The 60948-nt window shown below is 37.6% G+C and overlaps 2 protein-coding genes across 3 annotated transcripts; one reads left to right on the forward strand and one right to left on the reverse strand.

Moving 5' to 3' along the window:
- Positions 1-15105: 15105 nt before the first annotated feature.
- Positions 15106-24517, reverse strand: SPCS3 (signal peptidase complex subunit 3). The gene is made up of 5 exons (XM_054383143.1): positions 24375-24517; positions 19735-19808; positions 17297-17373; positions 16008-16123; positions 15106-15520 (listed from the first exon to the last, which is right to left on the reverse strand). Exons 1-5 carry the CDS (start codon positions 24515-24517, stop codon positions 15388-15390), a joined length of 543 nt encoding a protein of 180 aa, XP_054239118.1. The 3' UTR covers positions 15106-15387.
- A 10138-nt stretch (positions 24518-34655) lies between these two features.
- Positions 34656-60727, forward strand: ASB5 (ankyrin repeat and SOCS box containing 5). Of its 2 annotated transcripts, none has more exons than XM_054383047.1 (7): positions 34656-34851; positions 54783-54862; positions 55766-55873; positions 57288-57438; positions 57572-57706; positions 59045-59236; positions 60600-60727. In XM_054383047.1, exons 1-7 carry the CDS (start codon positions 34656-34658, stop codon positions 60725-60727), a joined length of 990 nt encoding a protein of 329 aa, XP_054239022.1. The 2 variants fall into 2 exon arrangements, with proteins under 2 accessions (XP_054239022.1, XP_054239023.1); XM_054383048.1 differs by lacking the exon at positions 34656-34851 and adding an exon at positions 52185-52242.
- Positions 60728-60948: the final 221 nt, after the last annotated feature.

Genomic DNA, 60948 nt, shown 5'->3' on the forward strand with positions numbered 1-60948 from the left:
TCCTTTTTGGAAGTGGAGACAGCTGTTTGGGCAAGGATCAACATAACTGAGCTGCTAGGTCCTGGCCACTGGGAATTTGTGTGTGTGTATGCTGGTCTGTTTCAGCTGTCATGAAGCTCTTTGAAAAGAAACAAATGAACCACTAAAACTTCCAGTGAAGTAAATAATTACCTTCTTTCACAGATGAGTAAATAAAGATAGTAAATAAATTGAGGGTTTACAGCCACAGAGAGAATCAGTAGGTCCAGAAACAGAATACTCCTTCCCATATTTATATATTCCCTTTTAAGAGCTTCTTTCCTGATCTGCTCTTTGGTTCAGACTGATGATCAGTCTGTGTGCTTGCAGCTAGCACACAGCTCAAATTCACAGAAAAAGCCTCACAGGGGAACAGACATTGTACAGTATAATACAGCATAGAGATCCCTGAGCAGCAGGGCAAGCACATCAGCAAAAAGTAATTTATTAGCAGAGGGAAGACTCAAAAAAATTTGTTCCTGCAGAGGTCAGTTTTTATGCTGTGACAGCATCAACCATCTCATTTGTAACACAAGCTTCTTTTCACTACCCACTACAGGCAATAAGTAACTTCATTAGAAGTTTAACACCTATTTCTATTGTGAAATTCCAGCCCAAGTTATTTAAACTGTAGCAGTACATTGTCTGATAGATGAGCTTTCATGCTGCTTAATTACATCCACATGAACCAGAAGTTCAGTACAGGCTTCAGAATGACTACTGATTAATCTTTTTGGGGAAAAAAAAAAAAGAAAAACAACAACAATGTGAGAGGAGCAGGAAAGAGCAACTAAGTGAGATGCTGTAACAGGGGGCTAGGTTTACACTCACTACTATTTAGAAATGGAAACCTTAGTATTACTTATCTAGAGATGAAATAGCTTTGTATTCCAGGTTATTGAAGAAAAGGAGCACTGTAGAAGGTAGCATAAAAATGACATATGTGAGAGAGTATAACTGTCAGGAGCAAATCATAGAATCATAAAATAGTTTGAGTTGGGACATCCAAATGTCATGTAGTCCAACCCCCCTGCAGTAAGCAGGGATATCCTTCATTAGATCAGGTTGCTCATAGCCTTGTCAAGCCTGAACTTGAGTATCTCCAGGGATGGGGCTTCAACTACCTCCTCTTCCAGTATTTCAGCACCCTCATGGTTAAGGAACTTGTTCCTAACATCCAATCTAAATCTACTTTTCTCTAACTTCAAACCATTGCCCCTCATCCTATCACTACAGGCCTTTGTAAGCAGTCCTTCTTCAGGTACTGGCAGGCTGCTATTATGTTTCGCCAGAGCCTTCTCTTCTCCAGGCTGAACAACCCCATCTCCCTCAGCATGTCCTCATGGGAGAGGTGTTCCAGCCACTCCAGCTTAGAGATAAGGATGTTGTAGGGGACTGTGTCAGGCTTTACAAAAGTCCACATAGATGACATCTGTTGGTCTTCTCTTGTCAGCTGATGTAGTACACTATCATAGAAAGCCACTAGGTTGGTCAGGCAGGATCTGCCCTTGATGAAGCCATGCTGGCTGTCTCAAATCACCTCCCTTTCATCCATGTGTACCAGTATAGCTTCTGGGAGGATCTGTTCCATGATCTGCCCAGGCACAGAAGTGAGGCTGACAGGTCAGAAGTTTCCAGGGTCCTCTTTCTTACCCCTTTTATAGATGGGTGCAATGTTTCCCTTCTTCATGGCCAGACGGAAAGAAAAATAGTCTGATTAATTAAGCTCTTATCAGTAGACCATGACTAGTCAAAAAAGCTTGGTGCAATCACAGGAGACTGCTTGATAAGCATGGCTACATGATATAATATATGGCATATAGAAATGGAGGTATATCATCTTTAAAAATGAAAACTGGGTAAGATTTGAGGGCACTGAGAATAGGGAAAAGGCCAGTCTTTTATTTCACAGAGAGGCAGAAAATTAGCTTTTTTTCTTACTTCATTTGTGTAATGTGGAATCAAGAAAAATCAGTCGTCTTCTCCTCCAACATTCCATGTCTCTCATATAACAAAAATTCGAAATGAAATCTCATAACATATAAAGCAGGAAAGTACTGCTCCTGTATTCAATAGTGTCCTGTCCTAAAGCATTTGATTTGTTTTACAGTAAGACTTACTTTCCAGAAGATTTTCTTAAAATTGGCATCTTTCACAAACACAAGAAGTGTTTTGTGCTTGCTACTGCATTTTTCTACTGGAAGAATGTTTAGAGGTTCAAGAAAGGCATAGCACCTTGATTCATTTATAGGTATCCACTTGAAATTTTGTTTACAGCTCATTAATATGAAATAAACTTTTCAAGACTGAACAGACAATTCAAAGCAAGGAAGCTTCAATTTTTTTTAATTAAACTTTTTTCTGCAATGGACAAAATTTCCAGCAATACAGATGTAGGCCATAGACATACATGGGGACAATGGAAGACACTGATGTTCCTCTTTGAGGGTTATACCACCTTTGAAAAATTGCACTATTCCAGTGGGAGCTTGGCTCATAGGAATAGCTGTCAAGGGCAGGGTAAAGAATTTGTAAAGAAATGGACATATGAGGATGATTAAAGCAAAAGCTAAAAGTCCCCATAAGTGTACTTTAATGTGCAAAATGTTCCCTGAAGTCAACCATGTAGCCACTCTCTCAAATGTTCTCTCATCTTAGCGATCCACTGCAAACCTAATAAATGTTGTGGTATGTCAATATATTTTGGCAATATTGCTCTGTAACTTTGAATATCTTGCCTTTCGTATTTAACTATATCTGTGCATGGTCTGAATAAAATTAAAATTTTCATTTTATCAAATTGCTTACTCTGTAACATATTCCAGGATCTTGAAAAGATATTCAGTAGACAAACACTAAAATGTCTGGTAACTTGGTGACATTAATGTACCCATATAACAGAAACAAAACAAGCAAACAAAAAAATGCTCAGAGTGTTCTCTACTAGAAAAATAAACTCAGAACACACACACATTTAGGAGCAGCTCTTCTAGATAACAGTTTAAAGCGTTTGCCAAACATAGTTAAGGAGCACTGATAAATTAAGATGAAAATGACTGTATATGACACAGTATGTTTTCTGTTTAGTGGATTAACAGACAACTGTGGCCTATTAGTGTTCTCAGTGCTATATACATCAAATAACCACTAAAAATACAACTTCTGTGATTTTTAACTTCAACTCCCAGATAAACAACCCTTTTAACATGACAGCTACAAGTATTCACAAGAAAATAAGTCTCTTAAGCAATCATGTAACAGAAGCCATATGCAGAAACACATACCAGCAGCAGATAAAAATCTTACTACACTGCATTCAATTTCCTCAAGATACAGTTCTGCTCCCTCTTCCAACACAGAAGAACCACTATTCATAGGAACATGCTTCTCATGTGGTGGTAAAATCAGGTACGTGACCTAGTTTGATCCCAAGTGTAATTAAAAAGCAGCATTTGGGAAACTGAAGTAGGGCTGTACAAACTAGCTAGGAAGATAGTTACAGAAGCATTTGAGGGAGAACAAATTGTGTTTGAAAACATCACTCCCTCATTACAAATTTGATCAGTGCATAAAAATTTGAAACATGCATGTCCATCACAGTCTCTGATGGTCGCTCTGTTTCTGTTTAAGTGATAGTTTTCACAATATTGTTACACTGACTTTAACAATTTAAAGACATAAGCCTGTGAAGTATTACACACATTCTGCTAGACTTTGAAAGACAGCTCCAAAGAGCAGAGAAACTTAACACCAGAGAAAGGCAGCTTGTTGCAGATTTCTAACTCCTGTAAGTCTTCAAAGAGCCTTCAAAGAAAGGGCAGTCTCTGAACACAATGGATCAGGCAAGCAATTTTTAGCATGCCATTAACAAAGAAGTTCCAAACGGCAGTACAAGCGGATTGGGTTGTCTCTCTGAAAACAATACTTTCCATGTCATAGTACTTCTTCAATATAATTTTGATTTGGTGAGAACATTGCTTTGAGTTTTCTTTAGCAGACCTTCTTTGAAAGGTGGGAATTTCTAAAGCACAGACTTCAGCAGTGAGTCATTACTATTGTTTCCTTTAAATTTTCCCACCAGCTCATCCTGCATCACTTCCCTAGTTCTCATGAATGAACAACAGTAATGGAAACACATCCATTGGTAAGAAAACCCAAGAAAACTATTGTGATAGATTTTAAAATGCCCTGTCAACGAAAAGTTAACATTTAATTCTAGCTGATAACTTTTAGGATTATATGTAGGAATTAAGAAATGTTTCCTTGTTTAATACAAACTTATTTAAACTTTGCAGCCATGTGACTTCTTAACAGCAAATAAAATGCACCCATCTTGTGCAACATTGTTTTATGATCCATTACAGTGAAAAGGAAAGGGGATATGATTTTAATCTTAAAATAATATGCCATTTGTGTAAAGCCAATGCATCATCAAGACTTAATTTCCCCATAGCATCTCTGTACTTCAGCACAAGGGGAAAAAAAACATCCTTACATACCATGAAATCTTACCTCCCTTCAAGATTAATAGGCACCAGTCTGGATGTATGTTGAGAGGTCAGTCGACCCCATCTGTTGTGCAATAGCCAGGCACACTGGGATAAGCAAAGGACACCAAAAAGCTTAGTTTGCCCTCTATAATTCATTGCACGCAATCTTGTGTTGTGGGCCCTTCATGTGTTATGCCTGTGGAACTCCCTTTGATATCAGTGGAATTTCTGAACATGACAAGAGTGCAGTACCATCCCAGCTGGCTCTGTCAAGTGCTGTCTTCTTGCAAAAGTCCTCCAGTTATTTCTTCTCTTTTAATATTGGGGCCGGTAGCTTAAAAAAAACGAAACAAAACTCCACCAAACAGGAGAAAAACAACATGAAAATAGTCTAGCTTTACCATACATGTGCAGGCTTTAAGAGTGTTAATTAGCTGCTTCGCTACAAAGAAGGGCAGCATATGCTGAAGCCTTTCAAATTGTCCTTCCATGAAGCAGCACTATGACACAAACTCTGACCAGATAGATACCTAGGTGCAATTTCTATTTTGCTGTAATTACTGATGGTTCTCAAACACAACTGAACACAAACATTGCTAACATTTCTCTCCTTTCACAATTATAACAGCCTTGTGACAAGATTACCTCTCTTCTCATTTGCTGTGCTTTGATGCATGAAAAGTGTCTCTAAAAGCTGCCTTCTCCCGATAAAAAGTAGTTAAGATGAAAGCCCCTGATGCCATGTGTAATATTGCCATCTAGTGACACACTGCAAGGGTGCTTTCTCCTGATGAACTATTCTCAGTCACATTTTATCTAATGAAATTTAGCTCGGTGTATTAGTTTAACGTAATTAAAAGGTTATTCAAAGCATTGATGTGGTTTAATAAGAGAGGAAAATTTATTATTTGAGTTTAGAATATTTCATACTGTGTTTGCATTTCCATGATTAGCTCTTCAGAAGTCTGGGTGGTATCTTTTAATATTGCTAATGAAAAAGACCTTTATATAAGTAAGATATGGAAGGTAGTATTTTTTTCTTTTGGAAAGAGGAGGCAGGGCAAATCTGGTTGCAGAACTTGTCGTTAGTGCTCTGAACAGTCATATGCACTTTTACTTGTTTTACGTTTAATACTGAACCTTTTTCTGATGCATGTTTTATATGCCATTACCTTAATCCACAGCAGGTATTTTCAAAACTAGAAACACTATACTGAAAAGCTTAAGTGGAAAAAAAAAACAGGCTTTCAGCCAAAACCGAAGTTTTGCACTGAGGATCAGCATCATACAGCCACTGCTGACTTACAGCCTTCTCTTGGTTAGCAGTTAGCCCCAGTATCGCAGTGTATCAGAGGCTGGAAAGGACCTCAAGAGATCATCAGGTCCAACCCCCCTGCCAAAGCAGGATCACTTAGGGTGGTCTGCACAGGAGTGCATCCAGGTGGTTTTTGAAAGCCTCCAGCAAAGGAGACTCCACAACTGCCCTGGGCAGCCTGTTCCAGTGCTCCGTCACCCTCAGTGTAAAGAAGTTTCTCTTCTTGTTGAGGTGAAATCATCTGTGTTCAAGTTTGAGCCCACTGTTCCTTGTCTTATCACTGTGAAACACTGAAAAGAGCCTGGCCCCCTCCATTTGACACCCCTCAGATATTTATACACATTTATGAGATCCCTCTCAGTCTTCTCAAGACTAAACAGCCCCAGGGATCTCAGTCTCTCCTCATTAGGGGGCTTGAGCATCTGCCTTATCATCCTTGTGGCTCTCTGTTGGATTCTCTCCAGCAGTTCTCTGTCTTTCTTGAACTGGGGAGCCCAAAACTGGACACAGCATTCCAGGTGTGGTCTCACTAGGGCATAGTAGAGAGGTAGAAGAACTTCCCTAGACCTGCTGGACACACCTTTCTTGATGCATCCCAGGATCCCATTGGCTCTCTTGGCCACAAGAGCACATTGTTGTTCCATGGAGAACTTGCTGTCCACTAGCACTTAAGTCTTTCTCTGTTGAGCTGCTTTCCACTGCTTTGCAGCAGGGCAGCCCCTAGCCTGTACTGGTGCATGCTGTTATTCTTCCCCAGGTGTAGGACCCTGCACTTGTTCTTATTGAACTTCATGTGGTGTGCTTGCACCCAGTGCTCCAGCTTGTCCAGGTCATGTTGGATGGCAGCACAACCTGATGGGGCTGGTGCCAGCAGACCAGGTGAGCCACAGTGTCACATGTCTGCTCACTGAGACATTGCAAATTCCCTGCAATTGAACAGCAGGTGAAGCTGCTCCAGTGCAGTCCTGCTAAAGTAATATAAGCTCTAGAGAGCCACAGTCAAACCCTGGCATGTTCACTTCAGCTTTACAAGCCCTGTGGTGAGCATCCCAGCCTTCCCAGTCCTGGTGAGATGTCACTGCACTGCCTCTGGCCACTTTCATGACAGGTTTATAGCAAACAGTCCCACAAATAGAGCACAGTTCCAAAGGGCCTGTCATAGATCACATAAATTAATTGGCTGACAAATTTACCATTACCCTTCTCTTAATGTATTATTTCTTCCAAAGAACCTCTGAAATACTGCTACTTAGAAGTTATTTTGCTTGTTTTTCGGCAGGGTGGGATACCTTGTCTTAACTGGCTGTGGACCCAGCCACTGAAGGTGACCAACTGATTGAACTTTTTGAAGCTCGGAGATGAGTGAGTGATGAAGTTCCAAATTAAAGGAATGGAAACCTAATCATGCTGGCCTCGCAAGAAAGAAATACTGAGCACCACAAACTCCTAAGTGCAGTCTTAAGCAGATACTAATCAACTCTACAGTTTCTACAGAGGCATCAGCTCTTGATCCAGAGCATGAGGTGGAGTATGTGTAAGACTTTTTCTTTCAAGTCAGCTACTTTCATCCCCTGTCATTTATCTGGGCAGTTTCAACATGCCCTATGAACACTATTGATCCCTATTTGTAGGGGATCTAGTGTTTGTATTTCCATTTTTGGTTTTGATCAAAAATACTTGTGCATGAAGGAAAACCCCACAACATTCTAAAACAAATGAAAAAGCCCAGTAGGTGTAGTTCTCTCTCTTTATTCTGCATACAAGCAGAATATTTTTGTATGCCAACTATTTTGGTCCTTTTTCTTTGTAAAGGCTAAATTTGAGAAGGGAGGGTATAAAAATAGTGGTTTATTTCCAGTACAATGGGAACTGCCAAGGCAGCAATTCTTTCATGCTCAATCCTTTTTGTTGTTTTTAACCAAGAGTGCTTTAAGACTCATATTGCCTCAGCATTAGCAACTGACTTGTATCTTGGCTCCTTTGGAAACAGCTGTTCCCACTTAGCAGGGGGAGACACTCAGAACACAGACATTTACCTTAAAGCATGGGGTCAGTGCGGTTATCTGTATAGAAATATCACCCCACTTCAAAGGACAGCTATTTGTGCTCCACTACCCAAATGCTGAAGAATATTTTCTGTTTCCTACAGGAAACATTTAACAGGCAGCTAATAAATGCACTGAAAACAGACCTAAATACATTCACAACAACAGTGGAGCATCACAAAGATGTCCAGTCTTGTCAGTCTCTACAGCAACCCCTACCTATACAATTCAAAGCTGAAAAATATAGTTTATATTCACAATGAATTAGGTTTCAAAGCATTGAACCAACTATTGCTCCTATCTATATTTTAAAATTCTGTACCATAGTTTTGTCATCTGCAACTTCTTTGGTCCATAAAAGATCTGTAGAGAGACCAGGAATAGTATCTTAGAGTCCTGACTTTGTCATGGACATTCATTGTAAGGATTCTTTCATTTTTAATAGATGGCCAGTCAAATTCCAGGGAAACAAAACAGTACTATCTTAAATGTCACCAGACATTTAGTGTCTAGTGAAGACAAATATGAGGATGTCACTTATGTACACATGTACATAATTTTGGCTCTTTTTACATTATGTAAGGTATTCATAAATAGGTCAAATATCCCAAAAGACATCCAATGTAGGTTAAGCTCACACAAAACACCCTTAAAAGTCATTCATTACATCAATCAATTCATTAGTCTCTCAAATCTAATGTGTAAGCAGCTGGCCCAATACCATCCTACTGTGAAAAGGGGCACTTTTCAAGCTCAGTTGCTTTGTAAAGTGAATGCCTGACATCTGCTGGTAATTAGACAAACTGTCTTGAATTTAGGTTTTAAACTAAGGAAGATAAGATTTTTAAATAAAAGATTTAATTATTACAATCATGATGCAATGTGTTTTCACACCAAAACTGCATCAATGTGGCCTTTGTTTGTTAGATGCAAAATAGTGTCTTAGAACTTCTACAGAATTTCCCTGCAAAATTGACTAAATCCAATTTTTCCTCAATATGATTTTTGTGAACATTACTTTTAATCAATTAGCAGAAGTAATTCTAGTGTTATTGTACTTCCCCTTCCTGTTTTGTGTTTTTTTTTTTTTTTTTTTAGGATGAATGTTTTTTAGAAAGCTCTTTCTGCAGTGTTCTGGAATAGATCAGTCATGCTACCACAAAATTACGACTGCTAACAGAAACAACATGAGTGCAGAAATGTCCATTAAAATATTGACTTAAAGCCCTCCAGGTGTGGAAGGATAGAATATGCTTTTATTGAATGAGACTTCTCAAGAACCAGCAAAGACTTAGGAGAAAAAAAGACATTGCACTACTAAAACAAAATAAAAACATAGCAGGGGACTGCTCCAAAATTAACTGAGGTTTTTACTCTTTCATAAGTTGCTTAATTATTTCTCAAAAAATTAAAAGATTACAGACTTATCAGTATAAGTAAGACTTAGTTTTACAGTAGCTAAACATCTGTGATTTTATGAAGCAAATGTGTAACACAGTGACTTGGTAAAGCTACTTTGCTTTTAAATGCCTTTGAAAAGCTGAGTCTTAATGAGATACTTCATTTAGGAGCAAGACATGACAATGAGGCAAAGTTCATTGCTCTAGTGAAATAAGAAAGTCTTTACATTGAGCTCAGATATCTGATGAGATATATAATTTGAAATAATTTTATTACAACTAGAAACTGTACAAAACACTTTTTAACATTTGTGATTTAAAAAAAAACCCAATCCCTGAGAAAAATGCTAGTCTTGGATGTTGCCACATAGGCAGCTGGATTGCAGCTGCCAATCACAAAGTAGTTTTATCATAATTTTCAATTACTACATAACAGGAAAAGCAGCTCTTTTGTCTCCCTGTCTGGTCAAGTACTCATAACTACATCTAATACAAGTTATTCTTGAAGGCAAATAGTTTTTAACACTTAAACCATTTCTGAATTGGTCTTCCACAGCCACATACAGACCGTTTCTTTTTCCTCGTAACAGCTCCTATTACCACACTCAGAAACCTCCCCTGTATTCCAAATCCAATTTGTAAATCTCAGCATGAGCACCCAGGACCATAGCAGTCACTTGGGGGGAAAAACAAAACAAACAACTGAAAAATGACAAACAAAAAACCCCAACTCCTGCCTGAGAAAGTCTGAAGAAACAGCAAGCAAGAAAGCGGACTGGGGCTTGTTGCACCACTGAAGCAAAATCCCACATGTGAAATTCAAAGGTGGTTCTGATAAAGGGGATCTCCAATGACCCCTTTTGCCTGTAAATGACGAGCACACACAGGTGGTAGTAGAGTGCCTTGGAACCTCTAGCTACCACCAGATTTGACAGTTGCTTGCAAGAAGCTCTTCCGGTATAGTTTAAGAATGTCATTCTCTTTCTGGAAATAAATATGGATGTTTCTTGTAAAGCACTTGGATGTCATTGGATTACAACTGCAGAATAAATGACAATTGCTGTTAATAATATTACACATACAGTAAAAGTGTCTTCAAATTGCAAAAAGGCTTGCTTGCTGCCATAGCTCCCTAGCGCTGGAAAACTGTGTGTATTCTCTCCAATTAGTTTCTGCCAGTTTCATGATTTTTAGAGGAATGACAGCTATTTCTTCAGAATTGATGGTCTGGAGCACAAGGGGATACAGCTGAAAACCAGAGGATAGATAAAATCTTTGGTGGGCTTCATTAGCTGAGGGAGGGAAAGGGGTTAGGAGGTCAGAGAATCCTTTTTGACCATATCTGAGTTTTGAAATATTGTCTTAATGATATATGACTCTGTTATATTTATTTTCAGTCAAAAGCTTGTAAGTCTAAATAATGTAACTATATCAATTCATAGGGTGGGGTTTTTTTCCTGGTTTGTTTTCTCAATATCTTAGGAATAGAAGATATAGAATTTCATTATTAGATCATTAATGTTTTGAGAAAAATTGTAAGTGCACTTCTGTTGGAGTTCATAGTAAACAGATGAGAGAATAAAACAATTTTAAGTGCAATAAAACTGAATTAAGAATTCTTAATTCAGAACAATCATTAGTTCATAAACTAAACTTGTATAAAAGGATTCATTACTGTGACAATATTAAGGGGAAAGGAAACTTGAACAATGGAATACCTACTCTATCTTCATCTGTGCCATATTTCTTCAAGGAAGTGCATTCAGAAAAAGCAATCTCAGGATAGCAGTTGCAGGGTGCTGGAAAAAGGTCCAGCAGCAGCAGCTCAGCATATTCAAGCTAAACTTGGGATTTTTTTTTGCTTAATAAAAATATACCGGCCTCACTAGTGTAATAAGAGCACCCAGATGTGTGCTTAGCTCTTCATGCTAAATCTATATGCCTGTTTGCTTGTTTCCATAAATAAACACTTTTTTAAAAAAAAAAGTTTTAAGCTGTTTTTAATGGAGAAAAATTAACATTTTCTTCCAAAATAACAAAGCCAAATAACCCAGAACGTTCTTTAAATACCAGATATACAAATACGTATTTCCTCCATTTTTTCTGACACAAATTTGGAGAAAGATTGCTCCAATATCTGAATTTTCCATTTAAATAGTTTTCCTTTTACAGAACTCTTGCTGCAAAATCTGTCTTGAAATAATTTTCAGAAGCATAACCTTTCCACTATTTATAATCCAAAAACAGTGCAGGAACCATCTCTGGAGGTATTTAAGCGTCATGTGGACCTGGTGCTTAGGGACATGATATAGTGTTGATCCTCCAGGGCTGGGTTGAGGTTGGACTGGATGATCTTTGAGGTCTCTTCCAACCAGATGTATTCTGTGATGCTGTGTAACACTGCTTAAATCTCACTGTTAAGCAACATAATAGCTAGCTGTAATTTCATTGTTCAGAAGAAACTTATTAAAACAATAAATAACCAATAGTTATATGTACTTTATTTGCTCAATGTCCATTTTCAGGATCTATACTTTCAGTCCATAAATAACTGTACGGGCAGGGGAGCAGAGCTTTAAATACAGATTGAAGGAAGTTACTTTCCTTTCCTGTATAGGGCTTTCCATGTCATGCTGCATGCTCTCAATGGAGAGTAAACCCTAAGAATTTGTATTTTTCAGTCCTTACACAAGAACTCCAGAACATCAATACCTATCTGAAATGTATCAGATGTGTCTGCAGTTCAAAATTTCTGCAAGAGCTTCAAGCCCTTTCCCATTAAGTAAATCAGTTGCTAGTGATTACAATTTTTTGTACATATCACTATATAAATCATGGTTATTTAGTTAGCATCACATCCAGGAAAACAATCAGCTGCCAGCAATGCTTGTTTTTAGAAGATATATCAGAAAAGAGGACATAAATGTTGTTTCCATAGAAGAGCATTCTTCTCATCAGTACTTTGAGAACTGAAACGCTTTGAAGAGTCCCAAATAAGGAATTTGCCTTCTTGCTCCCTGAGCTAAGAAGAGAACAGAGAGCATACTGTCCTGCTCAATAGCTGAGGAGGCCTGTAGCTAGCAATGTTCTCCAGGGGTAACTAGTGGGTCCACTTTTGTTCAACAACTTCATTCATGACCCAGATGGTGGGACAGGGTGTACTCTCAGCGAGTTTGATGACACAAAACTGGAAAGAGTGGCTGACACACCAGAATGCTGTGCTGCAATTCACAGAAATCCGAAAGGACTGGAGAGCTGGGTGGAGTGGAACCTAATGAAGTTCAACATGGACAAGTGTAGGGTCGTGCACCTGGGGAGGACTAACACCACAGACCAGTACAGGTTAGGGGTTGGTCTGCTGGAAAGCAGCTCTGCAGAGAAAAAACCTGGGAGTCCTGGTAGATGTCACCAGGAGACATACCTGTGCCCAAGAAGGCTAATGCTATTGCAGTGGCTAGATCAAGGGACCTCTCTCCCTCTGCTCTGCCCTAGTGAGGCTACGTTTGGAATTCTAGGATCCCCAGTTCAAGAGACAGGGAACTGGAGAGTCCTGTGGAGAGCTACAAAGGTGATTAGGGGCTGAAGCATCTCTCTGATGAGGGCAGGCTGAGAGACCTAGAGCTTTTTAGCCTGGAGAAGACTGAGGTATGATCTTATCAATGCTTATACGTATCTAAAGGGTGAGCATCAAGAGGATGGGGACAGACTCTTTTCAGTGGTGCCCAATTATAGGACAAGTGGCAATGGGCACAAACTGGAACATAGAAGTTCCACCTAAATATATGGAAAAATTTCTATACATGGAAGGTGATAGAACACTGGAACAGGCTGCCCCGTTTCCTCCTCATCCCTCTAGAGGGCTCACCTCTAACATAATTTCTCTTCACTGTGAAAGCTAGAAAAGCTTCAAGCATCATGTTTGAAACTACAATTCCAGTGTCTTAAAACTCTGCTACTATCTATGGGAGGAATAAACCATTTTGGAGGAAAGAAGGTAGATTTTTCTCTGACGTTTTTTGACAGTAGATCCTTGTCTTTGCAGTTAACTTTTTTGCAGCCAGTCTTTACATTCATTGGAAGAGTACTGCCAAAGGAATACAGGGAAATGGTTGAATGCCAAACCACAAAAATAGGTTTTGTTAAACATTTTCAGGAATTTATGAATAAACCAACTGCTTATTGTGCAGTCAACAAAATAATTCCATAACTTTGCCCTATTATAAAAAAAATTACAATTTCCCCCTCTATATAACAGTATTAAGGTCTGTATAATGCTTAAGTTTTTAGAGCAATAGATATTTCTGATACCAAGCATATTAAAAATAGGTTGTATGTCAGTTTGCTGATCTGGAAAGCAGCACAAGTTCAGAGAACTGAAATTCATGTGCATATGCTGGCTACAAATGGAAAATTATCCTAATATTCCTGTGAAAATAGATGTTTATTTTCCACACAGACAGAATTTTGTTTGTAAAAAGACAAAGCACTTTTTGGAAATTTTTTCAACACTTTTTGACTGATACACCAGCATGGAGAACACACTAACTAGGTACTTAGGGGATAATTCACAAATACTAAAGATCCCTTTTAAAAAGCGAGTTAGTTTCATCAAAATCCACCAGCTCTTAGGTGAACTTGCAAAAAAGAGTGAGACTGTCCTCCAGTCTTTTGCATCTCTTCTTGTGAAGTGCTTGCCACACTGGAATTCTCATAATTTTTCCTGTTATTTTTTATGATTTGCAGTATTAAAAAGCTCAGTTTTAATTTTAATCTATGTCTGTTCTTTTTGAAAGAACATGTAGGACATGAGAAGTCTGAAAATAAACTAACTTCTACCATACTTTGAACAGATACATGTACATTAAGAACTATGTAAGGAAGGTGGCAAGTGCCTCCCCTTCTGGATACATGACAAGCAAGAAACTAAATTAGTCAATTAGTATAAACCATCATTAGCATCAAGAGGCAATCTTGATACCATTCCTTCTTTCTGTTCTTCCAACTATGACAAGAGTTTGAGACTGTAGCTGAGTGAAATAGGACATAAAGAGGATACGCAGCCAGAGAGGCCACTTCAGCAGAACTGCTAACTGGAACTGCCACCCTTTGCTTGCTACCTTTCCTGGTTGATGCAAGTCAGGAAGACTTACAGGTAGACTCACACCCATTTTCAAGCTAGTAAATTTGTCTAAATGCCCTTATGTTCCCATGGGAAATCCTCTATTTCCTAAATACTTTCTCAGATTGTTTTGGAGAACATCTGTCCCATTCTTTGCTATGGAAGGAACTCTCTAATATTATTTGTCTCAGCCCCCTCTGGAACAAGGGGCTGCTCCTGCTGAGCAGATCCCAATAAAAAAATCAAGTGGTTGCTTTGTAGACAGCATTTCTTTACCTAAAGCTTTTACTTTCCTTACTGACCTAATACACTGAAAAGGTTTTTTTATTCTTACAGTTAGCTGCATTATAAACAGTTATTAAAATGTTATCATACAAAATTGTATGTAGGCTACATCAATGGCACTCAAAACAAGATCTACAGGCTTTATAACAGAAACCTATCAGTAGCTGTTGGCAGTTGTAGAAAGGACCAAGCTTACCTTACTGCAATATTCTAAGCATGCATTTAGCAAAATGCCCGATAACAAACTAACCACTTCCTTCAGGCACAAAGGAAACTTCACAGAAAATGACTCCAGATGCTGTATTTGAGCTTTACACAGATTAAACAACTATGATAGCACCTCAAAAAAATCCCCCAACAAAATCCAAAACAAAACAGTAAAGACTATCTTCTGGTTTAAAAATGTTTATTTAAAAGAAAAGGAATACCTAGATGACCAGGAGGGGAAAAAATATGAAGTTCATCAGTCTTCCCTCCAAAACCGTTATTCTGCAATTTACCTTTCACTTAAGTTTCAGCTTAAAAGTTTTATTAAAAAAAAACCAAAAAACCCTCAACCTCCTGAACTTCCACTTCCTTTTCCTATGCTGTCAGACCTGAGAAAATGAAGTACCTTTCACTGAAGGGTTGCATGGGATGTGAGAAGAAACCGCAATAAAACTTATTCACAATATACAAGTATAAAAATATCTTGCTTAGGATTCAGTATTATAATTTAATAACTTTTTGTTGTTTCATAGGTATCTGGGAAAGGTACAGACACATGTCCTGATCCTGTTACAAGAGGTAGAATGCCAGCATTTGGCACAACATTCCAGGAGAGAGTCAAAGTGATGTTCCTGTTCCCCCTACAAAAGCAACAAAGAGTATTAGTACAAATTCTCAAGTTAACCAATTTAATTCATTATTGCTAATAGTAATAAATTAGACACAAATTGTTTTCCCCATCCAGAAGCAATGTTTTAATTTTACATAGTTACTTCATGAATTATTTTACCCATTTGCCAGATGTAAGTCCTTTTAAGTTACTAAACTTCGGAGTTGAATGCATCACAGAACAAATTCTACATAGACAAGAATACTGGAAGCAGAAACCCACCAGTCTATTGCTCATATTACCAGAATATTTATTCTGCAGAAGAAACGGGATTATCTTGTATCCCAAAGTATCTTCCAGCAATCAAACTGCAAAGATGCAGTAGACTGACAAGAGTATCACACAAAATATGAGCGTCACGCAGAATGTAAGACCACAGCAATAAAAACATGTATCAAATGCAAAGTATGCAAGTAAATCAAGACATCATGAATAATACAACAAAAGGATTCACTTACTTGAGACCATTTCCATCATCAAAGAAAAAGTACTTTGACTTCATGTCTTTTAAGAATAGTCTTGGGTTATCTCCTCTCAACATAATCTTGTCCCAAAGAACCACCTGGTTCAGAGCCTAAAAATATAATTGTAATTAAGTCAGCATGCTACCTTACAAGATCATATTCAGTCACAACAATTTCATAGCACTATTTATTTAAAAACCCTGAAATTGAAGTACATGCTTGCAATTTGTAATTAATTTAACCAAATAATGCTTCACAGGGAAGGAAGACTACTACTATACACTGAAGCACAGAATAAATGGAAACAAAGAACAGTTCAATAAGACATGAGAAAGCCATTTAGAAAAGCCATAAACTTTCAAAGACTTATAAAGTATGATGGATTTTCCTCTTTAACTGCAAAGGTAAGTCACTTTCAAAACAGTATTTAGACTTCATTTCAGATAAAGGACATAAACTGAGCCATAATGTCACTGTCTAGGTATGTAAAATTTTTCCAGTTCCAATGGAAGAAAAAACTCTACTTGAACTGCAAACTTAACTGGTCACATTGCAAGGATATAGTGAACGCTGGGGTTTTTTTCTTAACTTGCTACAGAAGGCTATCACCCTACTCTTTTTTTTAACCCCTAAAGCATCCTGATTGTTTTATACATGCTGCTGGATAATGTGTTTGTACTAAAATTTTCTCTCTTTACCCTCTAGGTTTGTTGTTTTTTTTTTTTTTTCTCTCCACATAACCCACTCTTCTCACAAATATAGAGAATTTTTTTTCCTAAAGCGCTCTATAAGGTACTAAATAAGATTGCTTAGGACCTAACTACTTAGAAGAACAGTATAAAGACTGAAACATTTAAGAATTTGGGATGCATCTTTTGAATTGCTCATACAGTCTGTTCACCTGTGATCTATAAAGATACATCACATCTGGTGAGACCACAGGCCACTATATCCTACTTCTAATACCACAGAACATTAGGGAAAAGTAAAACAGAACAAGTAAGTAGAAAAACCTCATTTACAGTCCACTATTGCAAGTGAATAACAAGGCATGTGGTACTTTTCTTCCATTCTGTTGGGAACATATGTAGTTAGGCTTCATGAGGGTGAACTTCATACCCTGCAGTTAAAACTGTCAAGAAAATAACCATCATGAAGGCCAGTATAAACAGTCCAAACTAGGAAATGCTGCTGCCTTAACTCTTCCCAGAAGAACTTCACAATGCTAAAAATAACTACAGTACAAAATGGGTAATTGCTTCAACTTTCTTTATGATACTTACATTGTTTTTTGTTGAATATTCTGCAGACAAATATAGAAACAATTGTTTAACATTCCAGTCAAATATACTCTGCAGATGTAGGTGAGTTAAGAAAAATACCATATTGTACTTACATAACCTTGCTTTATTTTTACTAGTTCTAAGTAGGCTAAGCTGACTACAGTGAGGTTGTTTTACCTTTCAAAATAACTCATTTATAAATCAGAGTAATTCCAGGAGTTCTAACATATATTTCATCATAAAGCAACAAGTTGTTGGTTGTTTTTTTATTTGGTTTTGATTTGTTGTTTGTTTTGTATTTTTGTCTTTTTAACTTTACTATTTAAACAATCTAACAGCTATTTCTTCTCTTTTTGACACTGCAAGCTAGTAACTATAATCCACTGCTACACAATGTATTATAAAACCCTAAACAAAAGGAAAGACAGAACTCTTCAGCAAATATCTTCAAAGTGGTTATTTATACTGTCAAAGAACCCTGTTATACAATTGTGGATTACAGTTTCAATAGCATCAAATAATGCATAAACACAAAATTGGCATAGTGTAGAGAGTTCAAAGTGTCTGTAATACAGTACAGAAGTTAGTGGATGGGCAGTATTTCATATTGGAAGGGACACCAGCGATTAGCAAATTTAATTACCTACTTACTACAAAGAAAGTCAACTTGTTGACTTTCCGATAGAAACAAAACTCTTCTCAGATTTTGGTCAACAGTAAGGAACTGATGACTGCCATTTGAGACTGTTAGTGTAATAAAGCAGATATGCTAATTACTTGTCCACTTATTTAGCAATAAAATGCAGCATGTGTGACTGATAAGGAAAAGACCTCCCAACTCACAATAAATTGTAACCTTTTAATTCCCAGTCCTCTTTTTTTTGTTCTATTTGCCACTATCTCAAAGAAATAATTAAACCGATTCCCCAACCAGCCTCAAAGTCTTCTTTGTCATGGTCCACTCATCTCAAGACTAAATCATGTTTTTAAGCCATTAATTGAAAAGGCAAGTATTGCAAGAATTAAATAACTAATTGCTGCTGCAAGAATAGCTGGAGCTATTTTACTTGACCATTTTTCATTATCTAACTAGATTCTGAGTATCTCCTTTTCAGCCACAAATTAAGTAAGCTAAAACGTTTGTGAAAACTGTCTCCTCCCCTTTTCTTTCCCTATTTTTTTTTCTAAATGTCATTTTATTTAATTCTTCCTAGGACTAATAACTTGTTTCTCTTAGTTTAGACAGCCCATGTACCAGTAACTCTTTACAAATTTACTCAAAAAACCCCCAAACCCATACAAGTTGTATTTTACAACCCTACACACTGCAAGGTTTATTCACGCCAGGCATGAAAGGTTGAGTCAGTTTCTATACTAAAAAAAGAAATTAACAAAATTAAAACTACCGCTCTCCTGCTTCCATCTGACAAAAATCCCTCTTATTCCTGTGAAATACACACCTGCAAAAATCAGATTAACCTGTTTATCCAGTGACCACATGAATTCAAGAATTGTATTTTGTTTGGTTTGTATTATTCTCCAAATACTGACAAAAGAGAGCATACAGGGAAAAATCCCAGGAATCTGGCTGCTAAGCAAGGCTTACTGTAATCACCTGAGGTAACTCTTGCTGCTTCATATTTGGTACCAACTTCTGCAGTAAAAAACACTAGTAATTTATTAATCAAAATCCTAGATCCTATTGCTTTCTACTGTCAAAAAGCCTACCCAAACCAAAACCAGACAAAATACACCCACCCACAACCTTCTTTCCCTAGTAAAAAACAGACTAAGGAGGAAGTAAAAAAATACGGAAGTTGCCAAAAGGTAACAGCAATGTAAAACAGACTAAAAAATAATGTGATAAATTCTGTAATACTTCATATGCTTCCCAAGGAAGTTCTTAGCGTTCAATGTTAAAGATTTGTTAGGTTTAAACAAGTAAAGGGTTATAATGTGTTTTTATTTTTAAAGACAGGCATTTGTATACAATTACATGGCCAAAACTTTGAAAGTCTAAAAGGTCTATCAGTTTCTAGATTCAGTACAACAGTCAACATAGTATGTTATAAAACCCATGTAATTAATTCATACCTCAAAACATCAATTAATAGCAGCAGCATCTAGATGTTGAACTGCACTTCCCATTACCAGATACAGTGCATTTCATTAAAACCTGATTTTTAAAAAAGGCATTACAAAGAGAGAGAAAACAATTTGTCCTGTGTCATCTACTAGATAGAAGAGCTACTTCAAGCTCTGTTTTACTGCCCTAGATGTGTGAAATGCTACTTTTTATAGCTTTAAATTTGTATTTTAACACAAATAGCTAGCTCTCCTTCAAATCCTGAATATCTGAAGATTATAAGGTAACAAAGCATATGTCAAGATGTTCTTATTCCAAAATGTTTTCAAATAACTTTTTTCATTAAGGATATCTGCAGTAATGTCAAATGTGATGAATCCCAGATCACTTCTTTCTCTGGGTCCAGTGAAATCTTCCACATTTTTTCTAAGACAAAACAAAACAGAAGATTATCCTTTCTTATTATTTCTTTTTCATGCATGATGTACATTATTAGTCTTACTACATATTTCCCTCATCCATTTTCTTTGAATTACTTTTGGCTAAAGTATAATCAGTACTACAAAATAAAACCTGCCTTCCAGAGATTGTAGAGTGTCAGTTTTAAATGACAGGCCTTGTCACCACAATAGGCTAACACAAACAGCCTATAAATTTTGTTCCTGTTAACAAAAATCTGCATCTGCCTTTACTTAAATTGCATTACAGTTCATTTTAGTAAAATATGTGTTAACCATCCGCAAATATATAAATCTGATTAGAACATCTGTAGCACACTTGGCAAACGTTTTCAGTTCCCACTAAAAAAGCCTCTAGTGTTCAGTCTCATAGAAGACACTCCAGACATTCTGATAAAACAGTTTATGTTTGTAGTTACTTACAGAATTTCTCACTAGAACATATTTAATTAGCAGTATAACGAAATGCTTCTTTTCTCCTCCATTATAGAAAACTGTATCATTTTGGAAGAATTTAATATGAATCTATATCTGGACAAATATCTGACATTGCCACATTAGAAACTGAAAAATAACAGCATGAAAAAGGAAAAAAAAAAAGGCACTTTTGGAGACAGTGATTTAGAAAAACATCAAACTTTCTAATTTAAGCCTTGCTATGAATTTCCATCCCTCTGAAAAAAAAAACAATGCCTTTTTCAATAGCAACCCTTATCAAGCACCTGACAATTTCTGAACCACTGTCAGTCTGGTGGAGTAATAGGCCTTAAGCCTGGGGTGTGCAGAATTACTCAGAAGCCAAGCAAAAGCAACTAATGTATCTGGCCTCTCATTGACATCAATCTGTGCATGGCAGAAGGGAGTGGCATGACATTCTAAATGTCACCCAAAATAAGCATGAGTGTTATGCTCATATATGTCGTGCTCACGGGACCTAGTATTAACTAATAAAGAAGGACTGGTTGGGGACGTTAAGGTCGGGAACAGCCTTGGCGACAGTGGTCATGACATGGTGGGAGTTTAGTATTATACAAGGTAGAAGTAGGGCAGTAAGTATGATTACAACCCTGGACTTCCACAGGGCTAACTTTGTACTCTTCAATGACTTACTTGCAGAAATACCATGGGCTAAGACTCTGGAGGGTAAAGGAGCCCAAGCTCAATTTTTAAATGCCACTTCTTCCAAGACCAAGATAGGTGTGTTCCCTTAAGTAAGAAAATCAGATAGACGTGCTAGGAGACCTGCATGGATGAGCAAGGAGCATCTGCAGGAAATCTCATGGAAGAAAGAAATTTACAGTTCATGGAAGAACTGGGAGAACTATAGAGAAGTTGTCAAGGCATGTAGGAAGACAACAAGGAAGGCCAAAGCCCTCTTAGAACTAAAACTGGCAAAGGTAGAAAAGAACAAGAAGGACTTCTTCGTATCTATCAGTAGCAAAAGGAAGAATAGGGAAAGTGTGGGCCCACTGCTGAATGAGATGGCAGCCCTGATAACTGAGGATGCAGAGAAGGCAAAGTTGCTCAACACCTTCTTTGCTTCAGTCTTTACTCCTAAGACCAGCCCCTGTGAACTCCAGCCCTTGGATGAAGGAGAGAAAACCTGGAGGAGGGAAGACTCTCTACTGGTCAATGAAGACTAGATCAGTTACACAAATGGAATATTTACAGGTCCATGAGGCCTGATGAGGTGTACCCAAGAGTGCTGAAAGAACTCGCTGATGTTGTTGCTCTACCATTCTCCCTCATTTTTGCAAAATCGTGGCAAACAGGAGAAGTGTCTGAGGGCTGGAGGAAAGCCAATGTCACTCCAATCTTCAAAAAGGGCAAGAAAGAGGTTCCAGGAAACTGCAGACCAGTCAGCCTCACTGCCATCCCTGGAAAAACGATAGAGAGGCTCATTCTGGAGGTCATCTCTAGGCACTTGGAAGAGAAGAAGGTTATCAGGAGTAGTCAGCATGGATTTACCGAGAGGAAACCATGCTTGACTAATCTGATAGCCTTCTATGATGTCGTAATGGAATGGGTAGATGCAGGGAGACTAGTGGATGTAGTCTACTTTGACTTTAGCAAGGCTTTTGACACTGTCTCCCATAACATCCTTGTGAGTAAGCTCAGGAGGTACGGGACAGAAGGACAGTGAGATGGATTAGGAACTGGTTACACAATAGAGTGCAAAGAATGGCGATCAATGGTGCCAAGTCCAGCTGGAGAGCTGTAACTAGTGGAGTCCCCCAGGGATCAGTGCTGGGCCCAGTCCTGTTCAACATCTTTATCAATGACATTGATGACAGGACAGAGTGTCTGCTCAGCAACTTTGCTCACAATATGAAACTGGGAGGCTTGGCTGATCCACCTGAAGGCTGTGCAGCCATTCAGCAAGACTTGAACAGACTGGAGAGCCAGGCAAAGAGAAACCTAATGAGGTTCAACAAGGATAAGTGCAGAGTCCTGCATCTGGGAAGGAATAATAAACTGTGCCAGTATAGGTTAGGAGGGGATCTGCTAGAGAGCAGCCCCTTGGAGAAGGACCTGGGAGTCCTGGTGGACAACAAGTTATCCCTGGGACAGCAATGTGCCCTTGTGGCCAAGAAGGCCAATGGGATCCTGGGGTGCATTAAGAAGAGTGTGTCCAGCAGATTGAGAGATGTTCTCTTCCCCCTCTACTCTGCCCTAGTGAGGCCCCACCTGGAATATTGCATCCAGTTCTGGGCTCCCCAGATCAAGAGGGACAGGGACCTACAAGAGAGAGTCCAATGGAGGACTACAAGGATGATTAAGGGACTGGAGGTCATGCCTTATGAAGTCTGAGAGAAGTGGGCCTTTTTAGACTGGAGAGGAGAAGACTGAGAGGGGATTTAATAAATGTATACAAATATGATGGTGGGGTGTCAAGCAGGAAGGGACAGCTTCTTCTCACTTGTGCCCTGTGATAGGAAAAGGGGTAATGGATGTAAGCTACAGCACAGGAAGTTCCACCTCAACATGAGGAAAAACTTCTTTACTGTAAGGGTCACAGACCACTGGAACAGGATCCCCAGAGAGGTTGTGGAGTCTCCTTCTCTGGAGACTTTCAAGGCCCATTTGGATGCATTCCTGTGTGACCTGTGCTAGATTATATGGTCCTGCTCTGGCAGGGAGGTTGGACTCAAAGATCTCCAGAGGTCCCTTCCAACCTCTAACATCCTATAACCCTGTGATATGCCCTTATGCTGTTTTTACGCTGTTTGCAACCCTCAATCTAGCAAAAGTGTGGGGTTTATTCTCCTAAGACACTAAACCAATCCAAAATGCTACTGCAGTTCCTGCTGTTTATTTCACAGAATCGCAGAATTGTCAGGGTTGGAAGGGACCTCAAGAATCATCTATTTCCAGCCCCTCTGCCATTTGCGTTATCTCCCCTTTCAAACCTTCTGCTAGCCATCCGCTTACCTCAGGGTGGCTCCAAAGCTCCATGAGCTGCTTTAGCTCACTGGCACAGCCAAAATGAAACTAAACAAACTCATCAGTTGATTTAAAACAGCTTACAGTATCCTGTGAGCCAGTCACCTATGCAGCTCTGGTGAAGGACCATGTGAACATAAGCAGCAGCAAAAATCTCCACTTTTTGGTGGCAGCAGCAGCTGCTCAAATGCTCAGGAAAGTACAGCCCTCCACATTATACATAATCTACTTGACAGAATTTTTATGTGACACTTTTCTTTTTAGAGGGTGACTGGGGGGAAGAACTGAAAAAAAAAAGGCTCCCCCCGCACAAGTTTGCATCAGCACATTGTGATTTATGAGCAACCAGCTTTTGATGTGGTATTACTTAATCTGCACCTGGTGTGTTTCACTGGAAGATAACACATCCTGGTCAGCTCACAGTCATAGGGCTTGCAAAAAAAAGACTGAAAAATATGCTACCAGCAAAAAAAAATAAAATTAAGGGAACTACTAACTGAAACAACAACAACAAATAAAAAGACACTAGGGCAATAAACCATATGTTAATCTAGATAACTTGATCCCCTAAATTGTTAAAAGCAATTCATACTTGTTTCCTTGCAATTCACCACCCCCTTACACTGAACGCGATCGGTGCTTGCACACAAGCCTGCCTTAACGGCACGGCCCCCATCGACACCTTCAGCACCAGGTCAGCCCCTGACCGCGCTGACCATCAGCGAAACGCCCAAGGCGGGAGGCACCGCCCCAGCTCCCGCCCGGCCGGGGCGTGTGGCTGCGGAGCGCCGTCGTGGGCCTCCCTCATTGGCCCAGGCGGCGAGCGAGGGAGCGGGCAGGAAACGGAGATCTCCGCGGCCTCGGCCGATGCAAGCCGGCGACGGGCCTCTGCTCGCGTCAGCGCTGCTCCGCAGCCGGGCGTTAGCGTTCCCTCAGGCGCCCCGGCCATCACCCACCCCGCGGCGACTCCTCGGCAGACAGCCGGGAAAGAGCCGCAGCTCCCAGACAAACCCTTCCCCTCCCTAGAGGGCAGCCACTGCCCGGCCTGGCCCTCCTCCGCCACTCCCTTCCTTCTCCCGGCCGCACTCACAGCGTGACCCGGGACACGGCGATGCTGACGGGCACGCTCCGCTCTTTGAAGGCGGTAGTGATGAAACAACCGAAGGTGAGCGCCGCCATCACGCTCAAAGAAAAGGCGAAAAGCGAGTTGGCCCGGGACAGCACGGTGTTCATCTCCCCGCTCGGCCCGGCCGCCGCGCCGCACAGACTCCCAGGCTCCAGCCGCCGCTCAGAGGCGCGGCGGTTCCAGCGGGCCCGGCGGCGCTAGGGCACGGCAGGAAGCGGCGGAAGGGGCGCGCGCGCGGCCGGAGGGGGGGGGCGGGGCATGGCCGCGAGCCCGCCCAGCCGGGGCGGGGCCACGAGCCACCCGCACCGCGCCTGCGCCCGCGGCGCGCCCGGGCTCCTTTAGCTTCCGCCAGGCGGTGGCTGTGGCTTGCCGCTGTGGTCCTAGCGCATTGCTGCTCGTTGCTCTGCCGTTCCTCTGCCGCCCCACGTGCCTGCTGTTACTGGCTAGCCCGTTACCTTTGAGCCATGATGCTTACTGACACCCGCACCCGTTCGGGTGTGTCGGAAACTTGGGAGTTTGGAGTTTGTGTGTTTGTGCTGTTTGGCTGTCGTGTGGCAAAGGTGATTTGCACTCAAAAAAGAGGCTGTACTGCGTTTCTGCGTCCACTTGGTTGTGCTCTGTTTAGCTGTGGGTGGTTTGTTTTCCTTCTGTGTGTAGCGGCTTGTCAGTTTCCTGCGTGGCTGTGAGAAGGTCCGCTGTGCTCGCTCACACCTGTGGACCTTCGGAGCAGTGCGTGGTGGAGTCGCTTCTGTAACCCCTGTGAGTGGTGCCCGAGTAGGGTTTCCTGGGGGTGCTGCTTGGTGCTCTCACCGTTAATACTAGCAGTATATGTTCTTGTCGTAGTGCCTTCGTAAGTTTCTTCGTAAGTGCCTTCATAAGTAAGGGGAATGGGTTAGTCTGTGTTGGAGCATTTTTGCATTAATTCGTTGTTTGCCCCGTGCTATGTTTTTTAAGGCATTTCTTTTTACAAGAAGGTTAGCATTTGTAGTGCTAATGGATTTTTGCCTATAATGAAATGCAAATACCATTTGAGAGAAGGCTTGTTTTTTCTCTTCATGTATGTATTTTGCTTTCACTGATACGGTACCTTGTGTCCTATAAGATGTTCCTATTAATTTTCATTTTGTTCCATATACAGTATGTAAATAACCTTTCCTAGGAACATTTAGTAGCTGGGCATGTCATCAGAATACTTTGCTGGATGGCTCTGTGATCCCACACCACAGAATGACATAGTCCTTCATCTTCTCCAAATTGGTTGAAATTTCACTTCAAATCTGTGCTAGCAAACCTTAGCTTATGTAGTGAAGTGGTTTGTTAACTCCTCTTCCTAGGCCCCTGTGTGGTTCCTGTTCTGCTCCCTGGACCTGCAACATTACGAGTCTGAGAACAGGATGAGAGACAGCCTCTATACAGTGGTGTTTTTTTCCATATTTCACTGTATCAAGTACACTAGGCCGATTAACACACATTTCTCAGAGTGGGCAACAGGTGTCAGCAGTGGTTCAGTTATATTTAAGTTTCCAGTCCTGTAAGTGTGGGGAGTAGGAACAGGAGCTCAGATAGAGGGGTGTAGAAATGGCGAAGGCTTCATGGTAGCTGAAAGAATAGGGTCAAGAAAGTGTGGACTGTCAGGCCATTCTGAAATGAAGATGTTCTGTAATGATGGTGCTATTTTTCTCCCGTGTAACTGAAAATCAGGCCTGTAATTCAGGGAAGAAAAACCTTTACAGGTAAAGGTAGGGGGAATGGAAGAGCAAAAAGATCGTACTAATGGACTTTATTTCCACCCAGCTTGCGTATCTGTGTCACATTTCTGTTTAGCCTTATAAATATAAGATGTGAAGTTGTGTATGGGAACATGCCTTGCATCTGGGAGCCTCTGTTCCACTTGCCCATACTCTCCCACACACCCTGCCACTCATAGTTATCTAGCTCCAGGACAGCTCTCCAGGTGTGGTATTCTGTATTGCTCTGGACAAAACCTGGCCCATCAATTGAGATTACACCTAAACTAAGTGGCCAGGGGCATAACAGTATAATAGCATGCTAGTAACCAGTACAGCAACAGCACACCTCTAAAGCAATTTCCCTTGAGGTGAGAGCACACAGAGGACCCCAGCACATCAGCCACAGCTGTCCTCAGAAAACATGCATCAACATTGCAAACACCGTAAGTGGGGAAAAAACAACCCCCATGCTTACATAAAACTCTTTTCACAAGCCTCAAGCCTTAATTGGATCCTTTCATTATCTTGCTTCATGTTATCTCAACCCTTTTGTCTCCTGCCAAAATAGACTGTCTTAGCTAAAACAGCTGCTTTTCAAGCCCCATGTTTGGTGCCAAATAAGACTGTCCTGCATTAATACAGCCTATTCTCACAAGCCCCCACCTCTTTCCCTATACAGACAAGAGGGAAAGGAACACCAAAAAACATTGGAGTTGAGATAAAAAGAGTTTGATGAGATGATAAGAGGCAAGAGCCTGTTTGCAGAAAACCCGCAGCCTGCGCACCGGAAAATACCAACACCCCACACGTGGAAACCGAAAGCAGCATCAGAGCAAGAGGCCTCTCGTGTTACAATCTGAACTTCAAGCCCCCCCTCCCCCCCGTAGTACTTTGCTTCAGCCAGCACTTTCATTTTGAAGCTGGCATGACAGCAGCATAGTATTGAATATCAGCAGCAGATTCAACTCAACCCATGACATGGACTCTACAGTTGTTCCCTGTCGCTCTTGAACTGAGGAACCCAGAATTGGACATAATACTCCAGATGCAGCCTCACCAGAGCAGAATAGAAGGGTGGGAGAACCTCCATTGACCTGCTGGTCACACCCTTCTTAATGCAATTCTTTTTTTTTATGCCTACAAACAAAAGGCTCAGTTGCCTTTGCTCTTGCTTTTAGCTCTTAAAGTTGCTATTTACTATTTCATTAGATATTAAACAACTCTCCTGTTGGGGAAAACTTAACTAAGGCAGAACTTATATGAATAAAGTAGTGAAATTTCCAAAGCAGCAGTCAAGTACCTAAAGAAGATCAAAGTTAAAAGATTTAGTCAAATTCATATTAACACGTTTTTAAGACAAATAAACAAATGTGACTCCTGCTCACATAATTCTGAATTTATTTTGTAGAACCCCTAATTAAACATCAGTATTCCTAAGCAATGTTTTCAGGCCGGGAACAGCAGAGCACCTAAGGCTTGGTGCTGCTCAGGCTGGTTCTTACTTCAAGAAATTTTGTATTTTTTCATTATGAACTCATTAAACAAAATGCAGAGATGGGTTTAAGAACATGTCTGAAAGGTAGAATTCTCCCTTCTTCTGTCCTTCCCTGATTTATCTGACTTTGGAATTGTGGTCTTACACACTCTTTGATCCTATTAATCATGTGTTCTTTTTTATAGTGTCAGTGCTTCAACAGAATTGATACCAATCAGCAGCTGATGATTAGTCTTCTGAGAGGGAGTAGCTTGCTTGCTTTGGTTGAGATGTTTCTACTCTATTATTCCAGTTACTGAGTGATTCCTTTATTCATCTGTGAACAAAATGGCAAGTGTTGACACTGACCATCAACAGAGATGATGACAGTTTGAGGTATGGTTTGTGAATTCCAGGCAAAGGGGCAGTGTTAAATTCAGCCCAGGAGGTAGCACCTTTGGCCTTCTTGGGGCTTAAGTTTCTAACTAATTTTACAGGTGAAAATTTAGCTGCCTGGGGCATCTATGGTGCCTGCCTAATTATATGAGGACTATATAGATAACTTTTTTTGCGTCTAAGGCCATTTATATACTTGTAAATTTTACCATAAATATCTAAATCCGTCACCGAATTTCTCTGTAATTACTGAAATATTCACTCTTAAAGAGACAGTGGCAACATACAGCCTCTTAAACAGCTCTGGGTATGCAGATGAAGAATAAAATAAATAGGGCCATGGCATCTTGGGGAATTTTTTTTCTCTATTGCAACAGCCCCCTTCCATTTTTAGCAGCTCTTCTGGGTGGGCCATTTTTCCTACTTGTGTGTGGAAGGGCTGTGGCTAAGAGAAGTAATCTTTCTAGACTGCATTGAGGGTTTTTTTTTTTCCTAACCCTCTTCTCATCTCCATTTTTTCAATTTGGATCTACAAAATATGGAGAATCAGATGACAAGCAAACAGAAGACCTGGCAAAAGTCTGAAGAAAGAAATATACAGTAGAAGGCAACAGATAATATTTAACTGTTTTTAGAAACAGTTTGTAATAAAAAAAAACTATTAAAGAAAAATTAAAAAGCAGAGTGTAATGTAGAATAAAATTAACAATTTTGGAAGGAATTCAAGTTGGTGACTGAAAATATTCAGAACTCAGATACCACTTTGAGCACTTTTCACTTCAGAATAATTGACATGTCTCAACTTGCAGTTCATTAAAGAAAAGGTTAATTCAAAAAAATACAAAAATACCAAGTTTGTTTACAAGAATTTTGATTTAAAAGATGGCTGCACTCTACTAGAGGAATGAGAAATAGCAAAGTCAGTTCTGTCAAGCTAGCTCAAATATCAAAAGCATAGTAGCTGTAATACCACATAACTAAGGAAGAGAGTGAATTAGTTGATGGAAAAGGAATCTCTTAAGTTCTATAAACATGTGGTTTGTGATGAATATATTTGTTTGGACCCAAGAAAGGAACTATCTGAAGAGATGCAAAATGGGGAGACTCCAAAGTTTCACAGATACACTTGTATACCAGTACATTGAACCACCAAAAATTACAGATAAATACCCTTATTAAGAGGCAGTTTGACCTCTCCCTTCATAATTTATTATTTTTTAACAGCAGGTTACTATCTGTGTAACAGAATGAGTAGTAGGGGATGTGAGTGGTTTCTTTTCAGTGTAAAGTCCAGCAGTTTAAACTCATCAAAAGTTTACATTGCCAGATTGTGAACTGAAGTGGCTGAGTATCAGTGCACATTCCTTTCTGTTGATTGCCAGGAAGGCAGAAGCAGGGTCAGGAGCCTTTAGCTGAGGAATGGAATGGGCAACTGGAGGTGGTAACTTTTAAAGCTAACAAGGGGGCAAGTTTTGCTAGAGTTTGTCTGTCAGCAGGCTCTGTGTGTCTGCTGTTTGACATGTTTCTTGTTTTAGCTGTGTGTCCAAGTATGCACATGACTTGTTTTGGAATCTCCTTCTATAATACTCTTAATAATTGAGTTGTGCTAGGTATCTAAAGAGAACTGTAACAAATACTACGTGACAGACTTGCTGTGTTTCTTGGCAGAACTCAGATTGAATTTACTTGTAAGCAGGTCAGTTTTACCTGCTTTCCTTCTGTACAGAACTTTACTGTCAGTGATTAAATGGATTGGCTAAGCAGATCAAGCATACTACTAGTGTTGCTGGTAATAGGAACTTTTTTATATTGGACTTGTAGTTGAATGTATTAAAATAGTGTTGAGATTTATTCAGTTCAAATGCTTTGACTAGAAAATGGTAGGAAAAACTACTTAAAGAACATACATGAGGAAACATAAGCATTCACTAACTGTAGATGAAGCAGACAAAAGTATTGAGGATTAGCATCCCATCCACCTATTAAAATACAAGTCTGCAGGTCATTATTCATGCTGAATAAGTCATGGCCTTTTTAGTAGCTCAGGCTTCTCATCATTTTTTAGTCCTTCATCAAGCACTGTGTGCTTACATCGAAAACAAGATACTAGAACTAGTGGCTTCTTACTGATTTTATTTTAAATTCTCTCTGTTTTGAAGTCATTATTCCAGAAGTTTCTCTGGGTAGGCTTTATAAAATAATTTATTCTTCAGAGCACCTAATTGTTCCTATTCCTCTGCCTGGCATTCCATTTCATTAAATTATCTTCTGTTATATTTGCTATCAGGTGGAAGTTTAAAAACCAGGACAAGTATCTTAACTTCTTGGTATTTTTAGCCAAATCTAAATGTGGAGAAAAACATGTAGGTGAAATGCCATCCAAATAGTTCCTTATACTGCATTACATATCTTGTCTTAAAAAAAAAAATACTTTCAGACATTTAGATGAATTTCCAAAATACTGATGAAAATTAAGATTAACTGTGACAGAGTTTATGCTGTGAGTATAATTACTCTTCTACAACCTATATTAGTCAAATTTAATTAGAAGTATATTTTCCAGAACTAAGCACAGTATATGTTATAAAAAAGTAATATTTCTAAGGGTTTTAAAGTAATAAAAATTGTTTTCAAATACTGTACATCTGTTGTGATAGTGTGTCTTCTTGCCTTACTGAAAATGAAGCACTCTGGTCTTCTAGAGCGTTGGGGGAAATCTGGCAGAAGCAAATAGCTTGTTAATGTGGTTATATAATTAATAATAGAAGACAGAATGTATATTTTTTAAAAAAAAAAAGTTACTCAGGTTATAGGTAAATGGTTTTGTATTAGCATAAATGGGTGCCACCAGTGAATCCTTTCTTTCTACACTTGGCCATTACCCAGTAGAACATTAAAGGGCCAGCTGCTTTGAGTGTTGGAGTTTGAAATGAAGCACTTTTACAGTCATTATAAATGACAGTATTTCTATCTTGACCGTACTGGTTATGTTCTTTAGAAGAGGTAACTGACCAAGCTACACAAAACCAGGATTCAAGACCATAAATTTTCAGCATTTGTAGTTTTTAAAATGGTTTTAAAATTAAAATATCTAATTGCCGGGAATGGGGAATGCATACCAGATAAATGAGTGTATTGTTGTATTTGCAGGGAATATGCTAGTATGTTAAGCTGTCTTACTGTGCTCTTAGTGTTCGCTATGTTCAAGTACTACTGTGTTCTTAAAACAAAAAAACCCTAGTGTTTATCTGCAGTGTGGTTCATGCCATTTTGCTATGTGCTATGATAAAGCCTTAAATACTATAATTTTATATGCTATCCATTTTGTAGCCATTGAATGAATGGTCAGGATTTTATTTAGGTTTATCCAAATTTTCTATTAAATTATTAGCCTACCTAATTAGTTTCAGTGTTGTGTTCTGTTAATAGTAATGAAATCTTCAGAATACTCATCCTGAGTGGTCTACTTAAACCCATTTTACAAGTGAGAAGATGAGATGGAGAATTTCATCTCCCAAAGTCAAAACTATACAGAAAATATAAATGTCCAGATTAAGCCAGTGTTCAAGTGCTTTGATATTTTTATAATGTTATGTGTTGTTAGATATTGCTAATACATTTCTATTTGGAAGCTCTCAGTATTCTGCACTGCTGCTAGACCAGACTCCAATTGCTTCATGTTGCCATGCAATAGAAAATTTGCAATGCATAGCATGTCAGGTTTTTTACACTCTTTAATGGTGTCACATTGACTCTGAAATAATTATAATTTACTTATGCTTCTACTTTCTGATTTCTCTTGCAACATCTCTAGATTTCTGTTCCTGGTTCTAGTCTGCATAGGCTTGCTTCAGCAATTTTGTGTGCAAGTCTCAGTATTCATGGTTTTGATTCTTCCAAGATGCCCTGTGAGTGTTAATAACTGAACAGTTCTGTTTCCATGACTGAGTGCCTGGTAGCATGGGTATGCCAACACCCTGTAATGGCAATTACAGGCAGGGCTTTAGAACAGCAGAGCCTTAGATTAAGATAAACTACGTTGTTCTGTGCAGTTGGGAGTTTCCAGATGAGCTGGCACATGTAAGTTAGAGAGCTTTAAAGAAGTAAAAATATTGTTAGAGCATAATTTTGCCATCTTCTTATGAGCATATGTGAACTTAAATTCTCAAAACTCATAATTTCTTTCATTTATATGTAGTTTATAGCTAAGAAGGGAAAATTTTGAGAGGACAGAAGACAAGCTTTAATACAGGAATAACCCTCCTGCTCAGTTTTCTTGTTGTTTCTAAAAGCAGAACTTTTACGGATCAATGAGAAAATTGAAAGATCACTTACAAAACGTTACTGCATCCACAACCTTAATTCTGAAGATATTTCTGTTATTTTTGTTGACCCCTTACAGAAAAATTAAATCTGAAGAAGACAATGTAACAACTGAGAATTTTCAGTGATTTATCTACTGCAGTTATAAGCAGGAAACAGTATTTTTAAGAGGAAGATTACCTCTGAGCACTGCTAACTCCAGCTGTTAGTTATAGTAATTGTTATTTGGATTTTTTACAAAAGACTGTTTTGTTAATTAACAAAATAGGGGAGAAGTCCAGATGAGAAAGCACAGTTATTAAATGGCATAGTGTGGAGTCAGAAATGAAAAACAGTCAGGGAAAACATTCTAAGAAGAAAAATATTTTCCATGAGATAATTATGATTCATGCATAGTCTGCATGGTAAATTTGCAAAGCAGGTACTTAAGATGTATGGGGAATTCTCTGGTCTGATTGAACACTGGATGTGTTACTAAGGAAAATACAATTTTTATTAAAGATTGAAACAGAAATTGGCAGTGATGGCTGAGAACATAATGCCTTTTTATCCTTATGGAAAGCATGACACCTCAATTCAGTGTCAGATAACAATGTGCCAAATATAAAAAGGGATTTTCATTTGGTATTTTAAGTACTCCCATTTCTAACGATGGTATGAGGAGAGCAGTTCCTATTCTGGCTGGATGAGAAAATGTCTATAAATGAAATTTAGCAGAAAATGTGTATTTTTTTTCATAGACTAATACAGTTTACAGTTTAAACTGCATTTTAATTGCCTTTTCTGGTTACTTTTTTGATTTTTATGTGGATTAATTTTTTTTTTTTCAAAGAATATCTGTTTCTCTTAAGCACAGTTCAATTCCTATCTGTTAAAAATCTCAATATTTATTTCCAAGCACATTTCATTTTATCAATGTATTTTTTCATTTATAGGTTTATTTGAATGCAGTTTTCAGAACACATTATACTGTCTTATGTGAATAAATTACTCCTGGAGCCAGATGATAAGATGTTCTTTATTTTGCCACTTTTTCCCTTCAAAAATATGTATTTGTACCATATCCTTAATGTCTGCTATCCTGTTCATTGAAGAAGTCAGGGGAACCTGTGGATGCGGTGACATTTGGGTCATACTCTGTTCCCAGTAGGCAGTAGTGAATATTCTAAAAGGTTTTTTTCTGACTATCAAACAAGAGAATCCAGGGTAGAAGAGAAAGGATGTTTCAGTTCAAGATTACTATGGGTAGACTATTATAAAATGTAATTAAAACCAGGGATTTCTTCAAATGAAAAGTAAATGTAAAAGTTTAGAACTGCACCCTTTCCTATGCTGCCAGAATCATTTATTTAGGGTTATAGCTTACTTAGGAATCTAGTCCTGTCCTGCAGCAACTCCGTTTGTACCTTTTCAGGCACAATTATTTATTCAGCAATTACACTAATGGAACAATTTCTGCCTGACTATGAATAACAACTTGATGGTACATAAGCAAATTAATTTAGACTCCCCCTCTTTAAAATTGGCAAAGAAATAAAGCCTGTCATGTCATATATTTAAAATAATATGATACAGCCACGAAATGTGTATCGTAAGCATTATAAAGCTTCCATGTTTTGTATTTGCTATTGCATTTATTTTAATTAATTTATTTTTAGGTGTTCTGAGATTTTATTTATAAAAATATCTAGAAGTTTGATTTTTATAGTCTGTTTTTAGTACAATGCTATAAGCCATGTATACTAGATATACTACACATTCAGTCTGAATAAAATAATGTGAGACTGTCAAAGCTTCTATATGTTAAGTCTCTGTTTCTTTGTTAATATGTATTTCAAGTATTTACTGATCTGGGTTTAGTTTTGTAAGAAAAAATAGTGGTTTAACATAAAATGAAGTAACACAGAGAACCAATTGTACTTAAGAAGCAGAACTTATTTTATCAAAAACTGATTATCTGAGTTACCTGGTTTAGCACATGGTTTAGTTCTTAATACTTTTGACAGTGTATTTTTGAACGTACATCAATAGCTTAAATGAATTGAAATGCAGAATTTGGAATTTTAAGTGGACAAAGTACAATCCATGGTCAAGGAACCTGTGTCTGTTATATTCCATGTCACCAGGCTAGCAGGAGTGGTAGTGAACTGAAAACTATGTACAGTATAAATAATCGTCATATTTTGAGCAGCTAGCATCATGACCAGCTGATATTTTCTTTCCTCAGGACCAGTTGTTCCCATGAGTGCGTGGCTGGAGCCATATGATCTTATCAACACATTTGAGAGCCCTGCCCAAACACTGAGAGATTTTGCTGCAGCAATGACTGTCATAGAAGAGAGTCGCCCTTTTGCCCAGCAGCTATCCAATGTCTACTTTACTATACTTTGCCTTTTTTGTTTTAAACTTTTTGTGAAAATCAGCCTTGCTATACTTAGTCATTTCTACATTGTGAAAGGAAACCGTAAGGAGGCAGCAAGGATAGCTGCTGAATTTTATGGAGTTCCTCAAGGACAAGGTATATTTGTACTTACTATCCTATTATTTCTGTTTGGGGGTTTTGTTGTTACTGCTTTTTTCCCAGGTAATTATTTGTCTGCTAGCATCATTTATATTCAGTTTGTCAAATGACATATGTGAGTGGTTTTTTCCTGTGGTATGGGCTTTTGTTTGTTTTTCTTTGTTGGTTTCATTTTGATTGGTTTTGTTTTGGTTTGATTTTTTATTTGTTTGGTTGGGTTTTATGTTTGTTTTTTTGTTGGTGGTGGTTGCTGTGTTTTTTTTGGTTCTTTATTAAGCTCAGAATACAACTGAAATATTGCAGCCAATGTCCTATTAAGAGAGAGGCTTATGCTTAAGATGGCTGTATTTAAGATTGCCAGTACTTCTGAATCTTAGACCTTTTTACCAAATTGCTTCTAAGGTTCCCTGGTTTACACATTTGTAGTTGAAATTTTCCATGATAGATGTGTTTAATTTACAAAACTTTTCTGGATATTTCTGAGAATTGTTTCTTAATTGAATTAAAATTTTTGTATAATAATTTATCAGAGAAGATATAGTCCTTATGTACTTTGAATTAGTGTGACAGTATATATCAAGAAGCTTACTGTTTTTCGGGGTGAGCTATTGAACATCTGTGAGAAGAAACCCATCAAATTTTAAAGCTCCTGTGAAGATTCACAGGAGCTTTTTGCTGAAGTAGAACTTTGGCAGAGCTGGGCACGACTGCTCCCCCAGCTCATCTATGATGAACCAGTACCATTTTCATTCAATTTTTTTTCTGGGTTACAGAATGCAGAAAACCCCCTCTTCTCAATTATGATATACTAGTGCATGACTGAGCCATGGTTTTGCTCAGCTTGGGATCCTTGCTGCCTCTCTTGTCTTTGATTGATGTTCCTTTGTATTGTGGAATAACATCAAGTTAGGTGAAGGAATACGAAGACATGTCTTGATTTTTACCACCTTTACCACTTGTGCCTAGGTAAATGCAAAGGGGCAGCTATAGAAACAATACAGACCCAATTTCAAATGTAAATGTCTTTTCAGTTCAATGTTGAGACAAAAATTAGACATTTTTTGGGTATGTATTTCAATCTGTAAATCAAACAGAGGCTTAGATCCTGAAGCAGGTATTAGCTGCTTCAGGCTTTATATTATGTGTTCTCTGCACAATTGTTCTGAAACCCAGGTTTTTTACATCTGAATATGTTGATCACATCATTTGAAATGTTACACCTGTGTTTGTGTGTATGTGTACAGATGAAATATATGTGTGTATGTAGGGGTCACCTAGTGTGTGTGTGTTCAACCACAGTACAATGGGAAGGACTGTCCCACAGGCAGAAACATAGTGAATGTGGTAGCTCTCATCTGGAATCAGAGTTTGTTGGGGGACAGGGCGGTGGCTTTTTTTTTGGTCAAAAACTACTGGCTAGGTCCTAGGCAGCTTGTTCTGGAGAGACTGACACAGAATCTAAGTAAGGAAGGGGGAAAAATGGGAAAAACTAGAAGAAAGGGAATAACATGCATCAGGTTGGAAAGCAGAATAGTTTCTACAGTGTTACCTGTCGGTGAATCCAGAAGTCTTTAGTTTGGTCATTTTTCAAGTGTCTGAAACCAACCTGGATGCATTCCTGTGTGGACTACCCTAAAGGATCCTGCTTTGGCAGGGGGGTTGGACCCGAGGATCTCTTGAGGTCCCTTCCAACCTCTGATATACTGTGATACAGCTGAATAAAGGTACACTAAGCGTTCTAGTAGCTGGCCCATACAAAATTTGAAAACCAGTCACTCTTACAGATTACTGTTTTGCTCAGCTAGTAGAGGTTTATGTTGATTTAAAGACTCAAACATATGGTAGAGTTTCTGATTTTCTGCTTGGTTTATTGAAAGAAAATAGTTAAAGCAACTATTTTATGCTTAAACTGTACTTATTACAGTTAGGCACCAATGTGTCTTAATTTTTCACTGCCCAGTTCACAGTGTTTGGGTTTGGATTTGGAGCAGGCCTAAGCACGAGTTCAGGTAATGTTACATTATCTGCAAATCCAGCCAGTTGTCATGATTAACAGGACCTGCCCTTGCTATTTGGGATGCACATAAGGGTCCTCAAAATGACTCTTGTCTTTTTTCTATATCTTTGTTCTATGTTTATATAAGGGAGCCAGATACTGGCTCAACTCATGCCATGTGTGGGCTTTAGTTTGTTTGTGAAATGCAGCACAGATACCTCAGTAGAGTTCATACAATACCATGTAATAAAATCCTGCTCAGTGTAATATCCGAAAGATGTACAATAAGTAATGTGAAGTTACAGCTTGTAACATTAAATGACAAAATTAAACTTTGAGGGTCCTCCTGTTTCCTGTTTTGTGTTTTTATTGAGCAATAGAAGAGCTTCAGCAGAAAAGAGAATAGCCTGTTGTTACCTAATTGAAGTTTATAGTGTTTCAAGAACTAATTTTACTTAGAGGAAATGCTCATTTTTGTAGTTTTAACCTGATTACAAAGTCTTAAAATTCTGTTAGTGCTGGTATTTCAGTTTGCTTGAAATACTGCAAAATTACTTTTTGCTATTATAGTGGCGTGGCAGGGATAGAGTGCTGTAAATTTGAGGAAGAGCTGTTGGAAATAATGTTCTACTAGACACAGGCATTATTTCATGTTTACTGAACTGAGCGCTTGAGTTAAAATAAACGTTTTCTCCATGAAGCCTGTATAACTGAGGACCTTGTAGGTACTGAGTAGTAGTACTTGGTGGAACTCCTTTTATCATACTGAAGGTACATACATCAGTAGAAAATTTGAGGCCCATGATCACACATTTCATGACTGTGATGTGTGGCTTGTTCTTCATTGAATACAAGGAGAGGGCTTTACCAATATTATCTGCCTCCTGGGGTCCTGTTGCTAGATATTAGAAAGGAAACAGGTCATATTTTGTTCTTCAATATTTCAGGAATATTTTCTCTCTAGTATGGATAGTCTGCTGTGTTAAAGCTATCCTTTGGATCTCTTATGTATGTGAACAGCTGGACAGGGATAGTATCCCAAAAATTAATTAGAAATTATTATACTGTGTATATGGCATTGAAGTATAAGAACAGTGTTCAACATCCAACCAGTTTTTAAAGTGCTTAGTAACAGTGATTTCTGCAGTGTCTTTGTGCAACCAATTGCAATTTTTGCTATTCTATCACTGGAATGCTTCCCAGTCCCCCCAAGACCTACCTAAATCTTTATTCCTGCAAACTAAATACGTAACATATGGTTATGGTATTGATCAGTTTTTTTCCATGTATGAAAAGTAATCAGTTTCAAGACTGTTATCAAGCATCTTCCTAACACTACTGTTTTTATCTTTTCTAGAATAAAGAAAGAAGGATTTAACTTAGTCTGTCCTCCTACAGCCTGTTTTCTAGACCTGGAATTACTGTCGTTACTCTCCTTTGGACTTGTGCCAGCTCATATACAGTTTGTAGACGTCTTTATGGATGTCTAATTCCCTATGTTAAATGGAGTGCTCCAGCTGAGACTTTATTAGTGCAACTAATGGAAGCATTAGTTGTATAAAAGTGGAACAGTTATGTCATGCACCATATATATGATACCCTATGAAGTACCTACTGGAATGATGCATTTTTTGTGTCTTCCCCCTCCCACCCCCATTGGCCAACTACTAAGGATACAGTCTGTAGCCTACTATAAACCCCATGTTAAAACAGAATCACTGTACTACACAATTGCTTTTTCCTCTCTAAGTGTAACCTTTTTTGTACTGGTCTTCAACTATCTTTATGCTTTTGATATTGGACAGTTTTTCCATTTGGCTCAAGTCTGCACTGAATTGTTTCCTTCTGAGCAGTTGCAGCACCTGCAGCTTAGTGTCGTCTACTGATTTTATGAAAATAAACACGACAAGCTATCATCCACAGTATTAAAAACTGAACAGTATCAAATGCAGGACAGAACTCAGTGGTCTTTCACATTTGTTTAAAGTGGGTAAAAAAACCATGTCTTAAATTATCAACACGGAATTATTTCTTCAGTAAAGTCAGTGGTATTACTACAATAAAAGAATTAAGTGGGGAAAAAAGGAGCCATTCTATTATTGACAGGCTTATTTTTAGCTTTGGCACTGATTTTGTAAACACTCATTTATACATGCCTGTTCCACTGAATTGAAAAAGACTGATTAGTTGTTTAGAGCGAAGTGCTTTGCAATCAGGGACTATGTCTGTGTTCTAAAAATGTTATGGTGCCCAGCTTTTCTTTTTTTTACTGTGTTGAACATGTATTTATTCATTATGCTAGAGAATTCGAAGTCAACATTCTATTCATTTCCCTCTTCATGGAAAAAGTCACAGCACATATATGCTTTTTTTCATTTAACAATTCTATATCTTACAAACTGACCTGCAAAAATGAACTTCGTTGCAAATTATCTTTGGGTATAATTAGCTCCTTGGTAGGCTATCTGGAGTGACAGTGATCTGCACAGTAAGATCTTTTTTTTTCACTGTATTTCTAGACCTGTGAAGAGGTAATAATTCAGCCCTTTATACAGCTTTTGCTGGCTACAAACCAGAGAATCAAAAGAAACCTTTAGACTGTTCCTACTTTACCACCTAGCTGGTCACATCATGAAAGTGCTCTGTAAAAACAAGTCCTAAGTTGGAGCTTCAGCTGAGTTTTGTATTTCTGTTGCTTTAGAGTGAGGCAGTAGTGCTATGGTATGAAGTGATTTTAAACGTGTGTGTAACAGATCTTAAAAGTTAATTCATTGTCAGGTGGTTTGGGTCTGTAAGATATAAACTCATGAATACTAGTAAGAATTTGGTTTGTTCATACTTTGATAATACAGACAACTTTATAGAAGGAGGTATAGTTCTTGTTCATATACTTTTTATAAGGCAAAAAGTCAATTTTAGCAAAATAAAATGTGATAGTACATGACTGTCAATGTTTTTAGGTACAAGCAGAAGATGGTGTAGAGGAACTTTCTTAAACAACAAATGACTAGTCGTGTACTTATATGGATACTTGGGATTTGATGTGCAAGCTAAGTAGTTCTGGCAACGTGTTTTTGATTAATATCCTAGTTTTTAATTTTGATAACTCTTTGCAGATTTTTTTTCATGGAATATGACTTTATGCTTAACTAATATTTCAAAGTAATACTTGAAAGTTATTTGAAGGCAAAATGCGTATTTGTAATTTGTATTTATAGTATTCAAGTACAGCTTCACAAAACATATTATACTCTGTTTTTTTGCAGAACAGGAAATATGAGTATGTCCTGACTTCTTCTAAGTAAATATATATAAAAAAAAGTCTATTTCTGAAAGAACATAGCAAGTTCTAAGCTACTCATCTATGTTCTGTGGCATGGTAGGAATATTCAGTACACTAGTTATTCCTTATTACTCCAAATTAAGCCATTCATGGGGCTGTGGTAGTTCAAGACTGGAGTCCCCACGTCCTTTCAGGATTAAAAGGCTTGTAGATAGCATGAAGCCTTCTTTGTGATGTAGACTAAACACTGCTTGGGTGAACCCAAGGAACCAGTCCATTAAATGTAACTCCAAAATGAGAAATAGTACTATGTTTCAGTCTTACAGATCTGCTGTTTGGAGAGCTTGGTTACATTTTGAGCTGTAGTGAATAATTAGAGCAAGCTTTTCCTATTATTTTATTCTAACAAGTTGCAATTGATAATGCCACTCAGCAACAGTTGTTAGGAAGGGAAGATAGGCAGGAGGCATTTTCTCAACTTGCATTCCACAGAGATCACAGTTCTATTAATAAAAAACATATAAGACCTTTACTAGCTTCCTGGATACAATAGAGATTCATTTAGTAATGACAGGAATATTGTATGGCATACTTACTCACCATACCACTTGGTGTAAGGTGCCACATTTAGCATTTGTTTTCATATGCAGCAGATAAGCTAATGGTGAAGAAATACTTAAGATAGCCTGAATGTTCCTTTTTGAAAGTTCAGAAGGGATGTTTTTGGATGGAGCTCATCACCTTCTCTTCTATGCTAACTTTGCCTAGTATGACAAATAACTGCCAAGGGAGAGTTACCCTTCAAAATCTCATGAAGACACTTGCTTAGAATGAAGCAGGTGACTCTACATGTTAACAAGATACCAGAACCATTCTCCTCTGAAGAACATAATCTATCTTAAGGGGATTTTGGTGAGAGTTACATGATGCAACTAGTCTGACATGGCCAGAGCCCTGACCTATTTCCAGCAACAGAACCAAAGCATATCTGTTGGCAAGCACTGAATCTTCCCTTAACTTAAAGAAAAACTCTGAGGCCACAGAAAATTCTAGTGAATATATCTGATAGAGCCTGTTTGCATGCTTGCTTATTTGAAAGGAACTGAGATACCCTGCCATGTTTATTTCTCTGTGTTTTTTGGTTTGGTTTTTTTTTTTTTTTTGCTTCTATCTGTATTTGTATGTCAGATGCTCCTTGAGAAGAGCATTTACCACAAGCTGTATTTTTACAGTCAGTATTGTGGGCCTCCTTGAACAATGTGCTTTTTCTGAAGATGGACTTTGTCACCAACCTAGATCCTGCTGGCTTGCTTGATGTGCACATTCTGAAGTTAACTCACATGAAAATCTACTTCAATTAATGTCTTTATTTTTCTGGATTAAATGAAAAATAAACTTTTGAACTACAAACAAGTACAAAATGAAACATTGTGGTTTAAACCCTGGATTTTTAAAGATGCATTGTGATTAAGATTTAAAAGCTAATCCTGCACCAGTCTGCTTGCAAGGCCTTAAAGACAACTCTTCTTGAGAAAAGCCATTAGGAAACTCCAGTACTGGAGAAAGCTCAAACATACCATCTGCCCTGTTTTGGTGGTAGTGGGTTTTTTTTTTTTGGTGTTTGTTTTGTGGTGGGTTTTTTTTGTGTGTGTAGTGGTGGTGTTATTTGTTTGCTTGCTTGTTTGTTTGTTTGTTTTTCAATAGGGGAGACCAAAATAGCATAGCTCCCTGAAGGTGCTGTACCTTCCCTCAGCCACAGATTTGTTGTGGCCAGGGTTCTGCTATTCATACTCCTTGTAGGGAATGTTCTCAAACATTTGCAATGCAGGCAAGCAGTGACTGAACTTCTGCCAGTGATGATGGCTTTGGGGGAATGCACTGCGTGCCTAAGTACTGAACTCTATTCATGACTGCAGCAGTACTGGCTGGTTGATCATAAATCCATTATGGTATGCTGCATCTGTTGCACTAGTGGATGTTACTCTTTGCTATGTCTAGTCTTTCTTGCAATAGATATGAGCTCTCTCTTTACAGCTGTTGTCTCATGACAATTGTCTGAAGATTCACTCCATGGTTCTCTGTACCACTCCCATACTGACCTCTGGTCTCGTGCCTTGTGTCTGTCTTCTCTGTCTAGATCTGAAGCCCAAGGCCTGCTTGGTAACTGATTTGATTGGATTCATCAGCTTGACTGCTGTGATTTGTTTTACTTTAGTCCACCACTAGCAAATAACTGTTACCACTGCCTGTCTGCATGAAGAGGTTTGGCAGGTACACATTGCAAATCCACAGGCCAAGACATGTAGTAAATGTGTCATTGTTCCATATTTGACTTCTCTGGGAGCTGGCAGAGCCTGTATCAATCAGAATTTTAAATCTTTTAACTTTCCATTCTTATTCCCAGCATCCACAGACACAAGGCCTAACAACTGTAAAAATCTCAGGGGAAAACAGGAAAAGTACTAACCATCCGTGCTGTTGCTACCTTAGTAGTAGTACTAGTGATAATAATAAGTCTTTCCAGCTAAAGGACAGTGATGATACTGTATAAAGAGCAGGAGTATGTATTAGGCTTTCTTAGTGCTTTATAGTAGCATAGATAAATGTCATTTTATTCTTAAATATCTAATTACATTTTAAGTATCGTGTACATATCTGCTGGCATTTGTCAAGATGTGGAGCACTGAGTACTTGGCTGGTGGCACTTGGCTAATGCCCAAGTTTCTGTTTGACTGCTGATGATTTATCATTGTATTGGCCATGAAGTTTGTCTTGATGCAAGAATATGTTTAGGAAAAAAAAATAAAATTGTTCCAGTCCTTTCCCTGTCCTGCTCCTAGAGCTTTATCACTGGGTTTTTATGGTGCATTTAGATTCCTTGTCATGGAGTTGGCCCTGCAGGGTATAGTAGTGGCTACTGTAGCCTTTTAGGATGCTATGCTGTTGTCAGTAACCACATTTCTATAATTATTTCTAAAACTTGCTTTATCTTGGCTTCTCCTAACAGGGAGGAATGTTAAAGCTCTTTGCTTGTTCATTTCCAGAAATATCAAATGACAGGCAGCTCTTGGGGTACTGGGACTGAGATCCAGGGAGACTATCTACCATTTCAGCTTCATGGTTTTAGTTTGTAGATCACATCAGCAGGAAAAAGCAGTTTCTAGTCCTGTTCCAGAATTTAGTGTGGCAAATTCTGTGCAGTCATTGTGACTCCATAATAATCCTGGTCATAAAAGTAGAGTGAATCTGAAAGCACAGAATAATTTGGGAAGTGAGTCAATTCACCAGTTAGTTGGCTTGAGGAAGGTTGCACACAAATGCTGAGACATTTGAAAACAGTACAATTTTGCCTATTTTTCCCTAAGATAAATTGTTGTTATTAGAGTTCAGACTGTATTGCTTTGGGCTGTAGCATGTATTGAAAGGTGTCTGGATTTTGGTTGTTTTCATTGAGACTTTTTTTTGCTACTGCCATAATTGCATTGTTATTGCCTTAAAGAACAGTCTTCAAAATAGAATAAATTCCCCATAGAAGGGGAAGAACTAAATTTGTTTGCATTTTCATTCCCACCTGTTAAGAACTGCTGCCTCTGTAGAGTAAACTTAGAGCTATTTGCTGACATAGAATTGTTTAAACTATACTGATATTTTTCAAAATAAAAATCTGGGCAAAAAAAAAAGATTGTGAAGAAAATCACTTGGAAGTTTCCTTTAATAATTTTTCCCCTGGGCTGTAAAAGTTGAATAGAACTAATTATTAATGAAGTGCAACATAGTGGTTTATTTAAAGGTTTTCTGCTAAATTAATTCAGAATTACAAGCTCATCAGTAAAATCTTCCAGTTTCCTTAAGTCTCAGACTGTAGTGGCCTGCCCTTCCTCTGCCTGCTTTCTCCTAGGTAGCTGCACAGCTTCTGAGTAATTATAATCTAAATACTGTCCATAACTGCTCGTGTGGCAAGACAGGAAAAGCAATGGCTTACTGCATTTTCTACATACTATGATACTTATATTTCTGTTAGAGGTTTTTTTAGTGGATTTTGGTCATGTTTCAGTGTCTTCTGCAGAGAAAAATCTGAAGAACAGAATCTGACTACCAAGCCCAAGTAGTTTCAAATATTAATAATTTCACTATCTAATGAAATTGAGAGATACTGATTTTCATTTTTGTAGTGGATGTAACCCAGTGCATGGATGGCTGACTTGCAGAAGATCATACAGAAATTCCACGTTTGAGGTGGAAGTGAAATAGCAAATTTTTCAGTATTATTCCACGGTTTTAACTGTATATCTCATTTCAAGTATATTTTGAATACGTTTTAGGATTTCTGATGTTCACTTTATTGATTTTTTTTTTTTTGTTTGGTTGGTTGGTTGGTTGTTGTGGGGTTTTTTGTTGTCTGGCTTTTTTTGTTTGATTTGGGTTTTTTGTTTGGTTTTGTGGTTTGTTTTTTAGTGTTTTGTTTCGGTTTGTTTTTACTTATGTACTGTTTTAATAGATTTTTTTTTTTTTTCCTAAATGGCTTTTGCCTGGAGGGTGAATGGTTGTGCCTAGCAGAATTTAGTGAAAAGTTGCTTGTGGAGTCCTGAATGGGATATTTGGCTTCTTTAAAGCATGAAAAAAAGAAAAAGTGCACATGTTTATACATTGCATTTTGATGTCCTTGAGAGTACTCACAGTAACTTAATAATAGTGAGTTGCAAGTGCCTCTGGAATAGAGAATCTTTCACTAGTACCTTTGCCTTGAAGGTGGCACATTGTCATCAGTTATTTCTCCTTTAGAGAACAGTGCTCTTGTCTTCCTGACACAGACACATGTATGCATATTGTTAGTAAGCTTTCCTGTTAATTCATTTTCCAGCATTTATTTACTTGAAGCAAACACTAGAATTTAACAAGTAATTCCAGCAATAAAGTGATACATTTATAATGGACTTTTTATAAGAGCCCTTTTTCAAAAGCTCTGTTCAAGACTTAGTTTGAGAGTCTGATTGCTGGATGTGTAGAAGTGTTTATTTCAGTCTGTGAGGTACTCTGTTTCATTCAGCTAGATAAAGCCTGAGCAAAACAGTTTTCTGAAAGCAGCAGAAAGTCTGTGAGAGTGCCATCTTGTTCTCTTTTGTGAGAACAGCAGTAGCCCACCTGCTTCTGTTCTGTAAGAGTGCCATTCCAGTAGGGCAGTTCTCATGTGCTCTAATTTCAAGGTGAAATTTGCAGCTGCTCTTGGTTCTTTCTACTCCTTATCCTACTGAACTATAATCTTGCCTCTGATTTTCTCTTAAAGAAAAACAAGAAGGATGCAAAACATTTAATTAAATAGCTATGTATTATTTCAGTATCTTAGGGTTTAATTTTTGTCAGGTATCTGAAAGGAGTAGTACTAATGAAACCCAGAAATGTTAATTTCATTTTTTCAAAAGAGGATAGTGACATGGAGGTAAAGGTGGCATCTTAACATGTTATTGATACAGAGAAATCACTGTCCTCTTTGTGGAATTCATGCTAGAATTTTATCATTGATTGTTTCTCCTTGCAGACTTCTGTTGCATACTGTCAGTGTGATACATAGTAATAAAAAAAAAAAAATTTTGCTACTAATTTTTTGCCTTCTTTTTTTTGCTATTAAATAGAAAAAAACAAACGTACTTGTCCTCTTTCTGACAAGATTCTAAAGCCTTACTTGTAGAATTGGATGAGAGTAACCAGTGAAATATTTTAATCTTTTTTTTTTTGTTAGGGTTTTTTTTTTGTTTGTTTTGTTAGTTTGTTTTGTTAATCAAACTATGCTGTTATTGATTGAGGATGTAGTTCTAGTTGATGGCTGTACAATACATTGTCCCCTATGTAAAAAACCCCACCAAAACAACTAACAAACCAACAAAAACCCCCCCAAACCAACAAAACAAAAACAACCAAAACCCAACACCCCCCCAAACAGGAAAAAAAAGACAAATACAAAACCCACAAACAAATAACCCCAAACCAAAAACAACAACAAAAAAATCCTCCAAAAAGCCACACAACCCCTCCCCCCCAAACCCCCACCCTCCCCCAAACTAAACAACACTGCAAAAAACCCCCCCATACAAACAGAAATGTTTCATAGTTTTCATTCTTCTGAATTCCAAAATCTTTTAACTGCAAGTTACCTATGGGTAAAGCTTGATGCAGTAATAATTATGCCTTCTATTAATAAAAGAACTTCCATTCTCATGAAGCAGTTTTAATTTTTCTTTTTTTTAATGTTGCTTGTTATTCAAGCAATGTTAACACTGCACTGAATGCTTTAAGAATCTGATTTTTTTGTTAAATGATTAAAAAATGAACACCTTTCCATTTAAATCATGTAAATAGTTAAGACTCATGCTGTAGCTAAGCTGATTCTTTCTCTGTTTTAAAAATAGAAAATGCTAGAGCAGTTCTTCCCTTCCCCCACTATGTACTCACTAGTCCAAGCTAGTAAATGTTACTGAATGGATTTCAGTGTTGTAGGCATTCTACAGTAAGTACAGCAAGATTCTTTGTGAAAAATCGGGAGGAGGGAAAAAAAAAAGGTAGCAGAAATCAGTTTGTGGATGTTCGTCAGACCAGAGTACCTGCACCAATGAAAGACAGGCTTTCTTCAAGAAACAAATAATGACAACAAACACAAGCCAGAATCTCCCCAAAAGACGCCTAGAAAGTATAGGGGAGTGTCCTGTGAAACGAAAAGCTAGCTGGGGTATTCTGACCAGCCAAGGTTAGTAGAGCAGCCATTTCAGAAATCAATTACAGAAAAATGCTAAACCGATATGCAGCTTGTGATGTTCTAGCTCTAAACTGTTTTTTTTTTTTTTTTTGTTGTGTGTTTGTGGTTTTGGTTTTTTTTCCCCTAGCTGTAATATAAATGCGTGGCTATGTTAGTGGCACTTCATTGTCTTGCATGGGTTAACAGAATGGTGTTGAAGCTATTTTTGTTCTTTATATGCTCTTATCATCTGCTCTAAAACGCTGTTTTCATGTTTATCTGCCCTATTTGTTTCATGCAAGTGTTTAAGGGTTGGCTTGCCCTGACTTTTTCTGTCCTGTTACAAGGTAACTGGATACCGAAGGCTAATTGTTTACAACAGGGAATGAAAGGAGGGGGGAGTAAGCCTCACATATAACTTTGTATGTAAAGAAAATTTTATATGTAATTGTAACAAGAAGCAGTGGAAAAACTACAGGTGATGGAATTGTTGTCTTGCACTAAAATACTAAAGAGAGATGGAATTGCATAGAGAAGTGCTTAGGAGGTATTTAAGTTGCTGAACACTGGCATATTCAGCAATGAGGAACAAACTCTATTATATAAGAAATGTTTGGGACTGCTATTGTCTGTGCCATATTTTCCTGTTATTATCATAATACAAGTGTGTAAAAAAGGAGCTATGAGTAATTGTAAGGGTCTGATAATTTTTATGGTTTGGTTTTGTTTTGTTTGTTTGTTTGTTTGTTTTTTTTTGGTTTGGTTTGGTTTTTTGTTAGTTATTCCAATTAATATTGCACATTGTAAGGCATCAAAGTGAAACAAACAAACAACAAAAAAAAACCCAAAAGGAAATAAAACTTGAAAATCTGGATAATATAATATCAATTTAAACCTGGAAGTGTTAAAATAGTCAAGGAAGGGAGGAAAAAGGAAAGAGAGATTAAATATATTGTGCATAAAAATAATTATGAATTTACCTTGTAAAATGAAGCTATATGTTCTAGGAACCAGAGTTATTCTTCAAATACTCATTTCCAGGATTGCTAGTTCTAGAATTAAGCAATATTTAATAATTTAAGCAACAGTTAACATAGCTTCCCAAGTAACTAAACGGAATGGTATTGTAAGGCTATATTTATTCATTTGTCAGCTTTAATAAACAGTGTGTCTTTTACCCTCATACTGTTCACTGTTTGGGCTAAGATTTCCTTATCTGTACTGAAATTTTACAAAATTTTATCCATGTTAGCAGTAGCCACCCCTTCATATGGTTCAAGGTTTGGCTCTTTTGTCATTCTTGTAAAGGAATAGCCACAGTTAGATTTCTAAACTTTCCAAATCACAGTAAAATATGGAAAGTAAAATTGTCTGAAGAATCCATCGTAACACGCTCCAGCTACTTATGGCCTCTTTGTGATTGCCAGACTGGGCATGTATATTTCTTGATAGAGATCTTGAAGTACTGAGAGACCTCTGCTGCAGTTGAGGCTTCTGGTTGTTGCAGTTCCCTTGAATAAAAGGTATATCTAATACCAAGTTGGAAAGAGGATCCTTTCTTCCCTCTCTATTCCTGTCTATGGAGGTAGCCAAATCAGGCTTTGCTACTTGCAGACCAGCGAGAACGTTGTTCTGAAATGGAGTATGTAATGAAATGGAAAATGGCCTAAAAGTGATGCTGGGGATGGAATATGTCATGATAAGCTTTAGTAGAAGGGCAAAAGGATAGAGTCAGGCTAGGAAAAGGCCTTCAGCCTCCTGGATGTGGCAAGGATCAGCATGCTAGGTGCAGCTTTGCTGCCCAGCTGGGACTTGCTTTGAAGGCGAAGGATTAGGCCATGTGATGCATTCAGTCTTTGGCAGACTGGGAAAATAGTGAGACTTCTGAGCACACCTTGAGGGAAATTGCTTGTTGAGACTGCATTTGAGAAGCAAATCATTCCAGGCAGAAGTCATCCAGAGTCTGAACCCAGCTGATAATGTTTGTGTCTTTTCTGTCACCTTCTAGTTGGGAAGGCCACTGAAAAACCTTTACTTTGTTCTAGTAATTTGTCCAAGGAGATAACAGCCTAAGAGTACTACCAGCTGCTCCATGTACTCATATCAAATTTGATGTTGGTCTGATGGATTACTGAATTTAGAGGCTGATTTTAGACCTTGGCACTCTAGCTATGGCACACGGAGTTTGCAAGCTACATTCAGATAGAAAAATACCCGGCCAGTTGTTGATCCTTCAAGAAGATGGAAAAATGGAACTGTGCATGAGCAATGGACAGGAGAGTTGTTGCTGTGCTTTTATGTGATGGGAGAAGGGGCCTGACACACTTCTTCTGTGTGTGCAAGGCCTGGCACAGGGCCAGCAGCAACTGCTGCTGCCACTGCCATTATCATTACCATTGCCTGCTCATAGCATAATGCTGCTTCTGTTGGGAACCAAGCAAGCTATACTTGGATATTACTGTTATGGGCTTTTTAAAAGGAGTTAATACAGCTTAATGACCATGTTTCTGTGAGAAAAGTATGTTAAACTGCAATGCTAAAGTACTCAAAACTTAGGCACTGTGAAAAGTAATTCTGCCTGTGCCATGCTGATTTGACCTTGTTGTGCATTATAACCCAGTATTTGACAGCACAGCCACACGCTGTACTTTTCACAAGCGCCTTGCTTCCTTTGATGTGCAAGAGTTGTTCTGATAATGCATTACGTTTATACTTAGAAAAAATACACCCTATGTTTTCCTTGTATGTTGCAAAGATTAGAAGGCATGTAGTGAATGGTGAGAAAAAGGGTTGATGTTTTAATGTCCCTAATAGAAAATTCTGTTCTTGCTTTTGCTGTGGCACCTGCATGTTTTAAGACCTATCACCTAACTTAAAATTTCCTTGACTGATCATGGTTATTATTACCTAGGGGTTGAAATTTCAGAAGCTCAAAGCTTTCATAACCATAATTAAACTAAGCTTTCTGTGTACACTCTAAGTATCCTGGAAGTAAAATAGGGATTTAAATTGGTTTTACAATTTGAACATTAAAACTCTTTGTCTTTTGTTTCCTTAGTTATAACAGCACCTATCCATACTATTTTGTGAAGATAGACTCAGCAAAGTGTTTGAAACACTCTTTTGTTACTGGGAGAATACCATGGGGAGAAAAAAACAATTAAAAAATTAAGAATGGAAACAGTGTCATAGTGAGTTTGTATTTTGTATAGCATATCTATGAGTTGAGAGACGGTGCTAGATACACAGGCACAAAATAGTTTCAATGCTGACTCCATAGAATATGACACTGGAATGACAAAACTAATGTGTGGTCATGTATTGTGATGCACTGTAAACAGAACTGTGTGGTAAAATAAATTTGTTTTGTATGCTCTTCAAGATTAGGAAGGCATTGACATTTGCACTTGAAATTAAATCCCCGAATTGTGAAAGTCTAATGATGATAGACTGTGGAAGGAAAATGGGTTTGAGCCAATCAAGGTTTCATATTTTGTATGCATATGTTTATATATTTATGTGTATATTTTTATATATTGTTATATGATTTTCAGTAAAATGAAAACAAAGATCATTTGAAGTATTGAAGTTATTTTAAAGCCACTTGAACTGCATCTTCTCTCTCAGACATTTTAATAATTTCTAGCGTAAATTCTGATTCTTTTAGGGTTCATCAGTGTTGTTTTTTAGGAATTTCACTTGTGAAGAAGTAGCTTCTGTTTTGTTGGTCATATTTAATCATATCTGTTGTTAAATTCCACATACATGTTTCTTAACTTTTAAATCCTTAAGATTCTTTTCAATAGTTTTTAACATCAAGCATCAATTAAGTAGATGACACATTTATAGTGCAAGGGCTTTAGACAAATCAGTCATTTCGTAGTGCCACAGTAAAAGTCTGTTAGAGCTTAATTATGTATACAAAATATCATGAAGTTTTAATAACTGGACTGAAATGAGTCTGGTGATCTTGGGACTATAGTGTTGCACAGCTTTTCTGATATAGTTACTGATCATATTTGTTGCTTCAGCTACCACTCAAAATATGTCTTACAGAATAAAAGGTAACACAGATGAGCTAAAGACAGAGCATTTGTTAGTTTTGCAGAAATAGTATTAGCTACAACACTTTCCAAATAGTGTGTGTTTCTCATCTCCCAATAATGAACTGTGGCAGGCTTTTATTTTCAGTTCTTGTCTCACAATACTGCTTCTTCTGAGGATGGCGCTGTCAACTGTTTACCCTTAGAGCGGTACCTTTCTAATGCTATCCCTGGCACAAATCATCCTCTAGTGAAGTGACTGCGAAGACTTCATTTCCATCCCTCCTTGTTTTGAAAATCCAACTTTTTAATGTATCTTTTATGCTGTTGGTTGGGGTTTTTTTGTTTGTTTGTGGGTTGTTTGTTTTGGGTTTTTTTGTGGTTGCTTGTTTTTTTGGGGGTAGGGTGGTGCACTGTTTACACAAATTTTTAGAAATAAAAACAAAAGGATGGGATGGCTGGTATTAGTAACTTTCAACAAAATATTTTTACTTAGTATTTGACTACTATCATCATAACTGAAAGAATGGCTTGCTGGTAATTGCAGATAGATGCAAAGGAGTGAAGTCTGTAGTAAAATATGAAGAAAACATTAATGACTTAGAAATGGATCCAAGTCAGAATTGAAAATCTCCATTTTGGGGCATTTTCACTTTTGAGAACTATTCTCAAACCCAATTTAACAACCAAAGAAATGTTTAGAAGGTAACTGAAGCAATAGTGAACTGCTAAAAAAAGAGCACAGTAACATCAAGTAACATTTGAAATATGTTCAGAATATCTAAGCATATTTCTTTTGTACAGAGTAAGTAGTAAAATAACATAGAAACACTTGGAATATAATCTATACTAATAATGATTTTTGAGGATACAAAATAATTTGCCTCATTGCACAAGGTTAAAAGTTGAGGAGTTTGCCCTGAGTTATTCAGCTTGAGGTTGTCTTGATTTCACCATGAGTTTCTCACTGTGTTGAAATTCCTGTTAATCTGTCTTGCAAGGCAGATGCACAGATACTGGCACTTTGAAGATTTTATGTTAAAAAAAGAAATGTGAAAAATTAATAAAAAGGACTGCAGTCCTTCAGCATAAGAAAAATGACTGGCAACTTGTTTATGCTTGTATCTTCAAAGTTGTGTTTATTGAACAATGAAAGTTCATATTACAGTGAGCTGCTGAAATCCTTCCAAACACAGCTGGACTATATTAAGCACAGGCCCAACTAGCAAGAACAGATTTTTTTTTTTTAATTTTTTATTTTTATTTTCCAGATTGAAAGAAATGAGTAGAATTTATAATTGCAATTGGCTGGAAGTGCCATGGGGAGATGGAGATTTAGGTACTGTATGATACTTTGTAATTTATTTTTTAACTTTGCCTGTTAATACAGCAAATACATTTCTTCTTTCTTGTTAGTGTTTTCAAAGCAATGTAGGTTGCCCTTTCTGGCAAACTATACACCAGAGAACTTGGAACTAATGTGGCTTCTAAATATAGCTAGAGATACTTTGTATTCAGCATCTGTCAGAGACAACATTAGTAGGGAATTAATACATTAACAGTTTTGGAATAGACTTGTTTGCTAATACTGCTGTTAGACACAACAATGAATGAAGAAACTTCCTTGTTTAGATACTTGTTAATGCTTGCTAAGTGGAAGACCTAGCAAGTTTGGAGATTAACAGAAGGCAGCAATCTAGACAGAATTTGTTTTAAGACACCTTTGATGTTTATTTATGGTATGTTTTTGTTTTGAACATATTCTTATCCTTGTGGTATTTTATGATGAACTACTGTGCTTGCCAATAAATCAGTTGGAATGTGAAAGTTTTTTTCCCAAACTTGGTATGCACAAAATATTTCTGCAGCATCTTACATTCAGATTTTATTTCTAGTAGAGAGGATACAAGCGTTTTGTATTTAATGGATTGAGCAGAAACAGTTGCTGGACGTTACTAGATGAAGTTGGGGACATAAAGGTGTGTCAAGGTGTAAAACAGCTCACAAACAGACGTGACATCATTTTGTTCTCAAATGTCACTGGAATAATAACATTAATAGATATTTTTCTGAACAATATAAGAAGGAATTGAAAGAAAGAAAGATTGGGAAAAAATGTTGCTTTAGATCCTACCACCATCTTGGTTTTGTTTAGAGTAATACACAGCTACAAAAATGTCCAGAGTATTTAGTGAGCCTAAAAACTTCATAATACTTAACAATTTTATTACATTTTTTTCCTATAGAATATTTTTTTCCTGTTAATTTAGGAGTAGGATACTGTCAAGAGAGAGGAGGAGTCATCTGTAGAGACAGTGGGAAAAAAATTCGAAAGCAGCCTCTAAATAAAACTTTGAATTATTTTGAGGAATTTTGCAGCTGCCAGCAGGGGAACTTAAGTGATCTAATTAATTTGAATTAATCTGAATGCTGGTTCAGATACCAGAGAAGAAGGAAAACAGTGGTCAAAATCTTCATTGTCATTGTACACAGCAACCTACAATAGGATAAATCTTTCTGAGACAACAGTGAAAATACTGATGTTTCATCTAAATCAGGGCACTTTAAGATTTCTGAGCTCAGTTTTTGTAGTATAATGCCCCTTGAAGACCCAATCGCTTTGTTTTGTTTTCTTGTGTTTTTTCTTTTGTTATTCTGACTAGCAAGAAGAGTTGCAAAATATTATGTTCAATAAACCTAAAGTAAAAAGTTTAAGTAAAACAACAGGGAACAATGTGTGCACATACATAAAATAAACATGCAGTAACTTGCTTTGCAGGCAGTCCTAGCTCGTTGCAACAAAGTCAAACATGTTTACGTATTGGAAATTCATCTGCCATTGTTAACAATTCATCATACTTCGCTAATTCACTCTACGCTTCTTCAGGGATTTTGGAGGGCTGGATATAACTCACATGAGTGATTGTATTAGCATTTTACAGTTACAGTGATTTTCTTCTAACAAGAATCGATGTCGATAATCCATAATATATTTTGAAGATGGATCTTCCTTGCACAATCTCTCAAAACTTGATTTGCAAAATGCACACCAAAAATTGGTATCAGCTGTGCCTGGAGGGGGAATTCTGGCTAGAAGGGGCCTGTCAGTGGCCAGTTCAGGAGGAAAGGGCCAGTTCTTCACCAGGAGACATAGGATGACTCTGGGAGCTGGGTTGGGAGTTAAGGAATGGGGAAGTTATGTGTGAATGTGTGGTTGTTGTGGTTTTCTTTTTCTTTTCCCTTCCCCCCCTGTTTTTGGGGGTGATAAAATAAATGCCAAACCTTTACAATAAGCGGATCTAACTATTTTTAGCCCTAATAGCCTATTTGAATGAGAACTTGGACTTAATATTGTATTTTGCTATAGCCATTTTTTAAAGTGTGATTCTCACTGTATTTCTTTCCTTGCACTCGTGTACTAGCTGCAGATTAATCTCATGATACATAAGGATTTCCATACTGGTTTTCATGTACATCAGTTTTTTCAGGCAGATTAATGTCTGGTTTAAGTTCAAATACCAATGTGTTGAGGTCTGTAAATGTCTATATGCCAGCTGCAAAAATAAGTTACATAATTTTACAAAATAATTGTACAACACAAAAGTAATAGTGGGAACTGTGGCAATCGATGAATGCATGAAAACAGATTACTAAAATAAATATTCTCCGTACCACATAATCATTTATTATAGATATTTATAGGTAATAATAGAGCCATTTTTATTGTCTAGAAACTTGAAATACAGTCTCTGAAGAGGAAAACTTAATTTTGTAGGACAGTTGACTTCATTCTGTGCATCATATTTTCTGCTTTGCTCTATGCATTCCAAAATCCTTCTAATTCCTATGGTTTACTCAATAAATGTTGTTATTATATAGGTTCATGGGCAGATCGCTCACCTCTGCATGAGGCAGCCAGTCAAGGACGTCTTCTTTCTCTAAAGACTTTATTGTCACAGGTGAAGGCTGTGTTCTTAAAATTGCTTTCAATTTTAATGTTACTTAATTTCTCATCATAGATTATTAATGCAGATTTAGTATGCTTTGCTATGCTTTTTTCACTTGATGTTTTTCAGAGCAATACACATTTAGGAGGTTTTTCATATATGATATGAGTTAATATTTAAAATATTTGCTCTGTATGCTTTAAAATTTCCATCCTCAAAAAAGATTTTTACCAAACTTGTATCTAAATGTGTATGAGTCTTCCCATCTTGCATGGTATAAGTCAATGTAGCTTTAACCCTCGGGTAAAGAGAACTGTCAGGAAGATACTTACTTCTTAAGCATCAAACATCTACTGCAGAAAATTTGAAATGCAAGAGTTTGATGATTTTATCTATCTAAGTGTTTTCTTCTTTTCAAAATTCAGGGATTTAGGTATTTCAGACCTTAAATTAGCGAATTGTAGAATCACAAGACAGTTCAGACTTGAGGCCTTGCTGACTCCTAAAGATCACTAAGATTGTAGATGTACCAACCTCTCTGGAGCCTGTTACAGGTTTTCACTATACTCACAATGAAATCTTTTTCTGTATAATTAATTGGCATTCACCATATCCCAACTTGTTTCTGTGCCTGTTGTGCTATCACCATGCATTTCATCAGTCTGTTTCCATCTTTGTAGTCTGTAAATCCTATTCCTATTTCTGATTTAAAAAAAAACAAAAAACAAGCTGGCCACTGTTATTTTGTTATATACATAGATTGATGAAAGATTTTTTTGTACTCACTGAAGGCTTATTCATTGCAAGCAGAACTTAAAGCCTGTTTACTGTATAGTAAGTAATTCAAATAGTGGTATGAGGAAGTTACTCTTAACAGCTTTCGTATGATCTTTGTGTAATTCATTTCTTGTTTAGGGGTACAATGTAGACACACTAACAATTGACCAAGTAACTCCACTTCATGAAGCCTGCCTGGGAGATCATGTAGGATGTGCAAGAATTCTTCTTGAAGCAGGAGCAAATGTAAGGGATTGGGAATTTCTTTTTTTTTTTGTGTATATGACGTACAGCATTCACCTTGCTTTAACTGAGAAGGATATATTGCTTGATTATTAGTTTGTTTTTTCTTAAATTGGTATTTCTCTCTATTGCACTATTGCTTGCAGTTCTATTGATCTCATTTAATTACAATAAGCTGTTGATTGAAACCTGTGAAAGAAAAGTGATGGGCAGCCCGTGGGACAGAGTAATGACTTGCAGAGAATCTGCTTGCAGTGTGTCGCCAGCCTTATCTCTAAATTGCATTACATTATTTTTCTTCAAAATTATGGAATTCATCCCTCTACTGGTTTCAGTTTGCTTGAAGTGGCCTGCAGGAGACTGCTCATTTTACCTCGATAATGTCTTTTGTTACACCACACCTGTGTCCTTTTAAGATTCTTCAGTGTGAGTACAAAAAAGCGCACTGGCTCTTCCCTGTGCTCCTAACACAGGCTGGGACACAAAGATAAGACTTTACAGATCACTTTCACAACGATCTCTGCTGACATCAGGGTTAAAATGCATAGTTTTACAAATCTCTCATCTTTGTGATGGAAATATTTATTGTCCTTACACTTCTGTTTTGAGAACCATATAGGATATGGCTAGGTTACTACAGAAAAAAAGAAAAAAATATGTGTTTCCAAACCAAATTCCTTTCCACATCAGCTAGCACAAGAATTCTAAAGATACAAACCTGTAGATACTATAAACAAAAGGGCAAATCTAATTTTTCCATCTGAGATTTTTTAGTACTTTCAGTTGTTCTGATGGGTTTATGGGGAGAGTGCATGGAAGAGGACAGGCCAGAGTCCTGGAAGGAGCACCCTCCTAATACCTGTGCCACAAATTAGCCCTCACAAATTTGCCTAGTTTCTCTCCTCATTCTCTCATGCTGTGAATATTTTGTTAACCAGTGATGTGATGAGGTTGGTTTGAAAACAGTGAGCCTATACTATTAGCTTTGTCTCCATTCTGTGAAGTATCACTCCAACCTGGAGATGAAAACTACAGAAAAAAGTGGCAAATAATTGTCAGATTTAATATGGATTTTGCATTCTTGACAGTGCTGTGGAAAGAAGATCCCTAGTATCCCATTGCTATACAAAATGCAGGTTTTCTTTATCCATGAAATAAGCTAAGTGCAGGGACTTTTGAAAAATATTTACTGCCCAGATGTTAATGGGTGCTTTTTAGTATTCCAGGTGTATTTTGGTCTACTCAACTTAATTTAACAAGAATTTTAAACTAATTTCTGCTGAGGAGTGTGGTGAGAGGAGGACACAGGGACTGATCACTTAAGCTATGTATTGGTATTTTAATGTCATTTCTAACTATATCCTGTTAAGAAATTTACCTCTCAATTCTGTTCTTAAATAGATTTTATATGCTCTAGGTGAATGCTACAACAATTGATGGAGTCACACCTTTATTTAACGCCTGTTCAAGAGGCAGCGCAGCATGTGCTGAGCTCCTCTTAGAGTATGGTGCCAAAGCTCAGTGGGAGACCTGTCTTCCCTCACCAACCCATGAAGCAGCCAGCAGAGGTAAAAAGTTTCCTGCTGAACAAACATGGAGCAGTTGATGAATGTCTCAGTAAAACTGTTAAGAAATGTGTCCAGTTTTCTCTATGAGACAGCTTACTGAAGTCAAGCAAACCGTCGTGCTTTGTACTGGCAGGTCACAGTGAATGTCTGGAAGTGCTGATATCCTGGGGTATAGATGTGGACCAAGATCTTCCTCACTTAGGAACACCTCTGTATGTAGCATGTGTTTCACAGCAGATCCATTGTATTCGAAAGCTTCTTTATGCAGGTACGTCATGATTTAAAGATTTACTAGTGTATGAAACAAGCACACGGTTCTCATCTTTGAAGTGAGCTGTGCCCTATCACTGAAACCAGCACCCTTGCCTGCAGGGCTCTACTTGTGATGCATGGTTTCTTATAAGAACTTCTCCTCCTTTTCACTTTTGTGTGGCATAGCAAGCATATGAAGGAAAAAGAAAGCAAGCCCAGTAAAAATGGATGTTCAGAATTTTTAGTACTTACTACAGCTTTGTAGATGTTCATTTTCTGTAGTAAAAACAAAGGTAAAAAAATCAGCCTTGAGAAAAAAATAATTACATTGTAATTATTGTTATTTCAGCAGAACATTTATAGCAAGGTATAAAAGAACTTTTATAGCAAGAACTTTTATAGCAAGGTAGTCCCACCCTTTTTTTTGTTCTTCAGCCTGTTCTGATTGATATTTTACAAGGTATAGAGGCTAAGCTGCAAAGGGAAGAGGTAAGGTAAAAGGCATTTGAACCTAAATTTCATACTATTTTTTTAATCAACATGAGATATTGGAGGTTGGCTGTTTCAGCACAAGTCCAAAGACATAACTGATTTAGAGGATTATTTGCTGTGTTTCAGGTAATGACATACAGGGCTTTAGTATCCTGCAGCACAGTGAATTAAAATGTTTAAATGAGTAATTGCAGACTGTCATCATTGCACCAGAATTGTTTTTTCTAGTTAATTGCAGGTTATTTGGAGTTAAAGCAGTTACGATGTTTCTTGTTGAGTCAGTCTCTTTGTGCAATTAACTCTCCTATGTCATGATTTTTATTGTTGATGCCCTAAAGTAGAAAAGGGTATATAAACTGAGAATATAACTAACTACTTCTATCAATCTGAATATTTTTTTTCATATTTTATCACTTTATGAGATGGTATTAGAAGTTGAAAAGCAAATGGACAATGAAGTAAGCAAGAGGATGATACTGTGGAAGTGTTCTAAAATTGTTAATACTGAGAACAGTGAGTTATTTGGACTTCAAATCTAATTGCTGGGATTGTGATATTATTAAATTATTTTACTCAATTGGGAATTAAAATGCAAAAATTGTTGATTCAGGGACAAAAGTTGGTACAGAAGCCAATTTTTGGTCACACAAGATCAGTAAAGCTCTCCTAAGAAGTCTGTGTTTTCTTCTGCTTCAATACTCCAGAAAACTGTGAGGCAAACCTAGTTTTAGGGGGCTTAGCAGCTTACTTATAAGGGAAATTCTTCCATACTAGCTAGTTTTGTTTAATTCTTGTATGGATATTTCTTTCTTGACTATGAATGCATTATTGCAAGTTTATGCACATCTACCTAACCTACCAGGTGCCAACGTGCAGAAAGGAAAGCATTTAGAAACTCCACTCCATGCTGCTGCTCAACATTCTAGTACAGAGATCATAAACTTACTTCTTGAATTTGGGGCAGATATAAATGCCAAAAATACAGATTTTGAGAGGCCTGTTGATTTAGCTGCTCCAAGCAGTTCAGTAGAGAGACTGCTGCTCCTCCATGAAGGTGAGTTTTACATAAGTGTTTTTGCACCTATAACTTGTATTCTTAAAAAAAACACCCTCACCCCAACCTCACCCCAAAAATAATTCCAAACAACCCATCTTATATAAGCTAACATTTGTGCTTTGTGAAATGTGTGTATTAACAGTCAGGTAAATTCCTTTCTAACTGTAAAAACACCCAGTAATATTTAGTCTCAGGTCAAAGCCTGTTGACCAAGCAGCATCTGAATTTATACAAGCTGAAAAAGTATCATCTTAGGCTTATTGGGTGTTTACACAATTAGCCATTAAAGCTGTATTTTATTTGCTGTTACAAACCTTATTAAAAAGAAACAGTAATTCAATTACAGATTAAAAATATGTTTGGTTTCGGCCAGCTGTCCCAATATTTAAAAAAAAATATTTTTAAGTGCATATAAAGCACTTTATTTTGATTGTAAGCAAAAAGTGTGATAAATTTAGTTTTCTAAATTTTCTTTACTGAATCATAACAACCTGAGAAATAGGAGTCGACACTTCAGAGTCCCTTAAAACTCTTAAATGTTTGTTGCCTCAGAGAGAGAATATCCCAAAGGGAACAGGATTTGTTTGTACAAATGGCATTAAAATGAGCCACAAGACATAGGTGGGAAAAAAGCAGAGAAACTATTGCAATAACCACTGGTATCTCTTTGGAGGTGAACTGACAAATAGCATTGATTAATGTTTTGCTGCAGAAGACATCTCTGTAGTCAGAATGCTGTTGAACCTCTCTCTGTGAAAACGGTTATCACAAAATTGCTGAGGTTAATAGGATTTTTTTAAAAGTCACAGCAAAGATATAAAGAAAAAAAAAAAAGAATTGGTATGAAACTTGTATGGTTTTATTGCTCAGAGAAACACGTTCCTTTTGAGGGAAGAAGGGACATAGAGGGAGAAAGGCATTCTCATGAGCTAGTCAGACCACTAATGCGGTCCAGGATCTTATGGTATTTTGCCTGCTTATTCTTGTAGCAGCGATGCATTCATCTTGTGGTGCTGTAGCATGTATCCACCTTTTCTATGAATAAATAAAAAACAACCTGCAGTTTTAAGTCACGGATGTGAAATATTTTCTGGGAGTAGGGTTTTAATTTAAAACCACAAATAACCAAATAACATGCTGGCCTGATTTCTCTTTTTTTTTTTTTTTTTTTTTTTTTCTTGATTTCAGCAGTCCCAGCCTTTATTTTTGAGGAGAGAAAAAAGCAAGGGAAGAAAAAGAATGAAGGAAAAGGACAAATTTACAAAATAGGATTTTTTTTTTAATCTAGTCATTGTGACTTATAAAGTACTAACCAGTTTTTATTGTTGTGTAATTAATCTCCTTTCTTTTTTGTTTGCAGCCACACCATCTTCTCTTTGTCAGCTCTGCCGACTATGTATCAGGAATTACATAGGAAGAGCAAGGCTGCATCTTGTCCCACAACTCCAGCTGCCAACAATACTGAAGAATTTCTTACAGTATAGATAACAAAGTAATTAACCTTCAGAAACTTGAAAAGCAACTATTTTTTTCTTCTTTCTGTTTATTTTATGTTTTATCTAAAGAACTGCTGGGCGGAAAATTAAACAAAAGCCTTTTGCATATTACTTAAGTTTTTTGACACCTGGTGGTGATATATAATAATAATAATAATAATTGGGAGCCATTCAGCAACTGGTACCAAGGTGCTAATAAGGCTGAATAGAATG

This window comes from Indicator indicator, chromosome 8 (assembly GCF_027791375.1).
Source record: "Indicator indicator isolate 239-I01 chromosome 8, UM_Iind_1.1, whole genome shotgun sequence".
Classification (NCBI taxonomy): Eukaryota; Metazoa; Chordata; class Aves; order Piciformes; family Indicatoridae; genus Indicator; species Indicator indicator.

Excerpts from the sequence above, each read along its gene's own strand:
- SPCS3 (XM_054383143.1), bottom strand. The coding sequence starts at position 24,517 with ATGAACACCGTGCTGTCCCGGGCCAACTCGCTTTTCGCCTTTTCTTTG. Across the intron at positions 17,374-19,734 it reads CACATTTGACATTACTGCAG|ATCTGCAGAGTATATTTGAC; the intron begins ATATCCTTAATG and ends TAACTCACCTAC. Across the intron at positions 16,124-17,296 it reads AATATTCAACAAAAAACAAT|GCTCTGAACCAGGTGGTTCT; the intron begins GTAAGTATCATA and ends TTATATTTTTAG.
- ASB5 (XM_054383047.1), top strand. The coding sequence starts at position 34,656 with ATGACTGTCATAGAAGAGAGTCGCCCTTTTGCCCAGCAGCTATCCAAT. Across the intron at positions 34,852-54,782 it reads TGGAGTTCCTCAAGGACAAG|GTTCATGGGCAGATCGCTCA; the intron begins GTATATTTGTAC and ends GTTATTATATAG. Across the intron at positions 57,439-57,571 it reads CCATGAAGCAGCCAGCAGAG|GTCACAGTGAATGTCTGGAA; the intron begins GTAAAAAGTTTC and ends TTGTACTGGCAG.